We start from the raw sequence: 69814 nt of genomic DNA, 5'->3' as shown, positions 1-69814 counted from the left end.
GAGATTCTGTCGAGGCCACTGCGCCCACTTTGCTGAACACCATTCCTTTTACTTTCACCTGAGATTCTAATCCCAGACTTTCCACTTGAGTTGTGCATGTAGCGTGTTATTAATTTCATCCGCCCTCTCAGGCTTTTAAGAATTTGAAGAAGCGCTTAGTGTTAGCTGCCCGTTTGGTGAGGTAAGTTTGGAGCAATGAGAGGACTTGAATGCCGTCTAGAGTGCGTGCGAGCTGTTGATCTCACCTTGGCGACATTAGCTTATAGTGTGTCTGCATGTGTGTGTGTGTGTGTGTGTGTGTGTGTCACAAAAGATCAAAAGGGGCGGGTTGCTTAACCTGCTGACTTGTCTAAGCGAGACAAAGCGCCTGACAAAAGGAGGCAGAGAAAGACGGAGAGCTACTCCCTTCATTATGTCCCCCCCCCCCCCCCCCCTCCTCCCTGGACAGTGTTCTTCTTAAGATCCAGAGCCCTGAGAGAGCGAGTCGGACATATTTCTCACTGAAGGATGGGCTAGGCCCTGCATGTCTCAGAGTCTCAAAGCACCAGCCAAGGGCTCTAAAGCACCACAAAACAAAGGAGAAAGGAAAGGACACTTTTATCTGATGCACAGATTATTATCGCCCTCCCCCCTCCCCCCCCCTTCCTGCAACCCCGCCCTAAAGTTAAAGAGTTCCAGGATAATGAAGACTAAAAAATAAAAAATGGATTAGTAAGACCTAAATGCCGTGTTGAGAATATTTTTGTCAAGTTTTCCTTTTCTGGGGTCGTTTGATTTTAAGGATAACATTATTGAAATACATATATAGCCTTTTTTAAGAATTGTAAAAAAAAAAAATAAAAATAAATCTATGGGAAAAAAATATATACAGTAGTGGAAATTCTTTGGAAGGCACTGTTAGAAATTGTTTCATATGAGAAAGCTTGAGGGTATTTTTAGTGACGGCTTTGTTTAAATCTGTATTCTGAATAAGTGAGTTGTTGGTAGATTAGGAGCAATAGTTGTAGGTTTTTTGCAGGTTTTGTGACCACTTTTCCTTTTGGTTTCTTTACCTTTTTGTATTGTGCTGAATGGCTGTCTTCTTGAGATCAGAAAAATAAACTTGGAATATGTTTTCAGAGTATGAAATATCGTTGTTGCTACTGTAAATACTGTCAGGATGAAACAAAGAATAGCTGTACAGTTTTTTCTATTATCACTCAGAGTGCTAGAGATGGGTGAGAGTGGTTTAAAAAAAGACGGATGGAAAAAAAAAGAGGGATGACCCACTCTCTCCAACTGGACTCGTAACCATTCTTCCAAAAAAACCACAGAGGAGAGGTTTTGTTTTGTTTTGTTCTTTCCCTGCCATGCCTTTAACGGGGGTTCTGTTTCCCGTCGGCAGTGCCCTTGAAGTTGCACCAGCATCCGTTTCTTTAATTTTTGCTGACAGAAAGATGCATTAGGCTAGCGGTCGGGTAATGATGATGTCACAGAGCGGCCCGTTGGCAGTCTGTGGACCCGGTCTCGTCCAAAAAACCAGGGCAGACTCCCGCCGACGTAGCTCTAGATTTGACCCGGGACGGAGACAGGAACTAATTGTCATCAGAAGCGTAGTGTCATGGAGGGGGCACATGTTGTACAGTAACAGTTTAAAAAGAGACCGCAGACGGAAAAAAAAGTGATTTATATCCTTTTTTACTGGGTTCAAACAGCTCAAAAAAGTTTGGACTTTCTGTGGAATTTGTGGGCTTTGCATTGTGTGTGTGTGTAGATGTATATGAGTGTGTGTCCGTGTGAGAGAAAAGACCGATTATGAGAACCTGTGAACCAGTGAGTGACACAATTCTCAACACTGTGGCCCCTCCCCCACCCCTGGGAGTACCATCCTGACATGTAAATGATTCTCATTAAGCGTTGGCAAAGTGTGTTTGGTGTGTGCGTGCGTGTGTGCGCGCGTGTTGCGATAATTTCCTCTGATCTGTTCTCTGACCTGTTTGAAAGGGGTTTTTGTTTCTCGATGCTTTCAGTAGTAATTCTTTTTTATTATTATTACATTGCTCCTCTTTTTTTTTTTTTTCTTTTTTTGTAAATATCAATGACATGGACTTACGGTGATAAATACTGCCTTTGTGTAACTTAGCAATATGTTATGTAAATAGTGTTTTGTTGATGCTTTTTGTATGACATTATTATTCAATTCTAGTGCAGTAATTCCAACTGGAACAGCCATGTTTCAATTACAGTCTGACTAGTTACACACACAGGTTGTAAAATAAAACTCATGACATGGCTGCTTTTTTTCTGTTATCGGTGTCTATTTGTCTTGCAGATTTTGTGTAATTTATTGGTTTAATTTATCCTAATTTATTTGATGTTATTTTCTTTTGTTTTTCAAACAGGGAAGGCTGTACTGCATTTCATTGAGTAGAACCCACTTAAAAGATTTTAATCCTTATCTACTGAATATTGAATTTTAAAAAGGAGCACTCTGGCGTGCCCGTTCAATTGAGAGAAATGAGAAAATGGAGATCTTGGCAGCTAAATGGAACTGGACAGTTTAGAATAAATATTAAAAAACAAGGTTGTTATGTTTTGTTCCAGGACAGGGCCGAGGGTGGGCTAGAACGCTCGAACTATTTGGAAGCAGTTTTGTATTTTCTCTTGAGATTTCTTTCCCCTGTATTGCTTTGGCCCAGCCCAAAAACAACCAGTAGTCAAATTGCCTTTCGTGCCTTCACCCTCTATGAACTGAATGTATGTGCAGTATATATGCAAGCTTGTGCAAAATGAATAAAAAATGGAAATAAAAATGAAAAAGAGAGTAGAAAACGTCTGCTGTTCATGGTTTACTTACGTCACCTTCTGCAGGGTCTGTGCATGGGAACAATATTTGTGTTTGTGTGGGCATGTATTACTCACATTGTGGGGACACAGTCAAATTTGGGGACTCGTTTTCCACAAATCATTAAATTTAAGGGTTAAGTTTAGGGTAAGAGTAAGGTTGTTATGGCTATAGTTAGGGTTAGTCTCTCGGAAATGAATGGAAGTCTATGTGATGTCAACCTAAAAGTGATAGAAACACGACTGTTTACAAGTTACAAGAGCATCATGTGACTACAGAGTATTTACTGTATGGATACTTTGTCCTGTTGGAGTGAATCAGTGCAGCTCTGAGTGATTCAATGCACTAATGAGAGGTTTGGCAGCAGAGCACCAACCTCCCAGCCTGGTTTTCTCCATAGACGACTGCAGATGCCGCCTTATCGGGCTAAACGCTATAATCGTCAAAGCCAGGCACACAAACGCACACACACACACACACACACACATACAAGTTAAACGATCAGAAAAGAAAAGAAAAGAAAAACGAGGAAGGACAAACCTTTTGGAATTTAGGATTATTTTCATTAACGGTTAATCAGCTAATTGTTTCCTCGATGAATCGTTTTGCAAAGAAACGCATGCTACAAATGCCTGTGATCGTCTTCCACAGCCCAAAGGAGACGCACTGAAATTGCTTGAGTCCAAAACCAAAAGATGCCTTAAACAATGATTAATCGACTATCATGAAAGTCAGCTGTGTACGCGTGTGTTTTTGTGTGTAGTCGTGAAGTTTCATCATGTACAACGTTCTAAACGCAAAAACAAAACCTTTGATCCGACATATTGCACAAAACAAAAATGCTCACACATATTTAACATTTTCTGTGGTTGCTTTCTTTGCTGATGAGTCTTTTAAGATAAATACAAGATATTTTTCTCGGTGTGCTCTCGGTGTGTTCTCTCTGCGTCATTTTGCTGCTTTCTTATCATGACCTCTGCTGTACTTTCCACCACGCCTGCCCGTTGCTCTGTTCCTTTTCTTCCTTTTGTTCTTGCCTGAATGCTTTTCACTCTTTTTGCTTTGATGCTCATTTTTTGACTTGCTTCTTTTGTGTCTTTCTTGCTTGCTTGCTTTTATTCTTTTTTTTTTTTTCTCCTCTCCCGTGTTCCTTTTCCCTCTCGTCCTCCGCCTGCCTCCCTCCGCTTGCCTTAACCGGAGGCTACAGCTCCTTAGGTTGGGCTGAGACAGCATCTTTGTACAACACCGACCGTCTGCTCTGTAATCAAATACCATCTGTCGCTACATCTGAAGACTCACTCTCTCGCTTCCTCCATCACACACACACACACACACACACACACACACACACACACGCACACATGTAGGCACACACATGCACATGCACACACACCACATCTGTGCCTCCCACACTTGAACAATGTGTGTGTGTGCTTTTTATGTACAATGACCCGTGTACTTACAATCATTCCACCTGATTCATTCTTGGCCTGCAGGGAGGAAGTCACTGGAGTCACTTTCACCACTTCCTGTTTTTTCCACCTCTCCCGCTGGGGGTTCAAAGGTCATTGTCTTCAGGTATATCCATGTTTGTTCTGTGGCTCTGTGTGTCAGCAAGACCTTGGCTGCTGTATCAGACGGGAGATAGTGGACTTTAGTTCCTCAGTCTTAGATCAACGGCCCACTATCTCAAAGGCTGCCAGCCTTTCCCAATGTTTGCCCAATGTTTGTCCCTGCTCCGGCACAGAAAACGTTGACACGGTCCCCAAGGTCCCTCTCCAAGTCCCCCCTCCCTTCGTGGTCGCCTGTTATCAGACGCTCAGGTTCAAGAACATTTTCTGTTTAGTGTTAAGTGTGTTATTTTTTCCAGCTGAAATTGTTTTCTTTAAGCTTTTGCATTATATTTAGTGAAAAGTGAGTTATGTGGCTTGGAGGAAGTGGAGGATTTACAGCACGCCGACCCAACAGCAGACAGAGAATTGTTTGGTAAATATCACCACACACAAGCACTGATGTAACGGCCCATGCTGAGGAACCTTTGTGACGAAGAAACACAAGGACTCAGGACCTCGTTTCGATTTCTTCTCTGCGCGATCCTCCTACCAGCGACCAAAATGAGCTGTCCGCCGTTTGAACCATTTTGACACCTACACCTGCAAAATGACTGTGGGCTTGAAACTAAAACAGCAGAATACTATTGAAGTTCTTCTCCATCAGAGGGCTTTTGTTTACCGAGGATGGCAATCTGTATGTATGTGTGCATCTCCTTTGATTTGCTTAACAGTGCTTTTATTCCATCATTGCACCTAGAATCAGTGGTGGAGTGTAACTAAGTACATTTACTGTATTTAAGAACAAATTTAAGGTACTTGTACCTGAGTATTTCCATTTAATGCAACATTATATTTCTTCACTACATCTCAGAGGCAAATATTGTACTTTTTACTCCACTACAGCTTTAGTTACTAGTTACTTTTATCAGTTACCTTCCTGTCCAGTGAAAACCATGTATCTTCAAATGTGGTTATTTTGAAATGAAGGATTAAATGTTCCTTCATTTGTTAAGAAAATTCTCCTACTTCTTATGCTAAATAATATATTTAAACTCTTGGATTAGCTGGAAAATGCATCGTCACAAAGCTGAGAACAGGCTGTTTTTCATGAAAAGTTGGCTTCTTAGAGATACGTGGTTCTAACAGGACAGCGACACTACAAACACGTGATGATCTTATAGAATATGATGCATTAAACTACACAATAGAGTATAAAGTAGTTCAAATGTGCTCAACCTTAAACATCACAGCAGCAACATGCAATATACACATTAATGAGGCAGTAATATTAATCCAAAAACGTCATATATAATAGTAAAACACTGACAGGGAGCATTTTACTGCACAACAAGGACTTTTACTGTTATGCTTTACATTCAAATTCTGATATTAGTGCTTTTACTGAAGTAAAGGTTCTGAATATTTCTTCCACCACTGCCAAGAATTAACCTTTTCACACAAAAATGACTCCAGTTTCAATCAAAAACCATGAAAACAGATTTCCACATAGCACAGATTGATGGATTCATTCTGCATGTGTTAGCAATTAAACACTGGATTTCATCTATTGAGGATGGGACAACACACGGGTCTTATGCTCCAGATCCACTGGCACAGAGTTGCCCACATTTGGCATCAGGGATGGGGACACCTAGTGGTCAGTATGTGCAGCTTGCACTGTGTGTGTGCTGTTATTGATGTACGCTTCATATCATCTTTACGCACTCTTTGCCCTGTTTTGCTTTTGACCCTTTCTATTTGTTCTTTATTCATCCTCTTTTGATCAATTTGTTCTTTATTTATGCTTCCTTTACATCTCCGAGTCACTTGCATGTGTGTCTGCATTTGTTTTGTGGAATTGGAAGATTCCAGTTGGACAGATCATTGTGCCCCCCTTTTCCTCCCAGTCCCTCTCTCCCTCTCTCTATCTCCCTCTCTCTCTCTCTCTCTCTCTCTCTCTCTCTCTCTCTCTCTCTCTGGAAGGCTCCAACGCAACTGGAGCCTCGGAGGCTCAAGAGAGGAGCCTGGGAAAGGAGGAACAAAGGGCCGTCCGTCTGCAGCCATCACCACTCCGCACCTCCTCTTCTCTCTCTCCCCCCCTCGTTCTTCCCTCCCTTGGTCCCCTCGCCTCTCTTCCCTCTCCCCACTGGCCAGCGCCCCAAATTAAGACTTCAGACAAGAAAATGGGCTCACTAAAAAAGGGAGAGAAAGCGAGAGAGAGAGAGAAGGAAGTCCATAACAAGCCAAGAGGAGCAGAGCGACAAAGCCTCTGTTGTTGGATGGCAGGGCCCCTCTGTCGCTCTGCGAGGAACTGTCACTGTGTCAACTTGGACCCCTTGTTGCGAGTAACACAAACACAAACCATAATGAACACACACACTCACAGGACACACACGCAGAGGCAGAAACATGCTGCAGAGGACACACACACACACACACACACACACACACACACTAAAAAAAAAAGTCTGCATGAGCATACAGTGTGTGCACACAAATCATGCCAAGAACATACTGATACTGCAAAATTAGTATAGACAGTGTAGGTGAGAAGACAGCGGTGGTGAATCCCCACAGCACACCTACATTTTGACTGCCAAGAAAGGTTAGGTGGGGGGGGCGGGGGGAGGGCAAACTGAGGAGGGAGGAACTTCCCCTAAAAATGAATGAAAGTGAAGATTTGTGAATGTGCAGCGTTCACAAGTGAGAACATGTGTCGAGAGTAGACAATGGCAGGATAAATGAGATATAAATTATATCAGGACACCTATTGAGACAAGGCCTTTAAGGTGCACTGGGGGCCCCAGGGGCAAACACCTGCTATCGGGTCTTATAAAGTGCGCACACACAGACAGTCACACACAAAATGCACAGCATCAGCCAGTGGTAAGTTTGTCAAAGACAGATCAAAGAACTGCAGATGCCACCCCAACCCCCCCCGAAAAAAAGAAAAAACAAACCTCAGCACACTTTGGAAGTGGAGGTGGTCACGGAGGGGTGGGGGGGTGGGTGGTGTACATGTGTGTGCTCGCATAACAGTGCATTGGGGGCAGAGATAGAGACTGAACTGGTTTGGCTTCTTCCAGTCTAAACTGGGTCTAGTGGGTCCAAGACAGATGGCACTCAGGGCAAAGCCGGTCTGGGCTCTCTTTCTCTCTTTCTCTCTCTCACACACACACAAACACACATCTCTTTTAATAGCCATTATTGGCATCCTTTGCCTCTTCCAGATCCCTGAATCAGAAATCACAGAGGCCCATTATATTTCCTATTGACCCATTTGGCAAGATGGCGGGAGCATCGAGTGCTGGATTAAAACGAAAGCAGTTTATAATCCAGTAATTCTAATGTTTTAATTACTTAGATGAACAGGAGGTGTTTGAGCAAAGGCTAATCTCTGAGACATAAGGGGGAGAGAGAGAGGGAGGCGGGAGGAGATTTGTCTTTCTCCTTTGCGACACACACACGGGCTTACTCGTGGAATATTAGCGGCGTATTAAAGTTTATCACCTGTTATCGACACAGATTAAAAGATTCACAGACTTTGTAGTTCATATTAAGGTGAGGCCCACAGAGTGGAGGTGTGAAACCATTACCGAGCTGAGCTGTCGCTGTGTATTGGTATGTAATTTACATTTGCGTTGGGCTTGTTTTGATTCCATTGTTTTCATTTAGAAAAATCAGTATTTCGGGACTAAATTGGGTGAATTATCAGAAGCAGTTTTTACTGGAGACCTGCTGTATCTTGAGTGACATCCATGGCTGTAACTGATCCCACGATTGTCTTTGATAGCCACCCCTCCCGTCCATCAGCCTGTAGGACAAAAGCTGCTAAACCGAGGCTGATGACCTCATGCCTGGGGTCTGCTCCATACCGAAGGGGTCTTAACACCGTTCAACTTGCCTTTTGTGTCTGCAGCCGTTTTTCAGATGCTGCTGAGTACCGAGAATCGCCTCGCACCATCTCTTGAGGCTTGGGATGCACGCGCATACACAAATACATGCGTCGTTGAGCCAGGAGTGAGCCTTAAGACAAGGGGTGACAACCGGGACAGCTGCAGGGGCTGGAAGCCAGTCTTAGTCCCCCCCCACCACCACCTCCCATACTGCCTCCAGCCAGCCAAACAAGCCATTGTTTCTGGCCAGGGCCTTTGGTATTTCATTTGTCATGAAATGGATACGGACACGGGACGACCATGAGGCTCTTTCTCCAAAAAAGAAGCTGCTACTGCTGCTGCTGAGCCCAGATTGTTAACTCCCCTCATCCTTAACCTTCTTGTGGAGCTTGCCCCAAGCAGCCTGCTCTGAACTATTAATAAACCTGCTTTTTCCAAGGTAGAGATGCAGGGAGGGGGTGGTCCGAGGGGTATTGTTCTCCAAAGGGGTGTAAGAAGAAAGAAAAAGAGAAAGAGTGAGAGTGTAGGAGGAAGGGAGGTGAGCGTATGTGCCAATCTGTTTTTGTCATCCTTTATGATCTCCATTTTCTCAGTTTCTCAGTGGACATTAGGCAGGTTAGGCCTGTGAGCCAGGTAGGTCAACAACGTCCTGCTCAGCTGTTGTCAATCCCTGCTGAGAGTGAGTTTGGTTTGGTGGGTATTATGACAGAAGGGCTATGTCAGCCTCTCAATAATTGGACAACCTTTACACGTTGACATGACTGCTCGACGCTAAGCTGTTCATGCATGCCATGTCTTAGAGCAACTTTCAACACGTAGTTAACAGTGAAAAAGGGGGAACTGACAACATACAGCTGCACATCTCACGCCGTTCATGAAGTGACAGTAAAGACATCATGTTCATCGCCCTCGCGGCTCCATCGTCTTGAAGTCTCCAAGACCAAAAGAGTTCATGGACACAAAAACAATACCCCTCTATCTCCGTCAAGGGCATTCCTTGGCACAACAATAGGACCATCTCCTCCCCCCGTATTTTCCTTTCCTCCCCTCCCTCCCTCCCTCCTCATTCTCCAGCCCCTCCATCAAAGAGCATTCCAGCTCCAGAGCCCCCTAAGCCCCTCACTCCGGGCCTGTCCATGTGACACGGCACGCAGACAGTCATCTTTAAGAATTGATTCACTCTGGTATCCAAAGCCTATGGAGCCTGGCTGCCAAGATACCCAGCATAGGCGCCACTCATGGGCTCCAGGTACACAACAGCTGCTCCCTAACAATAAAGGCAAAAAATGGGAGGCACTCAGGGGGAAGATGCAGCCCTAACCTCCCTCTCAAGCCTGAACTGGTCACCTTGAGCCAGTTGTTGCCTGCCTGCCTGCCTTCAGAGACGACAAAGGATTTGGTCCAACTTTGGGATGAGGGTGGTGGAAGGGGGTGGCCATTGAAATAAAATCACAATGAAAATGGAGAGAGGGAGGCGGGGGACAAAAGGGGAAAGGAGAAATATTTTTCCCTTCCTTGGAAGAAGCGAGCACTCATGGCCGTTCTACCAAGACGGTAGCGAGCGACACATGGAAGACCATAAATAAGACGGTGGCATGTTGTTTTCTTCTGAGGCGCACTGCGCAGTCGCCCGGAGGTCAAGTGAAGGAGATGCAAGCCATCCCAGAAAGCTCACACACACACATGCACATGGAGAAGTACCAGCGCGTATGTCGTGATACTACAGATAGAGATCACAAATCATACAGAAGGAGACAGGAGAGATATTACCTCACCTGAAGTGTTTCCATAAACTCCAGTGTACCAAAGCCTTGGGAAGTGGTATCACTATTCAAGCAGGTCCTGACCCACACACACACACACACAGTGATTTATGATGATACAATCTAGCACATCATCCATCATAAATAAAGGAGATTAAATGAGGTTGTGTGTATAGTAATTCCACCCCCCGAAATTATATATACTGTTGAGGCACTGTGGTGGTCTGAAAACTACAGACACAGATTCCAGGATGGTTTAGGAAAAAGAGGAGACAAAGTTAAGGAGAAAAGGACAGAAAGAACACAGAGGAAGCAAAAGACAGAGAGAGGAAGACGAGGACAGAGAGGAACTTGGCATCACGAGTCTTCCTGTTAAAAGTGGAAAGGCCGAAGAGGGAAAGCGAGAGCGATGGAGAGACGGGGGGAATTTACCAAAGCAGCTCAGGAGGGCCCTCATTACGATATTAAACAAGATTTAATAAGTGAGAGTGATTTGATGAGGTGATTATCCTGGCCCATTAATCAAGCAGGCTTCTGGCCTCGCTGTAATATGGCCCATCTTTCCCCCTATACCAAAGCCTCTTTAGATGCTGAGCTCCTTACTGCACTAACGCCGCTTCAGAAACAACACCAGGCAAAAAAAAAAAAAAAGGCATATGACGTCTCATCTCTCAAGCCTGTGGGTATTTTCAATGCTCACTCATCCCTCCACCTCCCTGTCCGCTCTTGTGGTGCATCTGGTAAATTGAACTCCTTAACATCTGGGTCAGAAAGTAAAGTCTTATCAGAGGGAGCTAAGAGTGATAACTGGCAGTGATAACGAGAAAGCATCTGTTGGCTTTAAGGCTTTTGGTTTGAGAACAGAAGGAAGTTGTGCGGATTTCACTGGATTGTTGGGTTTTGTACAGAGGTAGGGGAAGCGTGTGTGTGTGTGTGTGCGGGCTTTGTGTGTGTTTGTGTGCGGGAAACTGTGTGGATGGGCTGAATCATTGAATGCTTCTTAGGAAAATGAGGTACAAGTTGCATCAGGACATGACAGCGAGCACAGACTGCAGTTTATGCTCAACAAGGTCAAAACAGAGTAATAAGCCTGGCAGACCATGCAAGCCAGACCCTCTGGGGCTGAAACTAGGTTTTTATCAATTAATTGTTTAGACTACAAAATCTGAAACTAACCCATTACAATTTCCCAGAGCCCAAAACAGCATCTTCAAATTGCATTTTTTGCAGCCCAAATCCCAAAAGACGGTCAATTCACAATAACATAAAACAGAGAAAAGTAGAAAATGCTCACTGCTTTGACAGGATGGAAACCCTGCAAGTAGCTGAAAAACAGCTGAAAATCAACTTTCTGTCAATAGATTAATCGATTTTCTTACTTATCATTTCAGCCTTGACACCATAATTTCTGTATATCGTACAGGAGGATATGTAATGTGTGTTCACAGGGTCCTACAGTCCCCAGTTCAGTATTCTGTTAACACACATTAACCCTCCAGTTGTGTTTGGGTCAAACCCTACTGGCAGCATAGCACTCTGGGAGAGCACATACGTAGAACTAGGAAACACCACAAACCCATTATGTGCCATCTATATATTTCTGAAGACAAGGCCCTTGAACATAGAAATGACCCCTATGCAGCAGTTATTGGTAGAGAAGATGCAAAAACTGCTTTTTAAAAATCATTTCGGCATTTTTGGTAAAGCGGGTTCCTTACTGTGTTCTGAGGTCTCTCTCCTTGTTTTTCGGGAGATGGGGTTTGATTTTCTGTCAGTTGCGCTCTTTTTAAGCCATAGTGGATATAATTACTCATAACAGCTCTTCAGCCGCGAACCAGATAAAATCCGATGCAGAGAGTTTTTACTTGATGTTTCCGACTTTGGGCAAAAACACCCTCCAGTGCCACAAGCTGCGAGAGATGACACATAAACAGAAAAAACGGCTTAAGCAGATAAGTTGAGGTTTGTTTTGTAGGTGTGCAACTTTCTCCTTAAGCAAAATAGGTTTTATTAATGTGCCGTCTGACTCATGTATTTAAAATGTTGCCTTTATATAATTGTTTACTTCTGACTGTTCACCTTTCCCGTCATGCAGCCATGTTTGCGTAATGCTGACTAACTGCCTTGGGGTTAAGGTGAGGGATCGTACAATTTACAAGTTGCAACTTGGGCATCAAGTAGCATTCCACAGCACATTTAAGAGAGTCGATCGTTCACCTTTACGAGTCTGAAATGCAGCGTTTCACTATTAGTCCCAGGAAGCAGCTACACATCTGTGTAGGAAGCAAAATGCATCACTGTCTGTGCACTAAAGGAGAGAAAGACCAACCGAACGAGAACTGAAACGATAAGTCGAGGAATTATTTCATTTTTCAAGCAAAAATGCCAAACACTGACTTCACCGTCTAAAATTTGAGTTTCTGCTGTTTTATGATAGTAAACTGAGATCTTTGGTTTCTTGGTCTGTTGCTTGGATAAAACAACAACATGTCACATCGTGATTAGCAATTTTTTTTAGCCTTTCCTGACATTTTGCAGACAGAAATTAATCAGTAAATTGGGGAAATAATCAGCAGATTGATGAAAAAAATCACTGGTTGCAGCCCTGTACCAGACTCAAGCTTTCACAAACTGATGCAGGATGAATCACTCGTGTGCTATTTTGGTGAAACGAAGACACAAAATGGACTTTAACATAATGTGAGAATACTTTCGACTATTGCTGTAAAAGTCCAGGCACAGGTAAATCATTAGAGCACAACAGTAAGACATCCTGGATTGAAAGTAATGTCATTTTCTCCTCACAGTGGACTGAATCATCCCTAGGCAACCATGTTCCTTCAAAACTTTAACCTTTAATGGGTACAGTGACTGAACAAGTCCAGTCTGGCTCAGCCCAAATCCACATATTTATAAGATATGTAATTTACCATGTGGAATTATATGATAGAGCAACTGAGTCAAAGACAAGAGGTTAAATAAAGCCTCAAGAGTGGGAGAGAATAGGTATTACAAGGACTGCCAACCCCCCTAAAAACATTTTAAAAGCTCAAGTGGAAGAAGATTACCTTAAAGCAGGCGTGGGACGGAGCTTTTTCTGGGAACTGCCTGAGTGTATTAATACAATAAGCACAGAAAATATAATACAAGAATGTTTTTATCAACGTAATCCGGAGAGATGAGGCCGAACCAACCTGGAAAATAATCCCAAGGAGAAGGTCCCCTGGTTGACTGACACACACACACACACACACACACACTTATGGAGACACACTCACACACAGTGTCTCTCCGTGTCTCGTCCTCGCTCCACATAATTGAGAGATAATCTTCAAGAGGACGTTGTCTCATCTTTGCTGTACCGTCCCGACCAGCGGCAGCAGTAAGGGTTGACGGGTCATCGGCTGGGTTAAGCTATCAATGAGAGGTCAGTTTGCTGCTATTCCCATTAATATCACATCTTCGACATGATGCTCCACCATTATTTGGACACTGGAAATGTAATTTCTTGCTTAAGATCCGAGGTTTGTTTTGAATTTAACTCATCCACTGTCATTCTTTGTATTGGAGGACGTACCAGCCTGGACTAAGTCAACTGCAACTTCAAAGTTAACCAAAAAACTACCCTTTTTATTATTTTCTCTCCTGTACCAACAATTTATTACTGCACTGAAACTGCATTTATTGGATTTTACATTTGTCTATTTGTATTATCTAATTTCATTTTATTCTACCTTAATTGCTTTAATTATTTTCTTTCTTCTTTCTCCTCCTTTATAATAAAACATAGAGCAATGATAAAGCAAATAAAGCAGTATCACTGTCACTGAGGAACATGCAGAGGGAAGAAAGTAGGGGTTTACTTGAAGGACAGATGCAGCATTTGGTAGCTGACACTGACGGCTGTAAGACAATGTCGCCTTGGCGAGTCTCTCTCTCTCTCTCTCTCTCTCTCTCTCTCTCTCTCTCGTATCTAAGCAGCATAATTTGAGTAAATGACAGGGGAACATCTGCTGTGCATAAGAGAGAGGCCAACACTTTAACATGCAGATGTCTCTCTCCATCTGCATTAATTCAATAATTACCGCAATGGAGGGAGGGGAAAAAATCTTTTTTATAGCTTAAGACAATGTTATCTGTGCCAGTTGGTATGGGGAGGGCAAAGGGGGGGGTGAATGTGTGTGTGTGTGTGTGTGTGTGTGTGTGTGTGGGTATGTGTGTGTGTGCTGCTGGAGGTTTGTGAGAGGAGGGGTAGATTATTACACCATTTAGCCAGAGCAAGCTGTCACATTGCGGAGAATCTCACTAATTCCATTGTGCCCTTGGTGAGTCACTGGCAGACTCCAAGTGACCGGCGATGCCTCAACGCCACCACTTGGTCACCGGATGACCAACCCGCTCCACTCAGGGTGCCAATGTGTGTCAGATGACTATAACCTGTGTATTTTAATGTCTGCGAGCATGTGAGTGTGTGCATGAGGGTGTGCTTGCATGTGCGCATGCAACAACATTGCAACTCCAGAAACAACCTGCTTCGTGTATGTGTGTGTGTGTGTGTGTTTGTGTGTGTGGCCATGTATTACTCATGTTGTGGGGACATAAATCTGTTTACATGGTCACATTGTGGGTACTCGCCTTCCTTATGGGGACAAATAGCAAGTCCTCATAATGTCAATCATTAAATTTTAGGGTGTAGACTGGGGTCAAGGTTAGGCAAGTAGCGGTAATGGTTAGGATAACTCTCCAACAAATTAATGTAAATCTATGTAATGTCCCCAAAAATAATGGAAACGCAACTGTGTGTGTGTGTGTGTGTGTGGGTGAGGGAGTGTGTCGTTGATCATGAGAGAGGTAACAGTTTAGCGCAGGCCATTGGGCGAGGTCTCCGAATTCCCAATTAAAGGGAATTTGAGGCACAGCGGCAACGCCATAGAATGACAGGTCAAGGCTTTGACATTACTACTAAATCAGTCCTTGTGGCATTTAAAGTGTCAGACAATCATATTTTGGCTAGCACCATCAATTACAATGAAAATATTGGGCCAAGGAGAGCATTAACATGTAATGGTTTCCATTCAAATAGAGCTAATTACTTTATTGAAAGGTGGGCTCCAATATCTCATTTTCATCAAAAGCATTTATAAAGCAATCCGACAAATCTGATTATAATGTCCTTGTTAAATGAATGGAAGAGCTTAAGTGTGCAAAATGATTTCAGTGATAGCATGAGGTTACTTTTTGCACACTTATTGCAATATAACCACCAGGAGTTTTGTTTAAAAAAAATATCCTAATTGTCCTAATTGTGCCGCAACAGTCGCAGGTTGCACAACAGATTAACTTTTGTTCTTGGAAAAAGAATACCAACACACCGACAACCTGTGAAGACACATGACCTCTCAAATAAAAGGTCACTCTGTCAATGAGTGGCTTAGAGACACACACAAACAATTAAAGGATGTATCACTGTGCATATACGATTACACACATAAATAAACATACAACCTGACATAATACCCATGAGCATGCACACACTCACTCATACAGCCACACGGACGTCCGTGCACAATCTCACACACACACATCTGACTCTTCCATGCCTGCTAAACATAGGGACAAAGGAAAATATCTGTATACTTAGCAGGCCAACTTCCTTTGATTGCAGCAGTGCTGCTGTAGGAAACAATGCACAGGCTCTATTAATACACCAAGGAGAAAGAGAATTCCTCTTAGAGGAAAGCTCAAAGGAGCCATCGGCCAGGCTATTTACAGACTGACTGACTGATTGGATGACTGACTGCACTATACTTACTGTAGTCTCTGCGTCTTGTCTTACTCTACTCCTTTTTTCTGCAAGGACTCTGACATGCTGACACATGGAGTACATTGAGCATTAGAGAGGTAATGGTACATATTCTCGCTAAATACCTTCCTCTACACATTTTGCTGACTGCTCTGCAGGTTTCAGTGTACAGATATCAAATTGAAGCAAGTGGAATGTAACGGATCCCTTCCACTGCTGTATCACATCCACACGCCTGTGACATTTGACTGGTGGTAAATAGCCACCCGGCCACACTTATGATCGCCTCTCCTTTCTAAAAGTGCCCAGTTAAAGAGCATCAAATCCCCACTCGCTAAACCCACACAAGCCCAACCTTCATTAGCATAGCTAACAAACTCCCTGAAAGAGCAACAGTGAAGGGAGAGAACAATGGCAGTCTATTAAAGGGGGAGATGAGGGGGGTGAGAAGAGGAGGGGAGGGGGGAAGCTATTGTTCTGGTCTTATTTAGCCCTCGGTGTCACCCTGCAACTGTTGTCACTTCTAAGTTTAGCCGAACGGCTGAAGAGGACAGTGAAGAGAAGGAGGAGGAGGGAAGGCAGGCGGTGGAGGAGGAGGAGGAGGAGGAGAGAAAGATGGAGGACAGAAGGAGGGTGGACAGGGAGAGATGGTGTGAGAAGATGGGATGATGAAGGGCAGAGCGAAGTGATGTCAGTCTGAGAAATGCTCTCAAAATGCAAGTCAACCTCGAGTCTTTGAGTTTGAGACTTGAACAATGTCACCATGATGTTCAGGCCAAACACAAATCTCAGCATCTAAAACTGTCAAATACCTTGTTCTGTCTGACCAACAGTCCAAAACCCAAACAGCAAATGTTTGGCATTTTTCCTTTAAAAAAAACACTAAATGATTATTCAATTATCAACCAACTAACTTCACCTTATGTAAATGATGCATATAATTTTTTTTAGTTCAAGGTATTGCAGGTCCCCGAATTCAAAGGCTAAAGGTGTTCAAAGGTCAAACTTATTAGACAGATCTTACAGAAGCACCTCTGAGATGGACCAATGTCTACCAGGGTGTCAGGTGCACAGTGTGTTATATACAGTACACACAGCCTTAGATAGAAATGCCTTCTTTGAGAGACTCAGAGTCATTATTAACCAGTCAAAGCTAATTCATCTCAATTAAGATGAACAGCAAGTTGTGTAAAGTTGGTTTAGTTGAGTCAACAAGTGCTGGAACCAGATGCATCCTGATGAGTCCAGGACCAAACATCACTTTTCTCCTGTGATTCCTCAACTCTCAATCACTTTTTAAATTTCCTATTGAGTGAGTAAAAAAGAAGAAGTGTAGCACAGAGAAATACAAAAGGAGAATTTTCTTCTGTGTGTGTGTGTGTGTGTGTGTGTGTGTGTGTGTGTGTGTGTGTGTGTGTGTGTGTTTGTGTTCTGAGGAAACAGAAACAGCAGTGTCTGTGTTTGAAAGGCATGAAAGCAAACTAGACTACAAACAGACGGCCAGAGGAGCCAAAAGAAGAAACGAGGCAAGACCCAAGGAAAAAGAAAGAGGGAGACAGATTAGCCCAGCTGTCTGCTCATAAAGCGGCTGAGGGGTGAGGCGCTAAGCCCTCCAGTGAAAGCAGAGCTTAGGTGGGTGACACAGGGCAGTGGACCCCACTCAGCCCACAGTGGCCTACAGCGTAGGGCCTGAGCCAAAGCAAAGACACATGGATAAACAGTGGGAGATGAGGCTCCGCGCCTGCAAAGCCCACAGGGCTAAGACGACCGAGCAGGCGAGCAGGCAGGCAGGCAGGCGTCACATTCCCCCCCAGCCAGGAGTGGAGACAGGGGGGTTAAGGCTTAAGGCTTGGCTCCCTAACTGGCTGACAAGAGACGAGGATGGTAGACACTGTCTCAGTCAGTGAGTTCATCATCAGAAAGAATGTGGTATTATTATATATTGCCTGGGCCGGGCTCAGGAGAAGAAAAGAACCATTACACAGGGTCTTGGCATGCACCCCCCCCCCCCCCCCCCCCCCCCCCCAAAACACGACCAAGAATTATCAATTACTCTGTCCCCACTCTGTTCCTTGGACGCAAACAAACAGCACCGTCCATCTCTCTGAAGCGGTGCCCTGCTGATGACCCCTAGTTAGCACAGCAGCCTGGGAACGACGTGCGATGACAAGGTCATGAGTATGAAGTGAGGAGGCCTCCGTCCAGCACTGCAGCAAGACTGAGAGTGGAAGAGGTCTTTAACCGCACTGGATTACACACACAACCCTCGTCCGCGACCTCGTGGCAGAGGGGCATTAGCAGCTGCCGTTTTTACGAGGTCCCCGATGTGACAATGTACTGCGTATATCCATCAGCTGCATGGCCATAAGCTATACATACAGTGTCTTCTCAGGGTGTAAAAACAGTCAGTCTTTATGCAGTTTGATCCTTGAAGAGGTGCGAGGTGAGGAGAGCTCTGACAGCGTGCAGATAAATTATGACACAGTAAAACTGTAATGGTGATGCACACAGAGACGCGGACTCAACAGCAAAGCAATCAGCTGTTTACTACGCGGAGTTCAGCAACAGGTAAGAGCCAAGTGGAAGCAAGTGGAAGTGGGGACAGGCTGTGGTCAAGAACAAGCAGGCAAGAGAAGGCTGGAACACCAGGTGCATCAGATGATCTGGCAAATAACAAAGAGGAGGGCTGGTATACCAGCAGGAGAGCTAGTGAGGAGAACAGGTGTGCTGGAGACTAAGGGGGGTGAGGTGGCGAGAACATGCTCAGATACGCCACAGTTTATAGTCTATTGTCCGGACTGCATGGTGCCCCCTGTTGTAGCACTATGGTCGTGTGTGTGCAGGCCACGTCTGAAGACATTCTTGTTACTGTTTTAGAGATTTCAATGCATGCTCTAGGGAAACACCCTAACCCTAACCCTACTACATTACATCAACTTCTCACATGTGAAATTCAATTAGCAAAGTAGTTATTTAGTTCTTTAGCACCTTGTTATTTTGAAAGATTTCCACATTTTTTTTCACAGCTCTGTTATGAAGAAAACAGAGAAACCTTCCGGGGTTAGAAAACACACATGGCGACTTCAAACTTAAAAGACTTTCTGGCAAAACACTGGCCTGAGGGGATGTCTTCAAAAACCTTGCGCTGTCTGATCAACAGCCCAACAAACAAATATTCACCTTGCTATGTCATACAAAGTGAAACGGAGCTCATCCTCACTACAGAATGTTTGGAAAAACAGCTGCACCAATTTATGTATTATCAAAAACACTTGATTTATCTTCTGCCAACTGACTAATCGACAAATCAGCAACTGTACTTCTATCTGTAAGAAGAACAGTCAAACTTCAATTTCAACTTCAAGCCAACATGTTCAAACGTTGATGTTCGATATCTGTAACTGTTGTTGAAAATACCTTAATTTGAACCAATAAAATGTTACAGTTTGGATGCACTGAATTTCAGTTTGTAAGACCAAAAGAAGCCCTGAACTTGTCTCTCAGACCAAACAGGTCAGACCAACTGTATCTATTTAATACCTCTGTCCTGTCTCATTCCCGTCCTGTCTCTTATTCTGTTGATTTTCCCTAACAGGGTTTCCTTGAGAACTAAATCTACTTAGGATTTTATTGTTTCTTATTATTTCTCGTCATTGGAAATTATAATCCTTTCACCTAATCCCCCTCTCCCTCCCTCTCTTTCAGATCATATTCATCAAGATCATCCCCTCTGACAAAGCAAGAAATCAGCACAGCGGGGAGGTCCAAAGAGAGCGCATAGTGAAACAGGGGGTTTCTTCCTAATCAAATCAGGTTCCTCTGATGTAATCAAGACGAGACGCCAAAGACGACGACATAATCTCACAGGGACATGCCTCCCTTGCTTGTGCGTTATTAAAAAATGAGGAGGAACAAATCTTTAGATTGAAAGACTGGAAAATGGAATTATAATAAATCGGGGGGAAACTGGGGCAAGGTTGGATAAAGCCTTCAGATACAGATGAGGGACAAATCTTCACAGTGGTTTGGGCTTGTATGTGTTTATGTGTGTGTGTGAGAGAGAGAGAGACAGAGATAGACAGACAGACAGAGAGCAGGCGTGTGTGTAACGTGTTTGTATGGTTGCTTATGAAATATTCCAATTTACTCAAGATCAAGTCCTGACCTGAGCTCCGCCTCTCTACCTCTGTAAAAATCAGGAGTGCTGGTCGTCCCACCAGAACTCACTCAGTGTTTTCAGAGTATCTGTCTGGATCTGAGGTTACCGCTGGACTGTGGTGCACCCAGGAGGGGCTTCTCAGTCACTTGAGGGTGCACTTACAATTAACACCCACACGATGGCACAATGTGACAAAACTGGACACCAGCTAAGAACCTGAGGGCTCTTTCTGATCATTTGGTCTGGTCTGGTCTACATGATGAATGAAAAACTACATTTAATGCAGCATGTAAACAAGGCCAGTTGTTACAGTTACAACACTCAACTTCATGAATGCATTTAGTGAACCGATCTGCAAATACACAAGATGCCACAACACGAAGTATGACAACATTTAATGGAGTAAGCACCAGCCACCAAGACATACTTTGTGTTCACCACCAGGTGGCCTTATTGAACTGCAAAAAAAAAAAAAAGAAGAAGAAGCAAAACTATGGAGATGACTGTCAATACAAAGTATATGCATCAGATGTTTGAGATAGATGTTGGAGTGTACAAAACTTCCAAAATACTCATTATGGCTGCTCTTCTGCCTGCAAGTGTGTAAAGAGTCCTTTAAAGAGCTAATATGGACCAATGTGCCGTGGTGGCATTGTACATGAAGCACAAAGTCCACAGTTTGACTCTGGCAAGGGACTCTTGTTGTCCTCTCGCCCATTCTTTCTTGTCATATCTCTATAAAATGCCCCCCAAATTATAACAACAGAAGACATTTTAAGTACAGCCATACTACTTTTACAAAGGTTTCAGCACCATTGCTAGTAATCATTCGAAACACAGCAAGTGATGATTAGTTTCATCAAGTATTGATGAAAATAATCATTAGCTGCTGCCAATCTATTAAGGTTGCTCTCCTGTACACTCTGAGGCATTATAAAATTGTCTAATACCAAAGATTTCACCGCTCAGTTCATACCACGTATCTGTTTTGTTCATATTTCTTCAAGTTCTTCCATAGAAATAATCATCAATATGATAAATAACTTGTCAGGTATTAAATTCACTGCATTTATCAAAGACAGACAGTGACAGATACTTCACTTAATCACAATATGTATCACTATCTTGATATAATATCATCTGTGAATGAGGATTTAGTCAATATCGCCCATACCTAAAGCCTATGACATCCATTGAGTAGCGGCTCCGGCCCACATAAAAGACAGGCCAGATTGACACTGATTGTTTTTTGAAATGGACCCGTTGAACTCAGTGCTCATTTTAGTTGTGGCCTCAGACAGTCATCTCAAGAGATAAGGTATAACGTAGGACAATGTGGTGAATTAATAAACTGAGATTGTGCAACTTACAAAAGAAAGATATGCAGTACTACAAAGCTTATACTTGAAGCAGGTACATACTGAATTCCAAAAAAATATTGAACTTTAGGAACATTCACAGATGTAATAGTTTATGTTCACCAAAAAAGGCATGATAAACAAATTACGTACACACTCTTCTTATATGCTTTGCATGCAAAAACAGCCTACGGGGCCAACAGTATAATGACTCATTATATAGCAAGATGAAGAAACTCTCACAAGCAACTAGCAGACCTCCACGGGCTCATTCATACCACACACCATCAACAGGCAACTAAACATCCAATTATGCTAAAGAGAGGAAATTATTCAAAGTCCCTGCAGACTATGTCCATGCAACTGTGCAAATAGCACCAATAACACAACAGCGCAGCAAACAAGAGAAAGGCTTGGGTACATAAGATAAGTTCATAATGTTAACAAATACACAGGAAGTAGTTAAATACACACAGTGAGAGAGAGAGACATTTAACCATCAGAAAAACCAGCAAGCAATGAGGCAGACAGATATATTAGGCAGATGAGGGTGGATTTATGCAAAACTCACATTATTTGATGCTGACGTCCATCCTTTCATGGAGATGAGGTGGTGAGTATCCATTTCATGTAGTACCACTGCACACAAATTAGGTTAGCCTATATGGTCTTCCTTAAGAGAAATTTGCCCTGAGCATTTGAGAGAACCCAGTTGATGTAGCAGCACAAGTGTACAAGCAAACTACAGTTATTTTTAAGAAGGTTGCACAGATTCCCAACAAACTAAAACACATCCCGTCAATAACTAGTTGCTGTGATTGTTGACAGAACTCTTCAGTTTGTCTCTCCATCCCTTACAGAGACACAGTTAGCTAGCTGATATGGTTAGCAACACTTGAAAACAAGCTAACTCTCCCGGTTGGCTTATTTCTTAAGTCTCACTGCACTTCATCCAACACTGCTAGCTAACTAGCATGTCTTACAGAAACACAGTTAGCTAGCTGATATGGTTAGCAACACTTGAAAACAAGCTAACTCTCCCAGTTGTCTTATTCAAAAAGTTTCACTGGACTTCATCTATCACTGGTAACTAGCTAGTCTTACAAAACAAAGCATCTGATGTCATAAGCACTGGCAACACTCCAAACCAAGCTAACTCTCCTGGTTCACTCATTTCAGCTGTTATCTGGCTTTCTGTATCTTATTATGAGACCACAGCATGACTGGCTTCACAATTCACATAATATAAGATTTTCTTAAGAGGAGACCATTCACTTTCTCAAAGTGGTATGACAGCAACCACATCTGACTGTTTAAAATTACTTTTTAGCTTCAAACCTTCTTTTTCTGTGGTGTTTTATAGCAGTTGGCATCCATATAAGTTGCATTACTGCCACCTACTGGATCGTGACAGCTCTACAAGTGAGATCTGTCTACAGTGTCCACCTAAAGTGATCTTATTCAAGATGTCTGTTCTATAACCCAGACCCAGCTGTCTGGGTTGGTGGCAGCATTCAGTATTTTAATTAAAATGACAGTGAGAGGAAGCTTTCTGGAGCAAGGGAATCCTGGTGTTCTTTGGTTTTCAAGGGGGTCTTATTGCCATAGGAAGCTATACGCCCCCCACAAATCACCACAAATATTATTTAACAGTTATAAAATAACTCTAGAGGGCTCCCTAAATCAATTATTGGGAGGGTGGCGCCCGACACTCGGAGCCGGGGGGCCACTCCTCTCAGTGTGACCGCGGTGTCACATCCCACATCACCCCCAGCGAGGAAGAGGCACAATGACGGGCAGCATCGAGGGGCTGGAGAGGTTTGACAGTCCGGGAAAAGGACGAGGTCTCCGCGTGACCAGACCCTTTAAAGTCGGGGAGCTGCTGTTTTCCAGCCAGGCGTACTCTTACGTGCTGTCAGCGAAGGAGAGAGGCTGCTACTGCGAGTGCTGCTTCACCAGGTAAAGGACTTGACGTGGCTGAGTTCATTCAGAGCCTCCTCTGAGCACTTCAGACTGTGTTAGATGCTCCACAGGCTCTGTGATGACAGCTGACATCATGTCCTGCAGCCCCTCACTTCATTTCTGATTAGAACTCATTGGCCATTAGTCTTAGCACAGCACGTTGCCCACTGACCACCATACAGCACCACAAGGATATTATATTTGGCCTAGAAATGCATCTCCATAAAATCTATTCTTGCTGTGAGGCTCATCTTTCTGAACGATGGTTCATGTATATCCTGTTCCACATGTCTACACACCCGCTGTGGCCCCCATGTGAATGCTGATCATTAAAAACATATTTTGTTAACTGAGTGGCATCATAATTAGATTATACAGTGTCTTTAAAATCAGCAGGAAATTAGTCGTGGTCAATGAAGGGGCTGCAAATTGAAAATGATGTCCTGGTGATCTATTGTGTGGACACGTACCATTGTATCGTGTTTAAATCAGTTTATGTGGGTTGGTGTGGATGTGTGTACTGTGATGTAAAACACCACCACTCTTGCAGCAGCAGCAGCTTACAGGTTTGTTATGCTCAACATTAAGAAAGTTGTTATCTTCCATGTTTGCTCCCAATGGTGTGAAGTCAGTGTGTTTTATTTGGGAAGGTTAGTTATACATGAATTACATTCAAGGTACCATCATTTGACCTCTTTTAAGGGTATTGGTGTACTCAGATGTGTGTGTTGCTTGATGCTTTAACGATCTCCCTTCAAACTGATGGAAAAAGTTGCAGAAGTCAGATTTTGTGCATTCAGGGGACAAAAAGTAGATGTTAAAAGATGTCTTCCTCCCCCCCAGTCCAAACTCTGTGACCTCCTAAAGTAATCCTTTCTAACTTACCATAAATGTAACCTTAGTCTCACATAAATAGACCTTGACCCTGTTAATCTCAGACCTCCCTCCATATTGGTAAGTGTAGAGGGAGCCTGGAGTGAGATGTTTGATATAGCTCACTTTAAATGGTCAACATGCGTAGAGTAGAGTGCCCACTGTGTATGTTTCTAAAAATCACTCGTAACGGTGAAGTTCTGGGTTGCACCTGGAGTTGGATGGACTTATGGACTGCTTTACTGTTTCATTGGGGTAGAGAGACAGCTGCTCCATCATAAGGTCAGCTCTATTAATACCACAGAATGTTTTAAAGCCCCTCATTGCTATCAGCTACAGCAGGCCACCAGCAACTGCTGCTTCATGTCTCAAAGCAACGGAGCAAGATGTTTAAATGTCCACATACGCACACACTTCCAGACCCTCCACTAGACATACAACAAGATAATCTGCTGTCTTTTGAGCTCTGCTGTCTGTTGCTTGAGTCTTGTTTCTGTGTCTGGCAAAGTTATCGCTGTCAGTAGCTCTGCTGTTTGCTAAAAGCTAATAGAATCTGATTTTTGTCATTTACAGGAAAAAAGGCTTGGCAAGATGTGGGAAGTGCAAGAAAGCCTTCTACTGCAATGTGAAATGCCAGGTAGGAAACAGCTGGGGGACAGAATGACTACGTGATGCATTGATTCGGGTGTTCGTGGTTGATGAACAAGGATGCAGTGGAAGATAATGGACCCTATGTTGTAGCAAAGAGACCAGAGTCACCTGAGGAATGATTATATATGGACATCCAGACACTTATGTCAGGAGTGCAATATCCAACAACCACTGGATCAAATGGCATGAAATGTTTTAGACTTGAATAGTCTTATTAATCTCAATGATTTTGGTGAGTCTTCATTTTCCATCTTGCATTATCAACAGGTTAAATTTCATGTCCACTTCATGCTCACCTGTAAAACAGGTGACTGAATTCCCTTCACTGTACTGGTACCACGCAGATCGAACTACAGTGAAGCCTAAGTACAGCTGAGGCTGAGTACATCTTAGACCAGGGCTGCCCAAAGCGGGACCTGCAGGCCGAAGTTGGCCCACCATAAGTTTCAATTTGGCCCACCACATGTTCCTAGAGGAAAAAAACAATTTAAACAAGTTAAATATCAATTGCCATTTTATTTTTTGTGAGGCAACAATGCCCTTTAAATATGTAGGAACCCTAATTATTAATCAGCTTTCATAATTTAAGCACAGCGGGCAGAGTGACACTTTAAAATAAGTATGGTATAGTATAACCATGATGAGATGACCATGATTGATCATAATGAACTAAATCAGAGACGGGGACCCAGCAGTCAGTGAGCGGTTCAGTTTTCATATGGAGAGGTAAATGGGTGAGGGTAGCATTGCATTAACACAGTGTGGAGTCACATTCCGCTATGCTGCTCAATCCCTCAGCTGGTAGTGTAACTCAGGGGCCTTATATACCAGCTGTTGGGGCTTTTGCTGTCGGGGGACCTTATCTGTAAACAGTTGAATCGACTTTAAACTCCAGAGTTGCTCGTTTGCGTGCTCTTATGATATTTGTGTGTGTGTTTGCGAGTAGAAAGGGGACTGGGCCATGCACAAGCTGGAGTGCTCTGCAATGACCGCATTTGGGGAGAAATGGTGCCCGTCTGAGATGTCCCGCCTGGTGGCCCGGATCCTCGCCAAGATGGTTGGACAGTTAATTAAAGACACAGTGTCCTTTTGGAGTGCTGTCTGGTACATGCTGTGGTTCACTGAGGTCATTTTTGTTCATCATTTCCCACAGAAAATGCAAAAAGAAAGATGTGCCTCTGAGAAGCTCTTGCTCATCGGAGAGATGCAATCACGTGAGTTACACACAAATAAAAGCACACGTTGTTTTTGTGTGTGATTTGATATCTCTTTTGGGACAACCCTTATAAACCCAGCTGGAAAGCGTCTGCAGATTTAGCATGAAGTTTCTAGACATTCTGAGTCTGTACTTCAGTTGTAAGTGTCCTGCGATACTCCTCTTAAAAAAGCACAACCCCTTCAGATTAGACATCTATATATATCCTATAGCTGTGGGCTGAAAGGCCATGAGACAACATAACAAGTGTAACAACTTGAATGGGAAGCAGGAGCACTTTAGACTAACACACACGGTGCCGACTGCATGAGTGTCAGTGACGTTGGGTTCTGAGACTGCATTCCGGCCAATGTGTTCCCCCTCTTTTGCTCTCCACACGGACTGTCCAACTGCACACAACCAAAGCACACTCAAATATAATTAGTCAATACTATGCAGACTGCAAATGGAAGGCAGAACGCTTCCGGTATCAAAATCTTTTCCCTCACCTACTGTACATATTCTGCATTCATGTGCAGATATCTGTTTATAGAGGTTGCATTAGAGGCTACTAGAATAACACTACAGAATCTCTGGCCAAATTGTCGTTGTCTGATTTTCCCAGCGCAGATTTCTGTTCAAATAAATATTTAATTGCAATATGTTAGCCTGTAGCTAACAGTGTGAAGAGCGTGGCAATGTTAGCTGTGAAGAGAAACGCACAGTGCTGTCAGTGTGAAAAGTTCAGCTCCTCTTTGAAACACTGAGTCAGTGGCAGCGTCTGGTGTAGGAGAATAAACTGAATGTAGTGTTATGGGGTCAGGGACAAGATGCAGACACTCACACAAACACACACACACACACTATTCTGGCAGAGAATAGTATACAGATGACGTGGTGACAACCTGCTCCTGCCTTGGCATGGTGAGAGTGACGGAGGAAGGAGAGCTGTTTATCTCTGTCTATTTGCAGTTGTTATAGAGTAACATGGCCGGACCTGGTGAAAACATTTCTAAGCCAGCAAAGATCATCAAAGGAACTGAGTTTAGGTTGGATGTTGCTCACATTTCTTCAAAATCAGATATGAACCAGGTTCAAATCCTAGTTGCAATTCACTGTAATTTGAAAATGCAGTTGCAGAAACACTGCGTGCAATCTGAAGAGACTGAGGGTGAGAAATGGTAAATCGACACAGATTTGAAGACAGACTGTCTTCAAAGGTAGCCTCACATAGCAGCAAGATATTGCAAGTCATTTGAGTGGTCACTGGCTTTATGCAGATAAGATAACCGTGCCCAAAATAGTGTTTCATTTGGTTAAAGAGGGATGATATCAGGATGGTATGTTCTGTCTAGCCTCGTAATTTTAGCCTGGCATCAGAGGTGTTTTATATTCAATGAAATCGCAGTCTAAAATAGATACTGCTCCAGAGTTTGCATGCTTCCTTCTGCAAAGTTAAAAAATACACATCGTTCAATCAATTTAAGACGTCTTCCTGCAACAGATGTGGAGGACGTGGATAACGAGAAGAGGGAGATGCACGAAGCAGATGTGGCTGCACTGCATCGTTTTTACTCCAAACATCTGGAGTTACCCGACCACAAAGACCTGCTCACGCTCTTATCCCAGGTACTGTGCGCACACACACACACACACACACACACACACACACACACACACACACACAAACTACTATATGAACTCTTTTTTTGCTGTAACAATAATCTTCAACCACTGGAGTTTAAGAGGAAAGAAGCAGATGATATAACATCTATTCTTTATTCAACAGGTTGCCTGTAATGGTTTCACTGTAGAGGATGATGAACTGTCCCACATGGGTACTGCAGTCTACCCAGAGTAAGAAGGAAACTCACGTTCACACATATGATGATATTGGTGTTCTGTACTGTTTCTATAATGCACGCAAAGGTACATGCCGAATGTTACAATTCGCAGTAGTTGTGTTTTAAAGGTTCGTATTCAGAGCAATGTGTAACATATATCCAAAGAGGTCAGACTGTCTGTTCCCAGCGATATAAACTCCCTTCTCCAGTTGGTCATTGGGTGGTAAACTGGTCTGCCTGCTGTGGCTGAGGCTGTTAAGTCGTAAAACTGGCTGTGTGAACGTGATCTTGCCAACTCAGCTCCATTTTAAGCTATTTCCAGCCTGCCACCCAGGTGATAGCAAGGCCACTAACATTTGAGTCGACTGCACCTACACATACAGAGAGGTCTTGAGTGTCCTCAAGACCTCTCTGTATGTGCAGTCATGGCATAGTGCTAACGCCACTTAAAATAAACTGGTTATGTCACTGTTTTGTCATTGCTATGAGCAATAATAAGTTGGCACTTTTGCTCCTACTACATGCGATGCGAGAGAGGTGAGAGGTGGATTCTTATCTGTTTCTTCCCTCCGCAGCGTGGCTCTGGTAAACCACAGCTGTCAGCCCAGCGTCATTGTCACATATGACGGGACGTCGGCTGATGTTCGGGCGGTGCAGGACATGAAGCCTGGAGACGAAGTGAGGAAAGGCAGCAGCTGCCAATAGAGGGGGTTGGGTTTTAATCACTTTTGTTCCAAGCGTGTGTGTGGAAAGGCAAGCTGGGGCAGCGTGTGTGACACATTTGTCCGTCTGTGAACTTGATTTGTCGGATCAGCCTGGAAACCAAAGGAAGAAGGGTTGCTGAATTAGATTTAAACTAGTTGAGAAATGTAAATGTTCGATGTTTAAGGTATAAGGTGTTTAACATTAAAGGAACAGTTCAACACTGTTTCATTTGCGTAATAAGATAGATACCACTCTTCTATCTGTCCATTAACTATATAGAAATCAGCCCACCAGCACCTCTGATCCTCAACAATTAAGACATTATTCATATTTTCCGATTCCCGGCCGGGCTCAGTATCTTCCTGGAGTCATGTCATCACCTCAAGGTTGCAGACAACCACAGGAGACTGATTACTTTCCATAGGGACCGAGCCAAGTCAGCTGTTTCCCTATTCCCAGTCTTTGTGCTAAGCTAAGCTAAAATGCTGCTGACGGTTGCTTTTTATTTACCGTGCATCTCACTCTTGGAAAGAAAGAGAAGATGATTTCCTGAAATGTCCAATTACTCCTTTTGGATCTTGAAACAAGCTGGACAGGTTGAGGTTCCAGTCTCAACACAGGAAGAGGAAGGGGTGAATGCATTATTTAGGATTCTCATGTGTGTCATTTCCTTCTCTAGGTGCTGATCACCTACATAGACCTCCTCTATCCAACAGACGACCGCAACAACAGGCTGAGAGAGTCCTATTACTTCACCTGTGGGTGTCAGGAGTGTAAAAGCAGGTCCAAGGTGAGACACCTTAAGAAGAGCTGAGTGGACAAAGGAATGAAGGGATTTATTTTGGTCAGCAAACACAAGCTTACAAGCTGCCATTGCTCCTCATGCCCGTGTGTCGTGCTTCCACCTCCAGGACAAAGCCAAGTTGAAAGTACGAAAGCAGAGCGACCCCATCGAGCCAGAGGTCATCAGCAACATGGTGCGCTACAGCAGGAAAACCATCAGAGAGTTCCGCGTCTTCAAACACACAAAAAATATCCTTTGCATAATGTACTTAAGTCATGATGTGTGATGCCAAGACTTGGTCTTCCACAAAGTAGCTTCCCAGACCCCAAGACATCTGCTAATATGATCAGAGGCCCTTTGACATTTCAGCCGCTTGTGTTGACGCAGCCTTGACTCTGTGGCACCCCCTAGTGAGCTGCTGGAGATGTGTGAGCAGAGCCTGGAGGAGATGGGGGCCGTCTTCGATGACTCCAACGTCTACATGCTCCACATGATGTACCAGGCCATGGGGGTTTGTCTCTACATGGAAGACGCAGACGGAGCTATCAGATACGGCGAGAAGATCGTCAAATGTTTCAGGTGAGAAGAAACCACGCAGGTCAGAAATGACAGCAGCCTGTTTCACTTTTCTTTGTGATTACAGTAACGGAAGGTTATAGGATAACAGAAAAGGACATTCTTGCAATGGTGTGCCTGTTTAGGTGTAATCAGCATGTGTGATCTCTTTCCAATGCAGCAAGCTGTATCCAGCCTACTCTCTGAATGTGTCCTCCATGTACCTGAAGCTGGGCAGACTGTACATGGGGCTGGACAGGCACTCGATCGGCATCGGCGCCCTCAAGAAGGTAACATGACCTGCTGAGCTTTTAAATACAGCAGCTACAAAGCAACAGGTAGTACTGCTCTGACAAAAGCATGAGCTAAATCAACAGGCATATTATCGGGTGTTATTTGGAATAATAGTACAAATACCAAAACTTTTTTACCTCAGAGGCAAATAAAGATGTTTTCTGATAAAATATATCTATATAATTCAACAAAAGAAGCTTTCCTCTCAAATTTAAACACAACCAGCCACTCAGCCACTTTAACAAAAAATCATCAGTCTGAAATATAAATAGAAACTCTTTAATCAAGGAATATGTGAGTACATATATTCCTTTCAGTACTTGACAGTTTTCAGTATCAAAAAGCAGCGAGGTTCAATATACCCACTCCTAGAAATAATGTACATATGTACATTTTCACATCACAGCATCAAAGTCGAAATCATACGCTAACATCCATTACATCTGTGCAACTTTTATTTAGTATCTTTTCACTGTCAATTTGTTCTATTTGTTTTATTTTCTAGCTCTCCTTTCTATTGTTGCTGTTGGAACAAGTGAATTTCCTCAGCGTGGGATCAGTAAAGTCTCATCTATCTTATGTACCTACATGCTGTGAAATGTTGCAAAATGAGATTTGTTTGTGTGTTTCACAGGCAGCGGCCATAATGGAGGTGACTCACGGGAAGAATCACTTCTACTTGACAGAGTTGCGCAACGAGATGTTACAAAAATGACAAGAAGTTAAAGAAATTGTGAAAATGCAAATGTGGCCTGGCTGACCCAGAAGAACTGCAGACCCTCCTCTGATGAGGAGCTTTAAGGAACTGAAGGCACTTTCTACTTTTTGGAGATTTCACTTCTTACATCAGTGTTATGTATGCAAGAACCGCTTAGTCTGTAGAATGCAGGACACTGCTGCACCAGATGTGCATTTAATGCTCAGCTGTGTGAAAACTGTGCATTGTGAAAGATGCTTTTTACTCATGATGACCATGTGCTCAAGAGCGATTTCCTGTTTGTCTCGGCTTGTGACTGACACGTCAGCTGGACCCTGTCACCCATCAGCCGAGTTGTTTACATATGTGTGTAGGGGGTCAACGCAACAAAATCCCCGTCAGCCAATCAGGACAGCTGCCTCACCACAAGGGGCCTATTACAGCTGCAGATTGTGCCCGAGTCACAATGGAGGGCTGTGATAGAGCACTGTGTTTGCATTAACGCCTGAGTGTTCTGCGCTCATTAATGTCTCCAGTACTGCGAAAGAAAGCCTCTACAACACACCAGCTAAAAGAAAACGATTTTAAAAATGCTAAATAAATGAAATCATGGCCACAGTCTTAAAGAAAATAAGGCTTTATTGCATAATAAGCAAGTACGACAGCTTCATACATGTCTGGGGAGAGAAAACAAAAGACTTGAAGCACTGAAAACGCATATACAAAACATATGTACACGTACTTTGAAAGGTATTTGGGAGTTTTGCCAAAAAAAAAGGGGGAAAAATTAAATATAAACAAAGAGAGGAATGCCGTGTGAGGAAATACTGTCACAAAGAGAACAGAAGTGCAACAAAACACTTATATATCAAGAGAGCATAAAGCTTATACTTACTTGAGAATATATACATTGAAATATAAAAACGCATGCATAGTTTATTATGTTGCGGTATTTTTAGGGTACCAAGTCAAAAAAAAAAAAAAAAAAGAAAACTATATAAAACATCTGTAGAAATCTTTTCTCACATGCCCGTTATGTACAAAGTTACTTTGGACATGGCTGGCTTTGCATTCAGAAAAATAGAAACGTATATTTAACGTAACATGTAAAAGGAAATTCTTCAGGATGTAATTTCTAAACAGGATGCAGGAGCACGGCCACACAGTAATCACTGGGTTTGGATCAGATTAAAGGAAATGGCTGCCGTCAACTGTGTCACTTTTATTTTGTTATCCTTCAAAAGTAAACCAAGAGCATTTTTCTACCGTCAAATCTTTACCGAATTATGTTCCCTAATAGCGAAACACAAACTATTAAATACTGATTTAAAGATTTAATCTTTGGAGGTTAAAAAAAAAAAAGATTTTAGTTTATCAAACCCACCCAGGACCCTAAAACAAGGCCAGGGGTGTCAGCCAGGCAGCTTCTCCTTGTTTCATGCTTCAATAAGGCACAATGATGCAGTATTTGCTATATGAGGACACGGCTCTCTATGGCCTGCATACGCAAACAGTGAAATTATATTTATAAATTATCTCCAAATTCATTGGACAAACACCTTTTAGACATCTGAAATGCCTCCTGGTAAGAAATGTGATAAGACACATTTGATCACAAGCAGCTGTGATTAAAATAAATGTACTTTGTGTGTGTTGAACGCGACAAAAGGATCTCAAAAGAAATGTATTAAACGAGGCCACTCGAGGGGGGAAATGGGAGCGATCCTTTTGACAGTGGTGAGGAAGGCTTACTGAGAAACACAGTAAGATTTAAGACAAATGATGAAAAACGAGGATCAGCGCGCTTGTCGACGCTCCTCCGTTCAATGTCAAAGGTGAGCACAATCTTTATAGAAATAAATAAAAACATTTGTTACAATGTTGAAGTAAATATTTGCTGTATTAATCAATACTCTGTTAAAAATAAAGGAATTTTAGAACAGTGATTTAAAGAATACTTTTGTTTGGCAAACTCTTTCAGAGTATAGAGCATAGTAACATAATACTGCTGCCACCTACTGTTCATGCAGCAGAGTGCCGTTTCTAATAACGGCTAAAGAGTGAATGAGAAATGTAGCAGGCAGGCAAATCAATCCAAACTCAGGTTTGATTTCTAAGGAACACATGGGGGCAGGCGAACACATTCACACCTGCAGGCAAAACAAGCTGCTTATTCGCCTGACGTGCATGGAGAAAAGGCACAAAGGTGCGTTCTCCACACAGAGGGACCAGATCTAAGAATGAAACTCAGGGGAAAAAAGAACAAACTGATTAAGGTCGTCAATTTCTATACAGGCCTACACGAATCCTTTCCTCCCTTGAGGTGGGTCTGTATGAAAATCCACCAGAATTTCCATAAACTGCCACATAGAAAACTCAGCATGAATCTCTGTATCTGCTTCCAACCAGCTGTCAGATAAAGTGTATCTGCTGTACAGTCCTCGCGCTAATTTGAAGTACCGTTGTCATTATCTGGAGTCGTTCTGCCACGTAAGGTCAAAGGTCAGGATCCCGGGGCTCAGATGAGGCGGGAGTTCTTGAGGAACTGGATGAGGACTTGGTAGACGAACTTGTACTGGGAGATGGTCTGCACCATCAGCATCCTCTGCTGCCTCAGCCCTGACAGCATGGTGGGAACCTCCACTGGCTGAAAAGTGAGGAAGAAGAGACAGGTGGTGGTGTCACTAAGAGGATTCACTGAGAGAAATAAGAAATAACAATGTTGAATTTGCAACCCTGACCCCGCGAGCCCGCTGTCCACCCACCTCATTGTGCTCCAGGCAGCTGATCATGAGCTCAGTGAGGATGACCACTCCAGTGCGACCCACCCCGGCGCTACAGTGCACCACCACCGGGGGATTGAGGCTCTTTGAGGTGTCCAGCATGGAGTTAGTGTGTCTCCTCACAGACTGGATCTCCTCCAGGTAGGCTGCAGGAAAGAGGAGGGACACCAAGGTAAGATGAGGGCAGTGTGTCTGTTAATTGGATGTGGTTTATTTTAGCTTCTTTAATGTAATTGCAATTACGCTTATTTGCTTTCCTGCTGAGAGTTAGATAAGAAGATCAATGTCTTTCTTATGTCTGTCTGATAGATATGAAGGTAGAGTCTGGAGCCGGTTAGCTTAGCATGATGATAATGATGAAGCTCACCGAGGAATCCCGGGACATATTCGGGACAGCCCTGCTCAGGCCAGTCAGTGTACTGCAGGTGCCAGACCGTCCTCTCCTGGCCAGACAGCAGGTGTTTGACCTTTAACCCCGTGGTGGCGTAGCAGCCTGAGTCTGTGCGGAATTTGGTGGTCACCTTGAACTTGCCGTGCGTGGCTGAGTTGTGTTTGGAGCCCAGTTTGGGCCAGTAGCGGTGACTCTTGGACCTGCCGCCCTCCTGATTGGAGGATGAGGATGGATTGGTGATTGGAGGGAAGGAAAAAAAAAAGAGAAGATGAGGGAAAACAGAGGCACACACTGAGCTCTGACACTCATACATTAACACACACACTCACTGTCCTATTTCTCACACACAGACAGACGCCAGCTGTCGGCTGCTGAAAAATATCCACATCTGCGTGTACCATGTGTGTGCAATGTGTGTGTGCGTGTGCATGTGTGTGTACCTCTTCAGCTGTAACCATGGCAATGACGTTGACCCCCTGCTCCCACACCATCTGCCAGAAGTCGGCACAGGTGTTGGCTAGCGGGCCCTGGGTGGCAATGTAGTGCCACTCCACCCCTCTGATCATCACCTGGGAAAACACACACACACATACACACAAAGAATCAATTAGTGCACATTAAGATGACAACTAACAAGAATCAGCTTACACATTAAATAAAAACTCACACATAAGGCAGAAATGGATGAATTCATGCTTTAAAAACACATTAAATGTCAATTTACACACATCTGCAGTAATCTCATCCACCACTGGAGGGCAGTATAAACATCATTTTCATCCACAGTTTGAGTCTTTTCCCTCATTTATAAAACCATCAGCCCCTCTTCTTTAGCTTTCCTCTGCTTGCCCTCATTTATAAACTTCACGCAGCACTGAAAAACATCCCGTCTTCAACACACTGCAGCCACACAGACTTCAAAGTGCCATTACATAATGAGCATGTCCAGGCCAATTCCTCAGGCCACCTCGTGACTGTAAACACTGTATTAAGAGATGGATGGGGAATAAACAAGGCCTATTGTTCTGCGGCAGCTACCTTAAATGACGGGGGGGGGTCTAAGAGGGTTACACCGTGATAGGCGGCGACTCTTGGTGAAATGCAAACTCATGCTTGTGCACACACACCGTTTGCAACGACGCATGAATAGAAGGGCTAGTGAGAGCAGCTCAGGTTGACTTAAGAGGGTTTTGGAGTTTGGACCACATTCTTTGGGAATTCCACGAGCTCCGCGAGCTTAAAGGCCCAAACAGCCTTCAACGGCCGCCTTTCATCCTTCCCTCCGAGCTATTCCCTGCTTAAGAATGACCACAACAAAGACGAGCGGAGAGCTGCATGTATCAACTTTTATGCTCTTTGTTTTCATTTATGTCGTCTGATGTGGTTGTTGCGAAGCGCTCTGAGCCTTAAGTGTGATCAAGAGTCATACACATTAACTTGAATCTGATAAAACAATGTTCTATTACTAAATTTGAGCGTGATTCAAACCCAGGCTGTCATCGACATCCAGTGTTGAATGATGTTATCGATCCATGGGTGTCTTGGATCCATCCAAGAACATGTGTGTCTAATTTTGGTGATATATACACATTGAAGGATCAAGTGTTCTTTTATGAATTCAGCTACTTAAGTTAAATAGTCTGGATTACAGAAAGGTGGGTGCTGCCCTAAATTTCCTTTGCAGTTTTTTTAAGAGGTGACCCCTCAAGCGCACCTTGATATGTGAGGCGTTGATGTAGCCCGTGTTGTTCTCCTTGTTCGGCACAAGCTCGACCCGATTCTCTTCGTACGGAACGACGTCGCGGAAGCGGTTGCGCTCTGTGTTTTCGGGCAGAGTCGCTGTGGTGAGAACACAGTCGGCTCTTTTCTTGGGAACCTGCTCATACTCGGTGAAGACCCGCTCCTCTTCCAGCTTCAACTCCAACGTCTTGCACTGGAGGGAGAAAGAACCAGAGAGGAAGGGGTGTTAGTCATTGAATTCCGAGCAACACATCATTCAGAGGTTTCTCTTTCAGTCCCAGAGGGGCTTTTATTCATTTACATTCCACCATATCCAAGAGACCATTCAGACCATGGGAATCCAGAAATCTCATTATAACGTACGTCCACATTTCTAAACTCTCGTCATCACTCACGGCTGAATGCTGACTTCAGTATCAAAGGACTCAAAGCATAAGGCATCGACGCAGCTGTAAAAGAGCAGAGTATGCAGTGGTGGTATTCATCCCGGTGGGGGTTCCTGTTTATTAGGCCAGTCATGTTTCAGAGGGCAGCGTCTGTCTCCCTCTATCACTCTTTCTGTGTGGCTCTCTCGCTCTCTCTCGGGTCACATTCTTAGCATACCGACAGGCCTAGAGGCGATAAGCACCACCATGCCACGCGTTCCACAGCCCACTTAGGGCTTGCCCCCGTTAGCTTAGCAACGGCGGGGACAAAGGCTGGGTTTCACACCTCCACGCTGAAAAGGGAGCCAACGGACAGTATTTGTGAAATGAAATGCATTAAATAGCGTGATCATCAGAGACTGTCTTCGAGCTTAACTGGAGACAATCTGCAGCCAAGCTTCCTTCATCGCTGCCAACAGGTGGAGCCTGTAAGTTAGACCTCCGATTGGAAAAAGAGCATTTACGATTTGAGGTTTGTTATTCTCTAATTGCATGAAAACACTCTCAATCAAGAATAGAAGCTGTTGTATAATTGTGGTGAGAGTCTCAAAGTGTTTCTTTATGTACTCTTGTGAAAGCTTGTTTTGTCTCTACTGTACCATAAAAGAACACATACAAGAATTTACATGAATGAACCCAGAATTTCACTTTATAAAGCATCCCAGAAGACTTGGGCAGAGCAAGATCGGCTAAAATGAAATAACTTCCACCAGAACATCGTCATCTATCGATCAGTAGCACACAAAGTCTCATTGAAAAAACAAGCACAAAGGACAATAGTCTCAAAAACACTTCCTGACACACGATTAAAGACATGAAGCCTGAAGAACCCCAGCAACCATCTTAGAGAGCATCTTACCCGTTCGTCGGTGGCAGCCTTGGCGCCGTCTTCCGCGGGACTTTCTGGGACAGGCATGCGGGCCACGTAGAGGCCGTTGAGGGCGGCCATCATCAGCGGCCTCTTCATGGAGTCCACGGACATTTTCTGCCTTTCCAGCGTCTTCAAGAGAGAGGAAAATCCCGGTGTCATGGATACAGGTACCGGCAGCATGGCGAGACTGACTGACCTGCGCCGGCCTCATAACAGCGAGCGCGTACATGTGCGTTGTGTGGAAGTGGGTGGGGAGAATGTGACGTACGTGTGTGTGTGTGTGTGTGTGTGTGTGTGTGTGTGTGTGTGTGTGTGTGTCCTGTTTGTAGGCCGTACCAATCCCCTTGTATTCGGTCCAAAGGTGTGAACTAACAAGCCTCGTACATAAAGCCTATTTAGAGTAGACTTGCAGCTTCTTATCCATCTCACTTGACTTATTCTGACGCTCTCTTCCTCGTTCTGTCCTTCCTCACATATTTTACATTCTTTTAGTCCTTTGTTTATTCCCACCTACTTCTTTGGCCTCCTTTCCTTACAGAACACACACTCCCTCTGTCACCTCGTCTTTTTTCCTCTCGACCACGCTAACCAAACTCTGACCCACATTGCACGGTCCCTCCTTCCTCCACGGATTACCTCTCCTAATCTCTGATGCTATTAAGCCTCCAGAACAGCTCCACCCTTCATCTCTCCACCTCCACCTCTCCCCTTTGGGACAGTCAAAACAACAGTTTGGGGGTCACCAGGGGTACCCTCTATGTATGAGATAAACCAGATGGAATATGAGGGGTGTGGGAGTTTTAGAGGGAAATAACGCTGAAATAGTTTGGAGTTTTGTTGACTCAGTGACGCTGCCGGCCACACCAGGTCACTCCTGAACACAGAGTTTTAGAGCAACTAAGTGAGGCGATTACATGATTTAACTTATACCTGGACTCTGGTGCTGTGTCAAGTGTTTGTGCCTCAACAGAGAGCCGACCTGCACAGAAACAGCCAACCCAAAGAATAATCTGAGGGATTTATAAGGGTTTTAGCTGCCTGGGGGGACTCAGAGCCTAGTGCTACCCTCTCAGATGCTGAACCCTGGATTACTGCTAATCAGGAGCTATGAATCTAGCTAGCAAACAACAGACTGAAATATTTAGAACTGTACCAGTGCGGTGGGGGTTTTGTCCAGTACAAAATGATGCATTGCGTCAAAAATTCTGTTGAATTACTTGTTTTTACGCCTGGGTGCATATTATATGTGCCTTATACGTCACATGACATGATCAAGGCCCTCATCTATGGACACAGCATTGTGTATACAGTGGCTGTATAAACTGTAAAGCTCCATGGCAAATTATGATTTGTAATACGGAGCGATGTAAATAAACTTGACATATTCATGTTGATACATACAATTAACAAAAGTTCTCAATTAAACTGTTCATTATTAATCAACAGTTACTTAATTAAATAACTTAATTACTTTAATGTGTAAATCAGTCATTTAGTTACCACAATTTCTCAGAGCGCAAGCTGACAGTCCAAAACCCAAAAATGCTCTATATACAATACAATAGTGTAGTATATAGTAACTATGAATTAACAGGTGAGGATGTATTGATTACTGAATTCTTACCCTCTGAGCGATTTCCCTCTCCACTATGCTGTCTTCTAAGGAGAACATCTCGGACACCGGCCTCTCTTTGACCGGCTCCTTCCTCACCCTCTCCTTCACGCTGGTCAGGTCCGGTTCTGAAATGGATGGGCCTAAAACTGCTCCATTCACTCCACCCTGGTCCCCTCTGGTCAGTGTCCCACCACCACCCGCACCACCTCCAGGCCCATTGGGGCACTGCCCAGGTTTGAGCTCTCGGCCCTGGGCTTGGTGCGGGTCCACGGGTCCCTGGTTGCTCTGGGGTCCTTGATTATGGTTGTGGTGGTGAGTGTGGTTGTGATTGTGGGTGTGGGTGCGGATTTGAGCATTGCTGGGAGGTCTTGGAGGACCAGGGTACTCTGGAGGGGGTTTGTTGGGCAGCTTGGCCAGAGCAGCCTGGAGCTGGGCACTGATACTGATGTCCTCATTGAGACCTGGGATTTGAACATCCAGCTCAGGCCTCTCCTCTTCTTCTTCCTCCTCTTCTTCACTCTCACTACTGTGTATGAGCATGGTAGCATTGGAGAGAGTCTTTTGATGCTGGTAGGCCACTGGCCCTGGTGGCGCCACAGAGGCCTCGGGGGCTTTCTGTGCAGGCATCTGCATGGGCAACTCCTGTGGCTGCTGGGGTGGAGGTTGAGGCTGCGGCTGGGGTTGTGGCTGAGGGGTTTGGGGCTGGGGCTGGGGTTGAGGAATGGACTGAGGTTGAGGGGGCATCACATGTTCTCTGAGAGTATTCCTCCGATGAAGGGGAGCATTCATGCCCTTCATCACCATGCCCTCCATCCCTCCTCCTCCACCTCCCCTCATGCTGCTGATCACCTCCATGCTGTGTCTCTTGCCCAGGGTGGAGCGGTGCTTAGCAGCTGCTGTTAATGGTTCACTAACCTCCTGCAAGGACTGGTGCACCACAGCCGAGCTGTCCGGCTGGAAGGTCTTGACCGACAGCTGCACCATGCGGGTAACCAGCTCTGGACTGCTGCCCCCAATGCAGCGGTGACGGTGGCTGGCCAGGTCTGGGGTGCTGGTGGCCGGGCGGAAGGAGCTGGAAGGGTAAGGTGGAGGAGGACGCGACATGTGGTTTCTCAGCATGTTAGCTGTCGCTGCATAGCTTCCTGCATTGTTCCCCTGTTGTTTAGTATTCGCCAGCTCAGGTGTGCTGACAGTGTGAGAGATGGAGCTTCCTACACCTCCAACCCCGCCACTGCCTCCACCTCCATTAACGCAAGGTGAATGACAGGGGCCCTGGCTGCTGGCTGGTCCTCCCTGATGAGGGCCGTGGGACACGGGCTTACTGTAGCTGATCTGCAAGATGAACATTCACAGAAAAACAGAGTGAGATGTAGAAGAGATGAAGTAATTAAAACTAATCAAACGCAGAGCATCCGCCTCTACCTGTGGTGTGTACTGTCCCGGGCTGGGCCCCAGGCCATGATAAGGGCCTCTCTCCCTCATCTCTGGCTGGCTATACACCAGGGCCTCAGGCTGGCGGTAAGCACACGCATTACTGATGTTCAGACTGCGCAGCGACTGGCTGTGGAGGTCATGGTGAGCGGGGAGCATGCGCCGCTTCTGCCGCATGACGGCATCATACTCAGGCGTGGGCCGGTAGGACGGAGCGATGATGGCGCTGTGGCGGTGGCTGGGGATGTAGTCAGGGCGCATGAGCTCACTGCCAGGGATGCTGAGGTTGGAGGACATGGGCGAGGGCGGGACGAAAGTCTGGGAATGATTGAGGGAGCTCAGGCTGGGGCTGCTGTACATGCTTCCATTGGGCACGGTACCATTTCGGTAGGGAAAGTCCACCGGGCAGCGGTCCAGACTGGACTCTGACTTGCAATAGGGGTCATCATGAAAGATACTGTCTAAAGATCAAAACAGGAGGGAAGAAATAATAAAAAAAAAGGAGGATGTTTTTATAAGATTTCAGATTTTTTTCATATGATGTATCTTTATAGATAACTTCAGTTTTCCAAAAAATACAACAGAATACAGAACAGAACAAACCCACACAGTAAAAGATAGTGTTCAAACTGATAAAACAAACAGAAAATCAAAAGGAAAGTATATAAATTAAATGAAATCAGGAAAATTAAATTATGAAACGGATGGGGGACCAAATTGAGCAAAAATCCTTGTTTGTCCTTTAGAGCAAACCTGATTCTAATGTGGCAAGAATGATCATTGTCTTGGGTAATTGTTTGCACTGCAGTACTAACCACCATGGAAAAAATCCTAAAAATGTCCTCTCAGTCGTAGTAGTTGTAGTAGTACCAACTTGGAAGAGGATAGATTTGGAATATTTTGTTCCCACCATCATGAAGGAGACGGCGGTATGAATGTTCTTCATCTTTATTCAACAAACAGAGCATTCTCTCGTGTGAAACTATCTCAAACCCACAAGCAGGCAGACATACATAATCTCCATCCACACAAAACGGAGTGTGATGCCTGAGGTCACACTACAGAATCACACCCACGCACAGAAGCACACCCAGAATGTTTTTCCACTTGCTCCGTTTTACTGTCGGGCCGACGCGAGCGAAGCACTTCGGATTATAAGGAAGACTGAGTGTGTGAACGAGTCAATGAAAGAGCGAAGCACAAATGAGGTCACTGCTCGGCATCCCAAACGCTGGGCTCTAATTGGCTGGGAGATTGTTAAAATACAAATGGGCTGTGAGTCACACGCCTGATGGGAAAGACACAATTAGCTCCATTCAAATGCTTCAGTTAATATCAAGGCTGAGATCTTAAATCACACTGTGGTCAAAGCAGTGAGCCTGAAGGGCTGAAACTTAGTCTAAATGTGTGTGTGTGTGTGTGTGTGTGTGTGTGTGTGTGTGTGTGTGTGTGTGTGTGTGTTTACCTTGAGAGCTCTGTGTGTCCTGATAATGCTCTCCATACTGGGAATGCATTGACTGGAAGTTACAGGACTGGGGCCGCGGCTGAATAAAGAAACACATTTAGACAGAAAATTAAATTTAGACGTGTAAAGTAACTGTTGTACATTATGCATATCATCACCATCTGCACATATTTAAACAACCTCTAAGTGTCACACTGCAATTTTTGCTCATTTACAATGGCATTTAATAGGTTTAATTTTCTCTGAATTACAAATTAAAGCTGTTACTTGACTTTCTTCCTGTCTAAAGTTTAAACAACAGGTAACTGTGACGACTTAGATCTACTGTGAAGGCTGTGAAGCTGTCAAACGCCAAAGCCTGCGGTTCTCCAGACAGACATCTGAGCACTCCAGTTGACTGACTGAACAGCTATTGTGCCACATTTAGCCGAGCCATTGTCTGGCCAGCAGGGAGGGAGAAGCACAAATCACTGCCTTCATTGTCGCACCGGAAATCAGACCAAGCAACACCCTTGCAAACTTTCCAACAACACCCACCACACCACCAACGCACGTTAAAACCAAGGCTCCATGGCACAATTAAGAGCTGGCCTGAGTGGGAGAACGGGGTCAGATCTCTAACCACGGCTGTTTCTGTCTTCCCTACCAAATTCTCCCTCTGTCTCCTGGCTTCTCGTCTCATTTATAAAGGCCAGAGGCAATAATAAACAGCACTGTGTCAAACCACTGAGCAACAACCGCTCATGCTGAACCAAAAGCAAATGTACCAGAGATATGCGGTGGGTCCAGGTGGGTCTCCTCCTGATTGGTGCAGGTGAATGAGTGGGTCTAAGGAGAAACAAACACATTAAGTAACAAAATCAATGTCACACAATGTGTTTACATTTTTTCCATGACCTTCAAAAGGTTGGTGAACTCTAAAAGACTGATAAAACTGGACAAATAAGTGTTTTAATGGCCTTCAGCTGGCCTCTCTGCTGGCCTCGAGACTCACTCTGCACAGATCTTGTTCTGTTTGTAGAATTTGTGTCTGGCCGTGAAAAGACGAGCGATGTACTTGGCCATTTCCATGTCCTCCTGCAGATACAAACAGAGGAAAACACTGATATTTCAAATGAACACAGTTGTATTTATAGAAAATCAAGAGCCCGTGTATGTGCCTCTGTGCAGGGACATCTGAGAAAGTGCTTTTTTTTTTTGTTTAACTTCCCACTGGAAACCTTGTGTAAAGCATGTGTGTGTGCTGAGACCACCTGCAGACACAACACTCACCATGTGAAAAATGATGGTGTCGTCTCGGCTCGTTATCTCCACTGTGATGGCTGACTTGTTGTGCGCTATGGTGCCGATGTCCTTCCACCTGTCGCACACACAAACATGCACGCAAGGGCTGAATTTTCCCACACATATTTTCTTGCATATTCGTTTTATTTGTGTTATCCCAAAATTCATACAGGCGGCAAAATGAGCTAAACACAGGGGGGAGACTTACTTGTGGAGCATGATGGACCTGCCATTTCTGTGTTTGACAAACACCCCAATGAAGGACACACCGATGAAAATATCATTGGTGTAGTTGTCCTGTGAGGAGAAGAATTCGTAAGCAAAGCCTTTTTATTGGCTTCTCTGTAGAGGTGTGTGTTTTTGCAGGGGGCTGAGGTGACATCTATTTTATCTACCTTAGCAGGAAAGCTCTCCTGGCCAAAGCCGTCCAGCTTCTCCACCTCCTTGATGTACAGCAGCTCTGCTTCTGCGGTCTGCATTCGACTGCAAAGCAGACAGATATAGCACCAGGCACTAGGTATGTATCTCTGTCTCTGAAGCTTTTTCAGGTGTACACACACAAACAAATAGTATAAAAACAAGCTGACAGTACCAGTGACTCTTGTGTTCCTCAGCAACTTTCTGGGTCCAGTCCTCCAGAACCTCTTCTCCATTATGCCAGTTCTGACAGAGAAAAGGAGGAGGGGGAGGATCGGAAAAGGAGAGGGAGGCAAAAAGTGATGGAGGATTAAAGATAGAGAGATGACAAGGTGAAAACACTCATACTCTCTTTCTCAAACACCCTGTCAAGCTGCTTTACAGCTAAACTGCAGTCAGTGGTGTGACAATGAAGAGCACATACAGTAATCGGCAAAGGAACAGAGTTAAAGAGTGTTTCATCAATGGAATACATTTGGTATCCACTAGATCTTTATCTCTGCCACGCAGCTTCCTGTTTGTTGTTTCTGTCGTCTGCCTGTCAATCAGGCACGCAGAGGGAGGAAGTACACAGGTGACACAAGAATGTGTGCCTTCAGGCGACACTCCGAGACACAAGCACATATCTGAACAGCGAAGGTTTGAGGACTCACCACTGGGAAGAGCACGTACTCCCTGAGGAAGTCCTGAGACATGAACTTAGTGAAGTCTCCAAAGTCAGCTGGAAAACAGAAACACATGTAGATTTCTCATCTTTGAGGTAAAACACAACCTGAAGCCTTTTTATTGTGTATGAATGTAACGTTTGCAAGTCGCATCACCTATAATGGAGTGTGTTTCAGAGTAACCAGAAGTTACTTGTTAGCTTAATTAGCTAGCAAGTTACATTCTTGTAAATACACGGAGTGTGTTACAGAAATATAAGTCAACAACACACCAGTAACAACCCCACCTGCACACCATCTCCATAACATGCTCAGGCCTCCAGATAGAGCCTCTGAGTGCACCCTGACTACATCTGCGCTGTCTGTCAGACAACGGGAAGTGTAGCGCAGGATCCTCTCTGCTGACAGATAAGGGTCTTCCTGATGCTACCAAGGCTAACCTTGGAACAAGCGATAAGCTAACTGTCTGTTTACATTCCCCCTGAGACACAGACAGCACCCAGGAACAAGACCGAGGAGATGGAGTGAGGTTGTGTGTGTATGTGAGTGTGTGTGTGTGTGTGTGTCAAGACTGATACCATAGGAACTCAAGTGGACTGGGCTCTCCCAGTGGTATGCAGCCATATTAGGTAGTGAAGTCAAGATGACCTGAGAAAGTGTGAGTTTGAGCTCACTCTGTCTCTCTTGTGCTGCCTGTCTCCCTCCGGTAGATTATTCACATGGGATGTTTGTTCATGCACGTGTGTGTACCTTGTACTGCTAAGCCCGCTAGTCTGATCCCCTGCTCCACTGAGCAGTGGAGACGTCCGTCCAACACCTCCTTCTTCACCTGCAGGTAATACTGATACCTAGGAAGACAGAAGGAAAAAAGAAAGGAAGCGTTCATCAGCTGAGATGTTATAGGATCCTATTCAGGTGTGACGCTGGTGTTGGAGATGTTTTACTTTAATAATGATGATGATGATGATTTATAGACCAGATTTGCCCAATGCTTTGGTTTATGGCCAAATACCTGAAAACTAATGATATTCTCTTCAGTTTTTGGTCACTCCCTGACTTTTCCTCTAGTTGACTTTTATGTTTCTTGTGAAATGTCTTAACAACTTGTGGAGGGGTCACTTTGTCCAAATACCGTAGGTCTACCTCAAAACTAATGACACTGCCATCAGTTTTGTGCTTAGTGCTAATTGGCAATGGTTAGCATGCTAAAACGCTAAACTAAAATGTGATACACATTTTACTTGCTTAGCAGCATGCTAGCATGATGCTAACGTAGCATGAACACTAAAATCAGTGTGCTAACATGTACAAAGTGACAGTATCAAAATGCTGATGTGAAGCAAATATAACATTTACCTTGTTGACCACTTTAGTGTATTAGCATGCTAAGCTTTGCTAATTAGCACTAAGCAGCACTGTGCCTAAATACAGCCTCACAGAGCTATTAGCATGGCAGCAGACTCCTAGTCTTGTTCAAACTGCAAACACAGCCTTTCTACAAGCTAAACTGTGCAAAAAAAAATAAAAATCTCACTCAGTGGGTGGTAGCATATTAGCTTTTCAACTTACCAGAATTTGGTTGGTGGTTAATGTTATTTTTCCAACTAGCCACACTGTCTCTGAACACCACTTATATAAAATCGTGTTGGAAAACATGATGGGTTTCAGCTCGAAACATTTACCCAAAGAAAGTAAGAAGAGCTGTGCTTGCAGCGTTGATCATTAGCAACTGAAGGATTGCAAACATCCCCTGAGACACCACAGGGAGACATATTCTTCTGCTTCTGGTTTGTGCAACAGAAAGAATGCGTCAAGACGGTATTGGCAACGGCATTAGCCGCTTCAAACAATGCCAGAGAAGCCTGCTGCAGGAATGAGTGAATCACCTCTATTTGAAATACCAGTGAGTCATTTCTGAGTTGAGAGGAATGCCAAATGTATACCAGCAGGGGCCAAACATTATGGTTTATGGAGTCTGTTAAATTTCAGCCAACAGAAAGCATGTTACATGGAGCTGATGCTAATCAGGCCTGAGTTTAATCTTAGGTAGGACCAACACAAGCTGGACAAAAGAGAGTATTTGCTGTGTGAATGTGAGACAAACGGGGGACTCTGCTCTGTGGTTTTGGGCAGTGGTGGTTTTGCCAAGTGTAAGCTGATATGATGACACTGTTCAGACTGTTGAGACCGCTCGCAGCCTTCACACAACGTGGTAAAAGTCCCAAAACCAAGAGGCCGAAATACACCGAGCTCCTTCAGTGTCTGAGCTCCTTTTGTCCACTTTTAGCTGTGGTCCAACTGGATGTTTGTCTTTTGAAGAATGGAGTGGCCACACAGGAGGAAAGAGGGAACTGTCAGGGTGACCGGGCTCGGCCGCATAAAAACTCGCGCCCCGTTTCCTGTTTGTTGCCATGGTGACCGCAGGCCGAGTCTTTCCAATGTGGGCCGTGAGACACCTTTTCTGTTGTGTGCACGCGGTCGCACGCAGCCAGAAAGAGCTCTGAGTGGAGGCGCACATCGGACAGGTCCATGCCAGAGTACACAAACGTCTATGTGGAAACCACGGAGCTCGACATGCTTAGTCATTCGCTCGGCCTTCCTCTCGAACACGCTGAAAACACACATCAGATGGAGTCAGTTCAGTTTTCTCTCCCCCTCGTCGATTCATTAGCTCCCTCTGTATTATTAAGAGTGTTCTCCTTCACCTCCTCACATCTTTCATGTTCATATTCCTCCTCACACCCCCCCCCCCTCCTCTTCTTCTCAGTCTTCTTTTTTGAGCTCCACTCAGCATACTCTCGGGCCTATAATCTGACCCCGCCCTCCTCCCTCACCCTGTCATTACACTCGTTGGCTAAGCTGCCATTCCGTTCCCGTGGCAACCCTCTAATTAGCCAACCCTAACCGCCGCGGCTGCATCGGGGGGGAGGAGCCTGATGCGGTCTGGAGGGGAGGAGCCTCGCGGGACACAAAACCCTTCAAATGATTGTGGACTTTGTTTTTACAAACTCTCCATGTTTTCCCAGCGCTCTCCATATGGGGTCTGGGGAAATGTTGAGGTTGGCAGCGGTTGGTTCTCATTCTGAGGTTCAATGGTAACAACATGATGGTGTTTATACATATGCGAGGACAGCGGTGGAGAGGCGGACAGTAAACTGTTGAAATAACTATGAACAAGTGAAAGCGTGACAGTGGAAGGCAGTGAAGGACGGTCTCAGAGTGCTCCTCATGAAGAGCCACAAAACACCATATAGAACAGCGGTTCCCAACCTTTGAGGCGTCAGACTCTTAAAACAAACCTTGGTCTACTTATGAACCCTGTACACAAGTTGCGTATGTCTGCATGTTGTGGCCAGTTCAGTTTGTTTTATTTGAGTACTTTTCAGAGGCCCAAAGAGGTAAAATTATCGAGCAAAAAAAAGAAGTTTTCTGTATGGCGGCACAACTCGGGAGTGGGCAATATGACCTAAAACCTATATAGAGATAAATTATCCACCTAAAATAACATACTGAAGTATCACAGTACCTAAAACCTCTTAGTTGCTTCATGAATTTCACTACAGTACAAGGTTTTGATTCATCTTGGACTCGTTTTTTTCCCATCCATCTTGTTTAATAGCAAGACAAATGATCAAATTTACTTTGAGGATACAGTGAGCTGCTGGCTGACTGACTGGCTGAAGTTCTGGTTAGACGCCTTTAACTGTCACTCTATAGATATTTACTGCAGTATGAGCAAATGGGTGTTCTTTTGGTCATTAGGAGATTCATAATGTTGGTAAAAAACAGGCTTACTGTGTAGTTCTATCAATGAGCCACATCAGAAAACATTCAATTTCGATGTATGTTCAATGTAAAGCAATACAAGCCTCCAATAATGCATGAGGCTTAAAACATCACAGGCAACACTGAAAAATGACATCTAAAATCTGTCCTCTGGTTCATTACCTGGTCCCATTCCTCTGGATGATCTACAGAACACAATGTCAACTGTTTTTAATGAGACTATAGCTCTACGGAAAGCTGTCACAGTGAGGTCTGTGGATTATCCCGTGTAATGGGAACGCTGTTTCTGGAAAGACTTATTGCCGTAAGTCATTTTTCAGCGCTGCAAATGAAATTCCATTCACTTTTATTGCGTTGGGATGGGAGCAGAAACACAAATCTCAAAAACTTAAACTAATAGAAGCAAATCTGCATGGTGAGATACCGTCAGAGAAAACATGGTGATGGAATTTGGGTGAATCTACCTTTTAAACCAGTAAATAAAAAAATACACATTGCGTAAAAACATTCTTCATATCCGTGTCACATCTTATAGTGTTGTCACATTCCAGCCGCATAGACCAGACGTGTCCACAAAGACGACACACACCTGGCACGTATGTCAGAGTGACATCACCATGCTGTAATAACAGGTGAACATACAGACACAGACATGAGGTAGGGCTTTCTTCACTCGGTTACTGGTGACTTCCGCCATGGCAGAGTGCTCTGCTGGCACTCCAGGCAGCCACACAGGCACAAAGAGCCCTTTATATGCCCACGCATGTTCAAGCCCCGCTCAAGACACGCTGCCAGATGTCCAAGTGGCCTGGACAACAAGCCTGCGAGCATATGTGCATGCATGCATGAATGTGTGTGTGTCCATATGCCTCCTCCACCCCCTCCACCTCTGCAGTGGTATGACCCTGATCACCCCCTCAACCCTGGATGGGTCCAGACGGCTTGTGTGGGAGGCAGGAGGATTTCACTTTGAAATGTGTTGAATCAGCAAGGGGCACAACAGAGTACAGCTGTGTGTGTGCGTGTGTGTGTGTGCGTGTGTGTGTGTGCGTGTGTGTGTGTGTATTACTCACGTTGTAGGAACATAAATCTGTTTACAGTCACATTGTGGGGTTTTGTCTTCTTTTTGGGGGACAAGATGCAAGTCCCCACATGTAAAAGATAACATTTTCAGTTGAAGACTTGGGTTAAGGACATAGATAGGTTTGTAATGTCCTCAAAAGTGATGGAAACATGACTGTGTATGTGTGTGTGTGTGTGTTTGTGTGTGTGTGCGATAACTAGCTGAACAGAGCTAGGATTTCAAGGCTGTTGGTGCTGTTAGCCTTGGGGGCTGCTGGAGCCAGCTGGCCTCGCTCCGGTCAACAGCTCTCTGTTTAGGTTCCTCACTTTCTCTCTGTGGGCCACTTTGCCCCCCCCCCACCTTCATATCAGTGAGCCAGAAGGAACAGAAGGCTTCAGCCACACACACACACACCTTCTGCAAGATGTGTGTGGGGTAAAATCCAAAGATTTTCAGAAAGAGGTGGCGTGGGATATCTGGTTAGCAAAACACTCCATACAATGTGGATTTACAGGTTTATATGGGTGCCCTGAAGGACCATTCTGGTTAATGATCCTCCAGTGCTCATCTGCAAAGCTTGGGGTTCATCCTTCTGCCCATTTTGGTGTGAATGCTGCTGCAAAACCACACTCCAGGGCATTGCTTTTTATTAGCTTCAACACTGTTTCACACTTAGTGAGAATTAAATTTCAAGGCCAGAAAGTTTGTACTTTAGAGAATCTGTGGAGATGAAGAAGCAAGGACGGAGACATTTGGATGGAGGAGCATTTGAAGATTTATGGAGAACTCATCAGTGTTTACCGGTGTTCATATGGGCTCCAACTATCTTGCATCGCTGCCTTAATTGCTTCTTGATTGGATTACTGGTGTGAATATGTAGCCAGTCCTCTCTCTCTCTCCCACACACACACACACACACACACACACACACACACACACACACACACACACTTTAGCCCCCTGCTCCGGGTAATTTTCACAGCTGCGTGGAGGGAGGAAGAGAGGGAAGGAGAAACAGATGAATGGATGAGAGAAGAGAGGGAGATCTCGTATCAGGTTACACATCAGTCAGACGCTGAACTTCAAAGACCTGACCGCATTATAAAACTCACATTACGTTCTCAGTAAATCTCATTTACTCAGACGAGACAGAGTCAACACTCTTCCTGCTTTCTGGCGACCAGTTTGGATGAATTTATAAAACCCAGTCCTATGTTAGCCTCCTCTTACCGTCGACACTAATTGCTGCTAAAACGAACACCAATGACCTACATCTCAGCTGGAACCAAATTTAACTGCATGTATTTTAAGCTCGCAAAGTAGGATGTGATGTTCTGATGCTAAAAGCGACTTTCCTCTAAAAGGGGTTTTGTGAAACAGTAAATCAAAGCACCAAAATAAAAAAAATACACTCACTCCTACTCCGTTTCTACACACAAGCACAAACATACTATTCTATGCGGATACGTAAATATGTGGAAGTTCCAGCAAAAACACATGCGGGCAGCAAGCTGAGACCACATAAATAACAAGGTACAAACCCAAAGCCAAGTCCTGCTGCCAAACTTTTACTTTCTCTGTCCCCACTTGTCTTCCTCTTCGCCTCTGTCATTTTTTCTCCGACTCCTGCCTCCCCCCTTCTCATCAGACCAGGTGTGAAGAAAAAACAAAGCTCTGCTTCACTGGATCTGACCCAAATCCACCGACAGCCAATAAATCTCCTACGTTTTAAAAAGAGGGCTGTCAGCTGTAACTTTTATCATTTGCCACGATGATTGATGGGAGCCCTCAAAGGAAAGCAGAGACAGTTATGAGAGCGAAACATGCTTTTAAAGATTTGGTGAACCCTTGATTAGGCGATAAAAATAATGTGTTTTGAACTTCATCAAACAAGTTGTGAGGATTGTCTTGATGTGAAGAAAAAAGGCTTTTGGAAGAGCTTGCCTCGGGTAGCGCGTATGTTCTTACAATGCGCTGTATTGTGACTAACTCTTCTGACAGGGCTGCAGCTGGCTTCTGAGAGGATTCTTGGGGGAGTGTGCGAGGTGTGCGAGGTGAGAGAGAGAGTGTGTGTGTGTGTGTGTGTGTGTGTGTGTGTGTGTGTGTGTGTGTGTGTTTTGTAAACCAGACATCCCCCACCCCCTTTACCCCCAGCACTTCTGCTCGGAGGAATGTGTGGTCCGCCTCCTACGCTGGACGGCTGTGCCAACATTCCTGACTGAACAGAAAAGGAGAAAGAGAGAGGGAGAGAGAGAGAGAGGAAAAGAAAAAGGAGGACGAAGGGACTAAGAGAAAGAGATTGGAAATGTGGGACTGGAGTGATGTGGAGATCTGCTCTTGATAAAAAGGAGTAGGGGTGACACTATGTACAGGGATTGTCAGAGAAAGAGAGGGGGCTTGAGAAAAAGAGGAGACCATTGTTCCCTAAATTGCCCCTAAGGCCCCATCATAACCCCTTCAACCCCATAACCCCCCATACACACACACACACACACACACACACACACACACACACACACAATAAAAGCCTGCAGGGGTTTCTTGGAATACCATCCCTTTACCAAAGCAGATCCTGGCTGCTGTATAACGAACCTGCCGACACACACACACACACACACACACACACACACACACACACACACACACACACACACACACTCTAGTTTCACAGGGAGTGCGTCAGGCCAATCACTGCAACACGATGATTTTGTTCTTTTCAATCTCTAGTCCCGCCTCTCAAAAACACCAGCAAATTCAAGAGCACAAATGGTTCACACACTCTCCCACACACACACACACACACACGCACACACCTTAAAACTAACTACGTCAAAACGTCAAGCTGTGACCTGCAGTCGACCTTTCCCACATCCAGCGAAGCAGAAGCCGCAAATTCACCAGCTCAGTGCGAGGCAGACCTGCAGAGTGAGTGTGTGTGTGTGTGGAATCTGAGATGGCAGACTGTCCACTACACACTGACCCCTGGATGCCCTTTTCACAGCAAGCTAAAGGTGCTCATTCACACTCTCTCACACAAACACTGTGGCATTGGGAGAAAATGGCTGCTATATACCATATCCTGATAATTAGACTGACGTGGCATCGATCTCATCCACGCTCGCTAGCTAAGAAGGGAGACGACAGGTTGGTTCCTGGCTCTGATTGGTCGCCTGTTCCTCTAAACAGTGGAAAACAGCCATCTGTGGGCACTATCCAGAGGTGTGGAAGCACAGTAAATGCACCTGTCTGTGAGCCGGAGTATCCACATAAAATGGATCACGCAGAAATCAAAGCAAACACGAAGCCTTACAGGCTGAAAATGCACAGAGTTACGCTGATGCAAGTGTTTCCTTCCTACAGCATGTCCTCCATCAGTGGTACCATGGCAATAATGATAGATGCCAGATTTCCTTCCTCGTCACAGACGCTCTCCAGCTGGGCCATTTTGGCTATGGCTGCATGGTTTTTACACTACTCCAGATTACAGCGGGGAAAATTACAAGGCACTGGCAGATAAGATTGTTGCTGTTGTGAGTGAATATAAGCTCACACTTGAGGTATGTGGGTGTCTGACATACTGTAAGTGGTGTTTGCAGAGTCTTTACCTGGTAGCTTCTTGCTCCAGCCGGGAAACATTGGGCACGTAGAACATGACTCCGAAGAAGAGCAGTGGCTCATTGCCAAACTTGTCCAGCTGCTTCTTGAGGGGTTTCTCCAGCTCCACCCAGCGTTGGGCCGGGGCCTGGGTCTTTCCTTGGAACCACAGCCCGAAGTAATGGGTCTGGAGCCAAGGGCAGAGACAGAGAGAGGGTCAGTGTGGGACAGAAGGTCAAAGGATGAAGATGAAGGAAACAGGACAAGAAGGAAAGGAAAGAGGAGAGAGGAAGTGGGATGAGAGGGAAGCAAAGAAAGGATGAGTTGTATGAGATGGATGGAGAGGGATGAAGAGGTGGAGGAAGTGACTCGGAGAGACCAGAGGGAGACGGAGGAAATGTGTCAAATGGTGGAGGCAAAGTATTGGGATGGGAAATGGGGGTTTGTAGGGATAGAGAGAAATGGCTTTAGGAGGGAAATTGGAAATTAGCTCAGAAACACATTTGGGACAACTGGGGAGAGCAGAGAGGAGATTAACAAGCAGCTGAAATACAACAAGCACATATTTCTCCTTCAAATCTGATCAAACCTTTGACGTCAGCAGCGTAACTCTATTAAACATAAATATTAGAGCAGACTCGCTGCCAGAGAGACTGGCCCGCGGGGGAAGACATAGACAACCATCCAATCTCGCTAAATCAAAATGAAAACTAAGTCTCTCGCCCATTATTTCATCCAGAGATCCACACACTGTTTGAAAATTAAACACAATTCAGCTGTGCAAACAGCAGAAACAGCTTCACGACGAAGGTCTTCTCGAGCGATGTGTTCAAACATCAAACTGGTGAACAGTTCATCTAAAACAGCTCGAGCTGCGAGAATCAGCCTTCAGCTCAACTCTGAATACAGGACTGATCTGCTTTGGGGCGGTTTCTTGACATTCTAGACACAAAACTATAAATCCTGTTTAAATGGATCTGGTGCAGGTTTCAACATGCAGCCCTTCGCAGCATGATATAATTTCCTGTCACGTTCCACTTATCAAAACAAACACCAATACTTGCAGGCTATGCAAGAGCCCTGAGACGCGCACACTCATCTGCAATTTGGGAGAGACAGTCATTTATGAAACATGCCACTGCCGCCATTTGCCATCTGTGGGTAAGCGAGCAGTGCTCACAAATGGCTTTTCTGCCCTGCTTCAGTCTCTAAATAAAGATCTCACCGAGTCTGTCAAACATTCTTACAGTTTTAGCCCCCGTATGACTAACGGTGTGTAATTCAGAAAACCGTGTTTCACTGGCTTCATGTCTGTATGTGTGTCACTCATCACGAACAGGTGAGCACACCTGTTCTCTACTGTAAAGAAAGTTGTAATGCCGCAGCTGCACGGCCACAAACACTCCTTCCTCACGTGCAAACAGACAAACACTCGAGGCCTCAGGTAGAGCAATAAAGATGAAAACTCAGAAGGACGCACACACACACACCGAGTCCTGAGATGGCGTGCATGCACGGGGGCAGACGGCAGATGAAGCTGAGGCGTCACACCGCCTTATTTATAACATCGCTGACACCTGGTAAATACCACAACACTGTGTGAGTACGCACAGGTACACCGCCCCTCTCTGTCTCACTTTGTCAGCAGCTCCGGCGGGCGCAGACACACAGTAAAACACACGTATTCATCAAACTCAATCAGTCGTCACCCAAACAGACACATTCTTTCTCTGATGTGTGAACAAACTGCCCTGTCACGCACACACAAAACAACTCCACACTGCAAACAATGAATCAAACAAGAAGCTGTCCGGAGGCAAGACGACGCATTCTGCTCCACCTGTGTGAGCGCACAGCAAGGTGGTGGTTCGGCCTTGATGGAGGGAAATGTAAAGAAAACCTGGGGAACAGAGGAGAAGGGAGAAAGCACGGACAGGAGGGGTGGAGTGGCGCAGGGGGGACGAGCAGTGTCTCTTTCTTCTGCAGTGAAGAGAAGACAGAGGTAGCCATGCTTCGTTAGAGACAGACAAGGACTCTGCAGGAGAGAGACAGCGGAGGGCAGGGAGACACACACGGGGTGTGGAGAGAGACGCGTGGCGATCTCACACACACACACACACACACACACACACACACACACACACACACACACACACACACACACGCACACACACACTTTGGTCTAGGCTTCCCATTTAAACATTTTATTGTTGATCATGAAGGCTTATTATACCAAACAGCTACTCTGATACCAGCTGATCATGGTATTCTGAGCATTCCCATTCAATTGTCATTATTATCTATTATAAGGTCACATAATAAAAGACTTGTCCTCACCTCCCGTAGTTCCAGCCTTTGGGCCACCGCCTCCAGACATTCCTGTCCCGTACTCTCCACTGACAGAGTGCATTCAATCACATTGCTGTCCAGCAGGCGAATCCGTGTCACAAAGTAGTTCTTGCTCAGGACGTTGTAGCGCCGCGTGCGCCGCAGCTTCAGCCGGAAGGGCATGGCTGGCTGGAGGTCACGGCTGAGTCAAAGGTCAAAAGTCAGTTGGGAGCAAGCAAGCGGAGAGAGGGGTGGGCGGGCTCTACGACCTGGCCGCTGCCCTCCTCACTCTCGCACGACGCCAGCCACACCACCGGGTGGAAAGATGCACCCTGGCAAGGCGCTGGCCCATTCCCAAAGATGTCCGGAGAGGAGGAATAGGACGATGAGGAGGAGGAGGTTGAACGGGTGCTGCAGGGGGAGATGAAAAAGAGGAGGATTCGTCAATAACAAGAAACTATCTGCAGAGTTTTGTGTAATCTTTTCAAACTTGCCCACAGGAATGCAAAACCTACATGGTGCTCTAATCAGTAAACATTCTTCCTATCAAACCCTCCCACACCATATTTCCCCGTATTATCATCCTGCTGCCTCCCATAAACAAGCAGAAACGAAAAACAGACGAGGCTCGCAGAATCACCGGCGATAACAGCAGCGGGGCAATAACGTTAGCAGAGGCAGGAATCACACGGTGGCAGACGGCTTTATCCTATAGTTATGGCAGCTGGGCTCTCTCCAGCCCCACGAGGCTCGGCGTCAGCCAAAGCTGGGAGACAGAGGCAGAGATGTGAGGCTATGGATGAATGGACATCAAACGGGCGAGCGCAGACATCCATCTGAACCCGGCAGCTGGCTTTGAGGAACTAATGGAGCTTCTAAGTCTCATATCTGCCTGTGTGGGAGGCCTTTCCTTTCCTTTTTATCTCCCCTCTCCCTCTTTCTCTCTGCCCGGCTGCAGCACAGTGCCAGACATTGTAGCATACAGCGTAGTAGCATGTAAGATCACACACGTGCGGTGGTGGCACATATGCTTCCACACACCCACGCACTTTTTTGTCCACTAATGCCACAAAACAGAAAACGTTCATGTTGTCGATAACAAACTCATAAAACTGTTTAGTTACTGCAGGATAAGCAGCACACACACACACACACACACACACACACACTGTGGTTTTAAGGTTGACACAGGTCTTCAGGGACCACTTTGAACACATCTCTGGGTTAGTCATCAGTTCTTAGCTTTCATGTGTGTGATGAGGAAAGAGCTTTTGAAGTAGGGCAACACAAATACGAGCATATTTACTTCATATATCCACACCTGTAGTGTATACAGTATGCAACACTGAGAGGCAAACCTAAAAAAAAAAACTTCACACAGGTTAAAACCCAGCTTTAACTTGGGCGATTAGCCACAGAGTGATTTCTTTTACGGGATAATGCGGTGCTGTCAACGGGAATTAATTCAAATAGCTAAAAGCAGTGTCATTTCAAGGGTGGTGGCCACTTTGTAGCCTTGTTAGACAGGAACTAGACCACAAAACCAAAAAAAAAAGGCTCCACACCTTCTAAGCAGGGAGAGAAGAAGCTCTCCTCAATGCAAAAACACTGAGAGAAGTCACAGACAAAACTGGCAACGCGTTACAGAAACTCCAGGAAAAAGCACGAAGATGGAGACAAAAAACAGGAAAATGCATTAAAATGAAAAGAATGTGTGTAAGTAGGAGAAAAAAACACAAACAGAAGAATGAAAAGACCAAAATACGGCACGACAATGCTCCAATGATCAGGAGAGGAGAAAGGGGGGGGTGAGGAGGTGGGAGGAGGAGAGAGGGAGAAGGGGGAGGAGTAAAGATGGAGTGGATGTGTTGCTTCTTGTCCTGGGCTCTGGCAATGTGCTGTTGATAGTCAGCTTGGACCCCGGCCCAGATTCCTCTCTACCCTGACTGGAAAAACAGAGCACACCTGACACAAGTATGCACCACAAGGAAGGAAAGTGTGTGCGTGTGTGTGTGTGTGAGACAAGACTGAGTGAGCGGGAGACAGGGACACGGGGGGGGGGGGGGGGGGGGAGAGAGAGTCTTGAATGAGAGAGGGCGAGAAGCTACAAAGTGCTGACTTACAGCCGTGTTGTTTGGTACGAACTGAATCACACTTGCTTCACGCTCGTCTTTTGTAACAGCCGTGCCCCTCCGGGAGCCGTAACACATTCCTAACTCCTGAATCCTTCGGAGAGACAGCTCACTGTGGAGTGGCATCATCTTATTCGTGTGTTTTCTCATTGGGCGTTCATGCCAACGCGAGCGAGAAAGCCACAGCGGCTGAATAACTGGGCTGCAACGGGTGAGTAAATCAGCCTCGCTTTGGGACATGTGGCCACGGTGACCCCAGCCGTCACCCGACCCGAACCGCAGCCCCCTCTGACCCCCCCCCGGCTCGGGCTTAGGGGAAGTGACATCACAGCTTGACGGTAAAAACCTCCCCGAAATGCCTGGAGAAATGTTCCCAAGCACGCGGGCCCTTGCGAGATCACTGTCAACAAGTATACAGACGCAGATAAACACACAAAGACACAAATAAAGACGCATACTTTCACTGTGTAGTGTACAAACATAGACATGCATGAACAGGGAACACCGCAAACACACACACAGGATCACACACACCCACCAGGTTCTTCGGAGGTTAGCCAAAGGACCAGACAGCAGTTAGTGCAACTCTAAACTAGTAATCAGTGGCATGGTTGGGAGTGTGCGGTTGAGTAAAGCCAGACAGACAGACAGACAATAGCTTGGGAGCGAACCCACTCCTCGACAGAAAAAAAAACGCCGCTTCAACGCCGCTACAGCGCTGCAGCAACATTCTCTCCTGACCGTCGTGTTTATTTCCAGCGTGCAAAAACAGCGTATACGTTTATGAATTTGCACATTGTAATTTTGTGGCGTGGAGAAAAAACGAGAGGGAAAACTGAGGGAAGAGGGTTGTTTTTCTTTTTCAGGGCAGCAAGCTTTAGCTAAATATACATGAAACCATTCCCAGCTTTTGTTGTGCTTTTTTTTTTCTTTACGCCCGTAGACTGGTGTGGCGAGGGGCAAAAAGGTGAAAATAAGAAAAGGGAGATCTTGTTTTTTTCTGGGTGTTTAAAACCACAACACCACAAGCGTATCCTTCCTCCAGCACCGTCTGCAGATGCATCCGACCTCGCAGGGCTGCGTACTTTTAACTGAGCAATTTGACATTAATGAAGTTGTGCATGTGCTCTCAGATGTGGTTGGTCTCTGTGAGCCTGGCGTCAGATTCATTACTATCAAGCGTTTTTGAGCTTGTGCGTCACAAAATGTCAACATGACAAATTCAAACAGCGATGGCTGATTATTACACCCAGCATGTTGTAAAGGGTTTACTTCAGTAGATCGACCAATCATATCTTAGCAACTGTAAATGCAGAGCAGGCATCAGATTTCTGCACACGCATGGTTTTGTAGTATGACCAATATAGTGTGGAGTGGTGGTCTATTCTTTAAAAGTTCTGGTGTGTTTATCTGCTCTAACACAAGCTGCTACATTAGCATGTCCAGCTAACTAGCTAGCTACCAACAGTAGTAATCCAGCATTACTTCCCAGGAGTATATCATTTAATAAAATGAGTTTGTTGGGCCACAGTTTACCTTGGCTGTCACTATATCAGAGTTTAGGCTAACAGTGACAAGTGTACATAAGCTAAGCACCCAAACAGGGTTATGTTATAATACTAGGACTAGTGGGCTCTACGCTGCATTAGAAGAGCATCGCTGCTTCTCGATTCCCAGGTCGTCTGCTGGTGAGGATGCTGACCTTTTGCCTGGAACATTTAGCTTTAGCCTCCGTTCTGTGGCTGTCACAGGTATATTCAAGGTTTCTCGTTTTAAAACGAGTCAGCTGCAATCATTAAAAGCTAGCATTAGCTTGATAAGCTAGCTAGCAGTTGGCTGAATGCACCTGGTGCAGGTGTCCTTTCTAACGGCCAAACCAGTCACCGGCTAGCAATGAGAAGCCTGCCCCGCCGTCTGAAATGAAGCGGTAACTCCTGCCCTGTTATTATAAACTGCATTATGTGCCATGTGGGAGGTTGACAGGTGAAGCAACAGACAGGGTGATAAGTGCCAACAGCTGACAAAAGACGAATCTAAAACGTGTTAAAAAAAAACAACGTTGGCATAGGTCTGCCCCTCGGGGTGCGATGTTTTGCTACCAGTCACCTCTCAGGTCTGGATCGAGCACACGGAGGCCACCTGAGAATTATAACCCAACTAAAACAAGCTGTGACAGACACCACAGCCGGCCTGGCAGCATTACACAACGAAACCACAACCAGACTGTTGCTCACCTGCAGGGAATCACAACAAACACCTGAAATGTTCCATCTGATGGAATTACTTTTACATGATGAACGCAAAGAAAGCTAAATGACCAGTCCCGTGCTGGTCTGGGTGCTGCGTGTGATCCATCTCCCTCCGTCTCAGGGCGGACCCGTCTGTCGCTTTGCTCCATTCACATCCACACAATAGCGGGAACAAAACAGCACTTTGTCGCCTACTGCTAAGACCATTAGACGCAGGCCGCCAAGAGCCGAGGACGCAAGTGTAGCGTGTGTAACTCAATCAATCTGATCTCTGTTGCTTGTCTCTGTCTGAAATAGCGACACCACCCCCCCTCCACCCCTCCTGTTACACATGAGCGCTGTAGCAAAACAAACGGGTTAAGTGCCTCGCAGCTCGTAACCGCTCTTCCTCCCGCATAGTTTGTCTGTGAGACCGAACCAGGCCTGGATCACGCAGCAGCGGAGGGCAAAGCAAGTAGTATTTACAGGTTATGAGAAGATTTCTGTTTGATAAATCACTTAAAGATGAATCCACTGTCAAACCTTTAGTTGACCAATAGCATCCGAAGAGTCTGTCGTCAGCACGGAACACTTCTGCCACTTCCTGCATTGTCCTATGTGGTGACAAAGCCGAGCAGAGCCAAAACACAAGAATTTGGAAAATACTATTACACCGTCTGCTCCAAAACAGCCAGATTTGGTCTGAGGTTTCCCGAAATCTTCTTAAGGTTCTGATCCTCTGTTACCCCACAGGCTCACCGCGGAGCTAAGACAGGCTCAGTAGTGAGATGCTTTGGGAAAATACGGCTCTGGGGTCCAAACACATTCCTGGACGCACACAGCTGAAGTTTACCTGAGCGACAGCGGTTACTGAGGGCTGACCCTGGATCAGACTTTATCCTGCTGGCAGTAAAACACAAACTGTTGTCTTGTGCTATGTGAAAAAAGCACATGGGGTAAAGCAGGGTCCTCGAGTACATCGCACGCTTGATGGTGGGTCCGCAGGGTGGAGAGGATGGAGATGGAGAATAGTCCGGTTCTTTAGAATGGGTCAACCATGAATCATAGACACTTGGGCCTGCTGTGGGCCGGATGGAAAGCCTTGTTGGGCTGGATGTGGGCCGCGAGCCACTGCTTGAAGATCACTGGAGTAAGGGAACATGCACACTGCACAGCAATTGTTCTCCCAGCATGCCTAAGGGACAGCGGGACACACCACCTCTTTGTTATCTGACACTTTGGCCATGTGTGGTTCTGTCTGACCCAGAGGACTGTGTGCAAGCGTGTGTGTGTGTGTGTGTGTGTGTGTGTGTGTGTGTGTGTGTGTGTGTGTGTGTGCATGTGTGTGTGTGCATGTGTGTGTGTTTTCCTTCTAAAAAAACTTTTAACTTTGCTTTTATGTTTCCTCAGCTTATAGGAACCTAAATATACATTCCACAGTATATACTGTATACTTACTTGCTTACACATAGTCCTGCGCGCACACACACACACACACAAACATACTGTCTGTCACACACAAACATTAGCAGCTGCACACAGATGGTGGAGGCCAGCAGCCAGACTGTGTGTGTTTCTAACAGGCGCATCTGCTTCTTCACTTTCCAGCTTTTTTTTTTTTCTCTCTCTCTGTCCATCTCTGACACAAAGACACACACACACTTGCACACACACTTACACATTCTCTCTACTGTACGAGAGCACAGGAGCAGTGACAACACATAGAGCAGAGTGTTCGCACAGAGGTGACATCCAGACAGCGAAGGAGTCTTGTCTGTAGACACACACACTCTCTTTCCTTCAGTGTCTCCTCGCTATCTCTATCACACACACACATACACACATCTGCACAGATGAGGGGGTTCGGCTGGGGTGCAAACCATAAGGGCTAAAAGGTAACCCTAATTCAGAAACGTACACATGGAAAACAGAGCAGAATCCCACATCTTTCATTGGACACAAGCTCTGCTCTGGAGAGATTAATGTCTGCAACCTCAGGTCCTTTTTGAAAATTTAATGCATGCAGGATTGCTCTGAAGAGACCCACAATATCTTCCACTTGCAGAGGACAACTTAGCCTGAAATCCTCACACTACATGCACATTCCTTGTACCATCCTGTGCAGTAAGAGGCACCTGTCCACATGTTAGTTATCTGACTTTGATGAGCGTCGTGCATCCAGATATTTTGCAGCAGCGGCTTAACACATTTTCTTGTAAGTGCTAATCTGTCAACATCTGCTGCTCTGCACTTACTGTTTGGACTGAGTTACGGGTGCAGACAGATGCAGCAGACTTATTAGTGTGCAAGGAGAACAATCGCCATAAATAAAATCAGAAGAAATATCTAAAATCTAAAAAGATTCTGCTCCTTGAACGCAGAACGACAGCTGCTGACCATGATTTGGGAGGATAAAATGCTCCATTAAATGATAAGATCATGTGATTTTCCAGCTCCGTGTTATTGATAGTGGACGTCTGACAGCACATGTACTGCTATATATCATAAAACCAGTGCAGGGAAATAACAGAAAGATGCGTTCACGGGCTGCTGCACTGTGCCACAGTTGACAGTGCCAGATAGGGAATGCTCAGTGTTCGAGGCTGGCATGGCCGTCTAAACACTGTCACTAGAACATGAAGAGGGGGAGGATCAAAGAGGGGCGCAGCTTAACACTGGCCAGAGACTGGTTTTCCAAACCAACAATGATGTAGCACTGCCGACTCATCCTGCAGCACTGAAATCTGGGAACTGTGGGCACGGAGGCAGGGTGAGTTTGGAGATATAACTGGGAGGAAGAGTGCAGTGTGTGTGTGTGTGTGTGTGTGTGTGTGAATACATGCGAGTGTGTTAGTGTGTCTTATAAACGCGCACAAAGTGATTCCCAGCACCCGAATGAGAAAGTTGTAGATAAGTGCGGATATGGAGATCAGGGCAGAGGGGGAAGAGGAGCTGTGACACCGGTGCTTCTCAGGCTCTTATCATGTTGGTACAGTTGCTCAGGAGGACGGGAGGAGGGCAGGGGGTGAGGACGGAGGGAGGGAGTGAGTAAACACGGACGGTGAGGCTGATAGCGGCGGCTCTACACCTCAACAACAAAAACATGGGACCATTGGCCATGTCTGTTGCAGCCAAACCACAGTGCTGTTCACATTTTCCATGCCCCCCCCCCCTCCCCTTCTTCTCCTGGGAACCACATCACAACCACACACACAAATACAACTCCACACACACACACACACATGCTCCATCACCAGAAAGCCACTGAGTGTTTTCTCACAGCTGAACCCTGTGGCACCAACACTAACAGGGACCTCAGCAGCACTGAGTTTACAGGCCTATGAAAGCAGCAACACTTTGGGGTTTGCTACTGCTTACATCCGGCTGCACACACACACACACACACACACAACCACACACACACATCATGACTGCGAGGAAAGGAAAATTCACACATTTTAAACTCAAGATCAAATGGAAAAAGTCTCGGCTTGATGCTCTATTAGAAGTGGGCTAAATCGCACGCACACTTCCTCCTGAAAAACATGCGTGCGGCCACATCACAGGAAAAGTCCCATGCCTCCAAACTTCGGGGCTGGTCGGAGGGAGAGGCGTGTGACAGTGATTGACAGCTCACCTGCAGCACCTGGAAGGTGCCGAAGGTGGAGTGTGGGAGAGTTGGGCAGGTCGCAGCACGCTCTCTGCTCTGTTGTTGTCTGCCCGGCTGCCAGAGAGCACAGCACTTACACAACTCACAGATCCTGTGACCGAAGCATCTCTGCAAGGCTCGATACACTCGCCACACACACACACACACACACACACACACACACACACACACACACAAACACAAAACACAGCTCGCACAGTATTGTACATTAATTACTTCCTTTTAATTACTGCTCCCCTAAAATTCTGATTTATTTCTATTATTTATTTTATTATAGGGGCTAAAACTAACATGACAATCTTAAGGAATAATTGCGTTCCGGGATGCAACTAATGACTGTAATCATAAGCAATTAATCTGCTGATTATTTTTCAATTAGCTGATTAATCATTTAGTCTGCAGTGTCAGAGCGTGGTGAAACATGCCCATTGCAACCTCTCACAGCCCAAGGTGAGATCTTCACGTTGATTTGTTTTATCTGACCAACAGTCAAAAATAGATGTGATTAACGGTGATGAAAGCGGAGCATCCTCGCATCTGAGAAGCTGGAAACCACAATGTTTTGGGCACTTTTGCTTGATAAACGTAATTTGTTATTATATTTGTAATGCAAAAAAAGCCATTAATCGGCTTATCGTGTCAAACCAAAGCACGTTATCTATAATCTTTGAATTAGACAGCCTTATTTTGCATCACAAGAGCTTCACAAATTCAAATCTGGAGACGGAGAAAGAGGTCTCAGCCTCTTCCAACGCTGTCATTTTGCCACTGCAGTGCTGCACAATAACAAGAGAACTGCTTCACCGGCGACGCTAACTTTTCTCCTTCTTTCTCTCCCTGCGCTGCAGCGTGAGCACTTGACCAAAATTACAGGTATGTTCGCCCCACATAGCAATCAAATGGCCTTTAGACTCAAACGACCACTGGCTACACAAACAATAGCCACTTTTCCTTTTACATGCAGGCTCACATTATGCAGTAAACACCTATTATAATCCTACCATGCTGACCTTAAACATAACACGCCTGTGGGACTTGGCCTTCAGCAGCACCTAGAAACTTTCCTTTTGTTTTCAAACATGACGGCTGAATACAGAAAGGGTAAAAAAAATAAAAAAGAAAAAAAAGACACTCTTTATGGAAGGAATCAGACACATATATTAGATCTTTAACCGCTCTCCTTTGTGTGTAAACAGGCTTGATCATAAGGAGCATGGATGGAGCAGGGATGGAGGCTCCAGAGGAACCTACTACTCTGACTTTTGGTCCTTTAAATTCTCCACCAGTGTTTTAAAAGTGCTGTGTACTCCCAAGCCACTTGCTCTGGCACCATATAATTTACACAGCATGCCTTTGAGCTTATAAAGACAGCCAGATGTGTGTGTGTGTGTGTGTGTGTGTGTGTGTGTGTGTGTGTAGAGCCTACGCCTCCTGCAGCTATGCTATATTTGCCTTTACAGAACTCTCCCCTTTTTACAGTAATGCTGGCAGTCCAAGGTGCGTGTCCAAACACATCTTTTACATACTCTCACACAAACATGGATGTTCAGCGCGCACACAGCGTGAGAGCTCCACAAACAGCTCAGCAGCAAGGGGATAATGTCATCATGGCCTGGGTTAAAGAGAAGGGACATGCACATACACACACACACACACACACACACACACACCATGTCATCCAAGCCCATCTGTGTAAACCTGCAATGTATGTGTGCACCTGGATGACTCCATGAATCGTCCAGTGGTCACGCTGCAGTTCATGCAGGTTGTTTTCAGTGTAAAAAAAAAGTCATTTCTAGGTGTAATATTACAGCAGGATCTAGATAATCCAGGTGGTGTAAACTCTGCCTGGCATGTGCCAATTTGCCTCCCTGAAAGATGTCCAAACTGGTTCCTAAAGGGAGGGGGGAGGGGGGGGGGGGCTGGTCCTGCAGAGGGCTGCATAAAGTCCCTTTAGTAAAGAGTCTTCACTCAAATTCAGCGTTAGCTCGTTAACTCTGGAGCAGAGGGCTGAAGGCTGCCATGATGGGAGGTGTAACCACTGCTTTCCACTGACCTACAGGTTATTCAGCTCCCCGTGAAAAGTGGCCCACATCTGATCTGCGGCTCTGTCTGTATATTAATGTATGTTTCTCCGCTGGAGGACCGGGTGGGGGGGTGGGGGGGGGTATTTGGGATCCCCTGCCAGCCCTACGTGGCCAAGCCGTTTGGCCTACATTTAAACACTGCTGACTGAGACTTTAAAAGAGTTTTCATCTACTTCCAAGTCGTTTTGGAAACGTTCAGGAGGATAAGCAAACACTCCTGGATAAGTTTTTTTTTCTTTTTCTTTTTTTGGGAAGACAACTCACCCTTGATCCTGCGCTACATGCCGTTTTCTGCTCCCCGCTGGAGAAACTCCTCTTTACTCGACGGCGTTGAACCTCACAGCAAATAGACAATCCTCATGTGGCGTTTGTCCTCTTTTCTACAGAAGTTTAAGTTCCCATGCGGAAAAAACTAAATCTCGAGAGACTCCCGGATCATATGAGCGCAACTTTCAGAGGAAAAAGTCGCAGAGGCAGGCGCAAAACTCAACCTGGAGCCGATTCAACTCCCAAGTTTTTGGGGGGGTTTAAGAGTTTTTCAAGGAGAACAAAAAGCTTAAACGGTCACCAAAAGTTCTCCAACTTGACCGTGAATAACAACGACGTGGTCTTCCTCTCTCGCAGGGACTCTTCATATGTTTATAGTAGTGGTCCCTCTAGTCCAATGGAGGCGTTCAGGAAAGGGGGAGAGAGGAGCCTGTGCTGCGTTCAAAAGCTGCAAGAAAATACTGGAATCACGAGTATCACGTTGAACGTCCCAACAAGGGGGTGTAAAGCAATGGTTCGGGACCCTCACAACGGGTCGCAAGACGGTCACAAGGATATTAAAGCAGAAAATGAGCGTATTGCATATTACAATATGTATTTTTGTTGCACCATATTACAGACATTAGTCTTTGTGTTGCTTTTCCGTATGAATCACAAAATAATTTTAGACTTAGATTTTTACTTTATTTTAACTGCACAAATTATTTATCACATGAATCATATAAAGATTAGATTTGACATGTTTGACAGTTGATGGTCAAAGTCATGAATTGCTTGGCTCATAACGTCTAGTTAAACCTAAACTTTAACATTTTTACACGTTGGTGTCTGTACAGATTACCCAACAACAAATTATAAGGTGTTAATTAGTGAATTTTACAGGTGTTGTTAGGTGGATTTTATTTCCTTAGCTCTTTGCCCCTGTTTTAAGTCCTAAGCTAAGCTAACCAGCTGCTAGCTACTCATATATAGCATACAGACATGACAGTGGAATCAGTGTTTCATCCAACTCTTGTTAAGAAAGCGTATAAATGTTCCCACTGTGACACATCGGCAAAACATAGCTCCATGCTACAACAACTGTATTCTTGTTGATTAACCCAAGAGAAATCATTTAAAGGCGCTACATACAGCAAAATTCAGACGTCGCAGCCGTGGCGGGGAGCCTGAAGGCAGCAGCGGGCCCAGATGTCCGCGGAGCGCCGCCCCCCTCCGCTCTGACATCACAGCGGAGGAATGCGAGGAATGCCGGGCTCCTGGGAGAAGTCCTGCTCGTTTAATGGTTTTCCAGGGGCCACAGAGGTGACTAAACGTCGAACAAAGGAGGTCCCCTCGCATATTTGTGTCCCCCCTTTTTTGCCTTTTGGCCGGGGATGAGTTAGAGCCTCGGTGGGGCAATTTATTTGCATAAGCTACATTTTTACAACATGTAGGCTTTAGGCTGCCTATAGGCAAATTTGGACACGATTTCACACAATTTATTTATCTATCTATATATATAAGATAAGTTCTGAGCTTGCCCTAAGCAGAACATTATCAATTAATGTGTTTATATATATATATATATATATATATATATATTTAAAAAAAGCTTAACAAAATGCCAGATTTCTAAAATTGACATTATATTGTGAAATATATGAGAAGGATATTGTCTGGTGTTATGTGTGATTAAGGAAAGGGCTGGGCCAGGATTTTTACAGACATTGTCACAAGCCTATATTTCCATAGTTCATCCCTAGGAAGCACCGCACAATGACATTTTCTGATTTGTATTTTAACATTTTTTAGCTGTAACCCATTTCGTATACATATTGTCTCACTACACAATGATTTTTTAAAGTCTATTCTACAAGGAAGATCATTCTGGTGCAAATATTTTTTTTCCCTCTTTTTTGCAAGTCAAACTTCAACAAGTTCAGCCCAACAAATACCTTAACCATCCTTTAAAAACCCATCAGTGTCAACATCTCCTCAGTGTTTAAAACCCTCATGTTGACAGAAACAAGCAGTATTGTTTATCATTAACATTTCGTATATATGGTCGTATACACTGTGCTCAGGATCATTTGTTTGCCTGCGTTTCTATCTTTATATTCCCTTCCACTGCCTTAGACCACCTTAAACAAGTCGTCAAACTTCATCTCATTTAATAAGCTGCCTCTGCTGCAATATCCTGTCACCCACATGCTGTCATGCTTTCTGTTATGAGCCCTTGTGAGCAGGATCCATAGTGGTCTCATTATACCTTTTCAAAGCAAACTCTATAAACTCCCAGCATCCTACGAGGATATCACAGGAACATTTAATGGTACCACAGGAGAGTGAAAAAAAAAAAAAATACAGGAAATAAGAAATTACCATCCAGCGCTGCAAGTTTATTAGAGTTATGATCTTCTGTGGGGTTCAATAAAAGAAGTAGAGGGTTATTTATGACTGTAATTGCAATGCATTATTGTAGTCCTCTGAAAATTACAAAATAACTCAGTGACTAAGATGATTTCTGTATGTTTATATATGTGCTTGTTTCTAATTTATTGTGGATTTGCATTATTGGTGTAAAAATAATAATAATAATAAAGGCTTAAGTGAAAAAAGAATTGAACTCTGCAGAGTAAAGACAACCCTCCTTTATTTCTGACCAAATTCTACCCTCTTGTGGCTAAAATGCAACTTACAGCAGCAGCAATGATGATCATAAAGCAGCACAAAAAAGCACCAAAAAAAGAGTAAACCGTAGTCTTTTCCTATGTTGTAGAGCAATCAGCTAAAATGGAAACACATTGCATTGATTTGTGTGCAACCACTGCAAGCTGCAGTGTTTGTCACATTACCTTGTAATCTCCTATGTGATATTGCTCTCTTTGGGAAAGCAGTTCTTGAGAGTATTTAACGGCATTAATTAGGATTCATCACTGGGATGGTTAGCACGCCTCTTCAGTAGCTCAGGTATTTTGCTAAGACGAAGGAGACAGGCCCTCTCTTTAAAGAAAACGTCCCTCCTAAAGTTGGTAATGCACCAAATATTTCTAGTCCCATTACCTGCTTAATGGCGTATTTGTCTTTCCAAGTTATTAAGCTAGTTTTACCCTCAATTAAAGGATAACAAGGCATAACATTGTAATATTTTCAGTCCAGGTCAAAGGCGTGGGACCTTGTTCAGAAATGAAATCTTTTAATCTTTTTACTTTTTCAAAGAGTTATTGTTTTCTGCTCGAGTGTCAGAGCCCAGACCGTTGTGGAGCATGTCAGGATATCAGCCGTTGTATTCAAGACAGGTCACTGCAAACAAACATGAGCCGGGGAGTCGATTTTTGCAGCTAAAGTCGAGATGAAAAAGTATAAGATTTTACCGATTTAAGGCTTTTACCAATCAAGAAATGAATCACACAGTGTAAAGGATGACAATTTAAACAATGTCAGAGGCCTCAGTCTCAATAGTGCCCCCCCCCAAAAGAAACACTACATTATCAGAACAGGTTTCAAATGTTTCCCTTTTCTCCAATGAAAGAAACTGTGCTGCCACTGTGCCTCTGTCCAAATCTTAAAATCTCCAGGAGAAAAGCTCAGGTAAATCCAGGTATTAAGTTGTTGAGAAGCATTCTGTGAGATCAGTAAATAAAGGAGAATTGGTGAGTCAGGCTGAAGACAAACGAATGCAACAGAAAGGATAAGTACAAGCCCAGAAAATAATATGAAATAAAGGCATTGTGTGTAAGTGTACGAGCATCAAAGCACGTTTTTTTAGAAAAGGATGTCAACTCAACTCAAAGAGAAATTAACATGTTTTTTGTTTTCTATTTGCAGGACTTTGGAAGAAGGCAGAGGACTGTGCTTCCTGAGGTCTCCTGTGGGAGATGCTGTGGGAGTGTATAAAACAATGGCACCATTATGAGACCCTCAGTCTTTTTTCATCCAATGTGATTTACCTTCTGCGTCACTGGCATTAAAGGGGGGCTCAGCATATGTCTACATTTATAGACGGCAAGAAGAAGACACTGATAGAGATTGTTCTTGGAAGCATGATTGAAATTTGCATAATTTGGATCATTTGCAGCAGGCAGTGAAAGCGGGTTGGAGGACTGAAGATCCAGATGTGCCTCATTGTGTTTTCACAGTTTTATTTGCTTTCTTGTTTGGCTCATTGTTATTGCCAAATTATCATGCGCTTTATTTCGTCAAGTCAGTTACTGCACGCTGTAGGAAACCTCTCATTTGGACCCCAGTCACCAAGTTTTGAGTTTTTTCTGTCTGCACCAGTGATCTAAAGCTATAAGACAAGGCATTGCTGTGTTTTTTCAACATTAGATATGCACCTGATTCAACAGATAAAGTTCATTACATTCACTGTATTTATCTTTTCTACTGTTTTAAGCTCGATGTGGAACATTTCGGGATAAAACTGAGTGAGAGAGGTTGTTTGTGTGTTGGTCCACAGAAACAGAAAGTTAAGCCCTGTGTCCTTAAGGAATTTATTAACATCCGGAACATTAAAACTTTGGCATCTGGCTTGGACAGAGCCTAGTTTGGATCCTGTTCTTCGTTTGTTAAAATGAACTGCCAAAAAAAAAAAAAAAGAAAAGAAAGAAAGAAAAGAAAAGAAAAGAAAAGAAAAGAAAAGAAAAGAAAAGAAAAGAAAAGAATCTTAATTGCGCA

At 44.7% G+C, this 69814-nt stretch overlaps 2 protein-coding genes across 3 annotated transcripts; one reads left to right on the top strand and one right to left on the bottom strand.

Moving 5' to 3' along the window:
- Nucleotides 1-23145: 23145 nt before the first annotated feature.
- On the top strand, nt 23146-31559 carry LOC143336375 (N-lysine methyltransferase SMYD2-B-like). Its single transcript, XM_076756512.1, has 12 exons — nt 23146-23315; nt 24765-24828; nt 25789-25899; nt 25996-26056; nt 27542-27666; nt 27827-27894; nt 28457-28559; nt 29266-29376; nt 29498-29618; nt 29775-29949; nt 30107-30215; nt 30854-31559. The coding sequence occupies exons 1-12, from the start codon at nt 23146-23148 to the stop codon at nt 30932-30934; spliced, it is 1299 nt and encodes a 432-aa protein (XP_076612627.1). The 3' UTR covers nt 30935-31559.
- LOC143336374 (tyrosine-protein phosphatase non-receptor type 14-like) lies at nt 31538-65518 on the bottom strand. 2 transcript variants are annotated; one of them, XM_076756510.1, is made up of 20 exons: nt 65156-65518; nt 54784-55185; nt 52458-52633; nt 44754-44851; nt 43992-44059; nt 43514-43584; nt 43317-43404; nt 43130-43218; nt 42910-42997; nt 42632-42714; nt 42405-42465; nt 41638-41716; nt 40164-40633; nt 38751-40073; nt 37115-37255; nt 35805-36023; nt 34531-34659; nt 34067-34301; nt 33682-33845; nt 31538-33563 (listed from the first exon to the last, which is right to left on the bottom strand). In XM_076756510.1, the coding sequence occupies exons 2-20, from the start codon at nt 54955-54957 to the stop codon at nt 33435-33437; spliced, it is 3885 nt and encodes a 1294-aa protein (XP_076612625.1). In that variant the 5' UTR covers nt 54958-55185; nt 65156-65518; the 3' UTR covers nt 31538-33434. The 2 variants fall into 2 exon arrangements, with proteins under 2 accessions (XP_076612625.1, XP_076612626.1); XM_076756511.1 differs by lacking the exon at nt 65156-65518 and adding an exon at nt 59141-59234.
- Between the last annotated feature and the right edge of the window lie 4296 nt (nt 65519-69814).

This window comes from Chaetodon auriga, chromosome 18, assembly GCF_051107435.1.
Source record: "Chaetodon auriga isolate fChaAug3 chromosome 18, fChaAug3.hap1, whole genome shotgun sequence".
NCBI classification, from domain to species: Eukaryota; Metazoa; Chordata; class Actinopteri; order Chaetodontiformes; family Chaetodontidae; genus Chaetodon; species Chaetodon auriga.
This window is presented reverse-complemented; position numbering and strand designations above follow the sequence as displayed.

What these genes read in the sequence shown, in the direction of transcription:
- LOC143336374 (XM_076756510.1), bottom strand. Translation starts at nt 54,957, where the DNA reads ATGCCCTTCCGGCTGAAGCTGCGGCGCACGCGGCGCTACAACGTCCTG. An exon ending in GGACACACAGAGCTCTCAAG is followed by an intron (nt 40,634 to 41,637) that starts GTAAACACACAC and finishes TTTGATCTTTAG; the next exon opens with ACAGTATCTTTCATGATGAC. An exon ending in AGAGGGAAATCGCTCAGAGG is followed by an intron (nt 37,256 to 38,750) that starts GTAAGAATTCAG and finishes TCTCTCTTGAAG; the next exon opens with ACGCTGGAAAGGCAGAAAAT.
- LOC143336375 (XM_076756512.1), top strand. Translation starts at nt 23,146, where the DNA reads ATGACGGGCAGCATCGAGGGGCTGGAGAGGTTTGACAGTCCGGGAAAA. An exon ending in CATCGGAGAGATGCAATCAC is followed by an intron (nt 26,057 to 27,541) that starts GTGAGTTACACA and finishes TTCCTGCAACAG; the next exon opens with ATGTGGAGGACGTGGATAAC. An exon ending in TGCTCACGCTCTTATCCCAG is followed by an intron (nt 27,667 to 27,826) that starts GTACTGTGCGCA and finishes TTTATTCAACAG; the next exon opens with GTTGCCTGTAATGGTTTCAC.